Below are 72089 nucleotides of genomic sequence, written 5' to 3'. Positions count from 1 at the left end.
CAGGGTTGATGCATATCAAACGAAATGGTTTCCGAAACCCGGCTCAGCTACCACCATGATGAGGTCACATGACCAAGTCACTAGTGATTAGGGACACACGATCACCATATAGAGCACTGGAAACTATCTCTACATACCCATGACGCATATCAGACGACGCGGATGGAAAAGCTCTCTTCGAATACGAGAGTGAGAGAGTTGACACGGACAATTCAGTCGTGATTCAGGTCACGTGACTACTTTCGGGCATGCTGCCATATTGTGTACCCTGGCTTGATGCATATCAAACGAAATGGTTTTTGAAGCCCAGTCTGGCTATGACTAAATGAGTCCACATAGGATGATGAATAGTGACGTGGTCACGTGACCAATGTTCAGTCGAGTGCAGTGCTCTTCTACCCAGGGATGATGCATATCAAGCGAAATGGTTTCCGAAGCCCCGCTCAGCTACCACCATGATGAGGTCACATGACCAAGTCACTAGTGATTAGGGACGCACAATCACCATATAGAGCGCTGGAAACTATCTCTACATACCCATGACCCCTAAAAGACGACGCGGATGAAGAAGCTCTCTTCGAATACGAGAGTGAGAGAGTTGACACGGACAATTCAGTAGTGATTCAGGTCACGTGACTACTTTCGGGCATGCTGCCATATTGTGTACCCTGGCTTGATGCATATCAAACGAAATGGCTTTTGAAGCCCAGTCTGGCTACGACTAAATGAGTCCACATTGGATGATGACTAGTGACGTCGTCATCTGACCAATGTTCAGTCGAGTGCAGTGCTCTTCTACCCAGGGTTGATGCATATCAAACGAAATGGTTTCCGAAGCCCGGCTCAGCTACCACCATGATCAGGTCACATGACCAAGTCACTAGTGATTAGGGACACACGATCACCATATAGAGCACTGGAAACTATCTCTACATACCCATGACGCATATCAGACGACGCGGATGGAAAAGCTCTCTTCGAATACGAGAGTGAGAGAGTTGACACGGACAATTCAGTCGTGATTCAGGTCACGTGACTACTTTCGGGCATGCTGCCATATTGTGTACCCTGGCTTGATGCATATCAAACGAAATGGTTTTTGAAGCCCAGTCTGGCTATGACTAAATGAGTCCACATAGGATGATGAATAGTGACGTGGTCACGTGACCAATGTTCAGTCGAGTGCAGTGCTCTTCTACCCATGGATGATGCATATCAAGCGAAATGGTTTCCGAAGCCCCGCTCAGCTACCACCATGATGAGGTCACATGACCAAGTCACTAGTGATTAGGGACGCACGATCACCATATAGAGCGATGGAAACTATCTCTACATACCCATGACGCATATCAGACGACGCGGATGAAGAAGCTCTCTTGGAATAGGAGAGTGAGAGAGTTGACACGGACAATTCAGTAATGATTCAGGTCACGTGACTACTTTCGGGCATGCTGCCATATTGTGTACCCTGGCTTGATGCATATCAAACGAAATGGCTTTTGAAGCCCAGTCTGGCTACGAATAAATGAGTCCACATTGGATGATGACTAGTGACGTGGTCACGTGACCAATGTTCAGTCGAGTGCAGTGCTCTTCTACCCAGGGATGATGCATATCAAAGGAAATGGTTTCCGAAGCCCGGCTCAGCTACCACCATGATGAGGTCACATGACCAAGTCACTAGTGATTAGGGACGCACGATCACCATATAGAGCGCTGGAAACTATCTCTACATACCCATGACGCATATCAGACGACGCGGATGAAGAAGCTCTCTTGGAATAGGAGAGTGAGAGAGTTGACACGGACAATTCAGTAATGATTCAGGTCACGTGACTACTTTCGGGCATGCTGCCATATTATGTACCCTGGCTTGATGCATATCAAACGAAATGGCTTTTGAAGCCCAGTCTGGCTACGACTAAATGAGTCCACATTGGATGATGACTAGTGACGTAGTCACGTGACCAATGTTCAGTCGAGTGCAGTGCTCTTCTACCCAGGGTTGATGCATATCAAACGAAATGGTTTCCGAAGCCCGGCTCAGCTACCACCATGATGAGGTCACATGACCAAGTCACTAGTGATTAGGGACACACGATCACTATATAGAGCGCTGGAAACTATCTCTACATACCCATGACGCATATCAGACGACGCGGATGGAAAAGCACTCTTCGAATACGAGAGTGAGAGAGTTGACACGGACAATTCAGTCGTGATTCCGGTCACGTGACTACTTTCGGGCATGCTGCCATATTGTGTACCCTGGCTTGATGCATATCAAACGAACTGGTTTTTGAAGCGCAGTCTGGCTATGACTAAATGAGTGCGCATTGGATGATCACTAGTGACGTGGTCAGGTGACCAATGTTCGGTCGAGTGCAGTGCTCTTCTACCCAGGGATGATTCATATCAAACGAAATGGTTTCCGAAGCCCGGCTCAGCTACCACCATGATGAGGTCACATGACCAAGTCACTAGTGATTAGGGACGCACGATCACCATATAGAGCGCTGGAAACTATCTCTACATACCCATGACGCCTATCAGACGACGCGGATGAAGAAGCTCTCTTCGAATACGAGAGTGAGAGAGTTGACACGGACAATTCAGTAATGATTCAGGTCACGTGACTACTTTCGGGATGCTGCCATATTGTGTACCCTGGCTTGATGCATATCAAACGAAATGGCTTTTGAAGCCCTGTCTGGCTACGACTAAATGAGTCCACATTGGATGATGACTAGTGACGTGGTCACCTGACCAATGTTCAGTCGAGTGCAGTGCTCTTCTACACAGGGTTGATGCATATCAAACGAAATGGTTTCCGAAGCCCGGCTCAGCTACCACCGTGATGAGGTCACATGACCAAGTCACTAGTGATTAGGGACACACGATCACCATATAGAGCACTGGAAACTATCTCTACATACCCATGACGCATATCAGACGACGCGGATGGGAAAGCTCTCTTCGAATACGAGAGTGAGAGAGTTGACACGGACAATTCAGTAGTGATTCAGGTCACGTGACTACTTTCGGGCATGCTGCCATATTGTGTACCCTGGCTTGAAGCATATCAAACGAAATGGCTTTTGAAGCCCAGTCTGGCTACGACTAAATGAGTCCACATTGGATGATGACTAGTGACGTGGTCACCTGACCAATGTTCAGTTGAGTGCAGTGCTCTTCTACCCAGGGTTGATGCATATCAAACGAAATGGTTTCCGAAGCCCGGCTCAGCTACCACCATGATCAGGTCACATGACCAAGTCACTAGTGATTAGGGACACACGATCACCATATAGAGCACTGGAAACTATCTCTACATACCCATGACGCATATCAGACGACGCGGATGGAAAAGCTCTCTTCGAATACGAAAGTGAGAGAGTTGACACGGACAATTCAGTAATGATTCAGGTCACGTGACTACTTTCGGGCATGCTGCCATATTGTGTACCCTGGCTTGATGCATATCAAACGAAATGGCTTTTGAAGCCCTGTCTGGCTACGCCTAAATGAGTCCACATAGGATGATGAATAGTGACGTGGTCACGTGACCAATGTTCAGTCGAGTACAGTGCTCTTCTACCCAGGTATGATGCATATCAAGCGAAATGGTTTCCGAAGCCCCGCTCAGCTACCACCATGATGAGGTCACATGACCAAGTCACTAGTGATTAGGGACGCACGATCACCATATAGAGCGCTGGAAACTATCTCTACATACCCATGACGCCTAAAAGACGACGCGGATGAAGAAGCTCTCTTCGAATACGAGAGTGAGAGAGTTGACACGGACAATTCAGTAGTGATTCAGGTCACGTGACTACTTTCGGGCATGCTGCCGTATTGTGTACCCTGGCTTGAAGCATATCAAACGAAATGGCTTTTGAAGCCCAGTCTGGCTACGACTAAATGAGTCCACATTGGATGATGACTAGTGACGTGGTCACCTGACCAATGTTCAGTTGAGTGCAGTGCTCTTCTACCCAGGGTTGATGCATATCAAACGAAATGGTTTCCGAAGCCCGGCTCAGCTACCACCATGATCAGGTCACATGACCAAGTCACTAGTGATTAGGGACACACGATCACCATATAGAGCACTGGAAACTATCTCTACATACCCATGACGCATATCAGACGACGCGGATGGAAAAGCTCTCTTCGAATACGAGAGTGAGAGAGTTGACACGGACAATTCAGTCGTGATTCAGGTCACGTGACTACTTTCGGGCATGCTGCCATATTGTGTACCCTGGCTTGATGCATATCAAACGAAATGGTTTTTGAAGCCCAGTCTGGCTATGACTAAATGAGTCCACATAGGATGATGAATAGTGACGTGGTCACGTGACCAATGTTCAGTCGAGTGCAGTGCTCTTCTACCCAGGGATGATGCATATCAAGCGAAATGGTTTCCGAAGCCCCGCTCAGCTACCACCATGATGAGGTCACATGACCAAGTCACTAGTGATTAGGGACGCACGATCACCATATAGAGCGCTGGAAACTATCTCTACATACCCATGACGCCTAAAAGACGACGCGGATGAAGAAGCTCTCTTCGAATACGAGAGTGAGAGAGTTGACACGGACAATTCAGTAGTGATTCAGGTCACGTGACTACTTTCGGGCATGCTGCCATATTGTGTACCCTGGCTGGATGCATATCAAACGAAACGGCTTTTGAAGCCCAGTCTGGCTACGACTAAATGAGTCCACATTGGATGATGACTAGTGACGTGGTCACGTGACCAATGTTCAGTCGAGTGCAGTGCTCTTCTACCCAGGGATGATGCATATCAAGCGAAATGGTTTCCGAAGCCCCGCTCAGCTACCACCATGATGAGGTCACATGACCAAGTCACTAGTGATTAGGGACGCACGATCACCATATAGAGCGCTGGAAACTATCTCTACATACCCATGACGCCTAAAAGACGACGCGGATGAAGAAGCTCTCTTCGAATACGAGAGTGAGAGAGTTGACACGGACAATTCAGTAGTGATTCAGGTCACGTCACTACTTTCGGGCATGCTGCCATATTGTGTACCCTGGCTTGACGCATATCAAACGAAATGGTTTTGAAGCCCAGTCTGGCTATGACTAAATGAGTCCACATTGGATGATCACTAGTGACGTGGTCACGTGACCAATGTTCAGTCGAGTGCAGTGCTCTTCCACACAGGGTTGATGCATATCAAACGAAATGGTTTCCGAAGCCCGGCTCAGCTACCACCATGATGAGGTCACATGACCAAGTCACTAGTGATTAGGGACACACGATCACCATATAGAGCACTGGAAACTATCTCTACATACCCATGACGCATATCAGACGACGCGGATGAAAAAGCTCTCTTCGAATACGGGAGTGAGAGAGTTGACACGGACAATTCAGTCGTGATTCAGGTCACGTGACTACTTTCGGGCATGCTGCCATATTGTGTACCCTGGCTTGATGCATATCAAACGAAATGGTTTTTCAAGCCCAGTCTGGCTATGACTAAAGGAGTCCACATAGGATGATGAATAGTGACGTGGTCACGTGACCAATGTTCAGTCGAGTGCAGTGCTCTTCTACCCAGGGATGATGCATATCAAGCGAAATGGTTTCCGAAGCCCCGCTCAGCTACCACCATGATGAGGTCACATGACCAAGTCACTAGTGATTAGGGACGCACGATCACCATATAGAGCGCTGGAAACTGTCTCTACATACCCATGACGCCTAAAAGACGACGCGGATGAAGAAGCTCTCTTCGAATACGAGAGTGAGAGAGTTGACACGGACAATTCAGTAGTGATTCAGGTCACGTGACTACTTTCGGGCATGCTGCCATATTGTGTGCCCTGGCTTGATGCATATCAAACGAAATGGCTTTTGAAGCCCAGTCTGGCTACGACTAAATGAGTCCACATTGGATGATGACTAGTGACGTGGTCACCTGACCAATGTTCAGTCGAGTGCAGTGCTCTTCTACCCAGGGTTGATGCATATCAAACGAAATGGTTTCCGAAACCCGGCTCAGCTACCACCATGATGAGGTCACATGACCAAGTCACTAGTGATTAGGGACACACGATCACCATATTGAGTACTGGAAACTATCTCTACATACCCATGACGCATATCAGACGACGCGGATGGAAAAGCTCTCTTCGAATACGAGAGTGAGAGAGTTGACACGGACAATTCAGTCGTGATTCAGGTCACGTGACTACTTTCGGGCATGCTGCCATATTGTGTACCCTGGCTTGATGCATATCAAACGAAATGGTTTTTGAAGCCCAGTCTGGCTATGACTAAATGAGTCCACATAGGATGATGAATAGTGACGTGGTCACGTGACCAATGTTCAGTCGAGTGCAGTGCTCTTCTACCCAGGGATGATGCATATCAAGCGAAATGGTTTCCGAAGCCCCGCTCAGCTACCACCATGATGAGGTCACATGACCAAGTCACTAGTGATTAGGGACGCACGATCACTATATAGAGCGCTGGAAACTATCTCTACATACCCATGACGCCTAAAAGACGACGCGGATGAAGAAGCTCTCTTCGAATACGAGAGTGAGAGAGTTGAAACGGACAATTCAGTCGTGATTCAGGTCACGTGACTACTTTCGGGCATGCTGCCATATTGTGTACCCTGGCTTGATGCATATCAAACGAAATGGTTTTTCAAGCCCAGTCTGGCTATGACCAAAGGAGTCCACATAGGATGATGAATAGTGACGTGGTCACGTGACCAATGTTCAGTCGAGTGCAGTGCTCTTCTACCCAGGGATGATGCATATCAAGCGAAATGGTTTCCGAAGCCCCGCTCAGCTACCACCATGATGAGGTCACATGACCAAGTCACTAGTGATTAGGGACGCACGATCACCATATAGAGCGCTGGAAACTATCTCTACATACCCATGACGCCTAAAAGACGACGCGGATGAAGAAGCTCTCTTCGAATACGAGAGTGAGAGAGTTGACACGGACAATTCAGTAGTGATTCAGGTCACGTGACTACTTTCGGGCATGCTGCCATATTGTGTGCCCTGGCTTGATGCATATCAAACGAAATGGCTTTTGAAGCCAGGTCTGGCTACGACTAAATGAGTCCACATTGGATGATGACTAGTGACGTGGTCACCTGACCAATGTTCAGTCGAGTGCAGTGCTCTTCTACCCAGGGTTGATGCATATCAAACGAAATGGTTTCCGAAGCCCGGCTCAGCTACCACCATGATGAGGTCACATGACCAAGTCACTAGTGATTAGGGACGCACGATCACCATATAGAGCGCTGGAAATTATCTCTACATACCCATGATGCATATCAGACGACGCGTATGAAGAAGCTCTCTTGGAATACGAAAGTGAGAGAGTTGACACGGACAATTCAGTAATGATTCAGGTCACGTGACTACTTTCGGGCATACTGCCATATTGTGTACCCTGGCTTGATGCATATCAAACGAAATGGCTTTTGAAGCCTAGTCTGGCTACGACTAAATGAGTCCACATTGGATGATGACTAGTGACGTGGTCACGTGACCAATGTTCAGTCGAGTGCAGTGCTCTTCTACCCAGGGATGATGCATATCAAACGAAATGGTTTCCGAAGCCCGGCTCAGCTACCACCATGATGAGGTCACATTACCAAGTCACTAGTGATTAGGGACACACGATCACCATATAAAGCGCTGGAAACTATCTCTACATACCCATGATGCATATCAGACGTCGCGGATGGAAAAGCACTCTTCGAATACGAGATTGAGAGAGTTGACACGGACAATTCAGTCGTGATTCCGGTCACGGGACTACTTTCGGGCATGCTGCCATATTGTGTACCCTGGCTTGACGCATATCAAACGAAATGGTTTTGAAGCCCAGTCTGGCTATGACTAAATGAGTCCACATTGGATGATCACTAGTGACGTGGTCACGTGACCAATGTTCAGTCGAGTGCAGTGCTCTTCCACCCAGGGTTGATGCATATCAAACGAAATGGTTTCCGAAGCCCGGCTCAGCTACCACAATGTTGAGGTCACATGACCAAGTCACTAGTGATTAGGGACGCGTGATCACCATATAGAGCGTTGGAAACTATCTCTACATACCCATGACGCTTATCACACGACGCGGATGGAGTAGGTCTCTTAGAATACGAGAGTGAGAGAGTTGACACGGACAATTCTGTAGTGATTCAGGTCACATGACTACTTTCGGGCATGCTGCCATATTGTGTACCCTGGCTTGATGCATATCAAACGAAATGGCTTTTGAAGCCCAGTCTGGCTACGAATAAATGAGTCCACATTGGATGATGACTAGTGACGTGGTCACCTGACCAATGTTCAGTCGAGTGCAGTGCTCTTCTACCCAGGGTTGATGCATATCAAACGAAATGGTTTCCGAATCCCGGCTCAGCTACCACCATGATGAGGTCACATGACCAAGTCACTAGTGATTAGGGACACACGATCACCATATAGAGCACTGGAAACTATCTCTACATACCCATGATGCATATCAGACGACGCGTATGAAGAAGCTCTCTTCGAATACGAGAGTGAGAGAGTTGACACGGACAATTCAGTAGTGATTCAGGTCAAGTGAATACTTTCGGGCATGCTGCCATATTGTGTACCCTGGCTTGATGCATATCAAACGAAATGGCTTTTGAAGCCCAGTCTGGCTACGAATAAATGAGTCCACATTGGATGATGACTAGTGACGTGGTCACGTGACCAATGTTCAGTCGAGTGCAGTGCTCTTCTACCCAGGGATGATTCACATCAAACGAAATGGTTTCCGAAGCCCAGCTCAGCTACCACCATGATGAGGTCACATGACCAAGTCACTAGTGATTAGGGACGCATGATCACCATATAGAGCGCTGGAAACTATCTCTACATACCCATGACGCATATCACACGACACGGATGGAGAAGCTATTCGAATACGAGAGTGAGAGAGTTGACACGGACAATTCAGTAGTGATTCAGGTCAAGTGAATACTTTCGGGCATGCTGCCATATTGTGTACCCTGGCTTGATGCATATCAAACGAAATGGCTTTTGAAGCCCAGTCTGGCTACGAATAAATGAGTCAACATTGGATGATGACTAGTGACGTGGTCACGTGACCAATGTTTAGTCGAGTGCAGTGCTCTTCTACCCAGGGATGATGCATATCAAAGGAAATGGTTTCCGAAGCCCGGCTCAGCTACCACCATGATGAGGTCACATGACCAAGTCACTAGTGATTAGGGACACACGATCACCATATAGAGCGCTGGAAACTATCTCTACATACCCATGACGCATATCACACGACACGGATGGAGAAGCTATTCGAATACGAGAGTGAGAGAGTTGACACGGACAATTCAGTAGTGATTCAGGTCAAGTGAATACTTTCGGGCATGCTGAAATATTGTGTACCCTGGCTTGATGCATATCAAACGAAATGGCTTTTGAAGCCCAGTCTGGCTACGAATAAATGAGTCCACATTGGCTGATGACTAGTGACGTGGTCACCTGACCAATGTTCAGTCGAGTGCAGTGCTCTTCTACCCAGGGATGATGCATATCAAAGGAAATGGTTTCCGAAGCCCGGCTCAGCTACCACCATGATGAGGTCACATGACCAAGTCACTAGTGATTAGGGACGCACGATCACCATATAGAGCGCTGGAAACTATCTCTACATACCCATGACGCATATCAGACGACGCGGATGAAGAAGCTCTCTTGGAATAGGAGAGTGAGAGAGTTGACACGGACAATTCAGTAATGATTCAGGTCACGTGACTACTTTCGGGCATGCTGCCATATTGTGTACCCTGGCTTGATGCATATCAAACGAAATGGCTTTTGAAGCCCAGTCTGGCTATGACTAAATTAGTCCACATTGGATGATCACTAGTAACGTGGTCACGCGACCAATGTTCAGTCGAGTGCAGTGCTCTTCCACCCAGGGATGATGCATATCAAACCTAAATGGTTTCCGAAGCCCGGCTCAGCTACCACCATGTTGAGGTCACATGACCAAGTCACTAGTGATTAGGGACGCATGATCACCATATAGAGCGTTGGAAACTATATCTACATACCCATGACGCATATCACACGACGCGGATGGAGTAGGTCTCTTAGAATACGAGAGTGAGAGAGTTGACACGGTCAATTCTGTAGTGATTCAGGTCACGTGACTACTTTCGGGCATGCTGCCATATTGTGTACCCTGGCTTGATGCATATCAAACGAAATGGCTTTTGAAGCCCAGTCTGGCTACGAATAAATGAGTCCACATTGGATGATGACTAGTGACGTGGTCACGTGACCAATGTTCAGTCGAGTGCAGTGCTCTTCTACCCAGGGATGATGCATATCAAAGGAAATGGTTTCCGAAGCCCGGCTCAGCTACCACCATGATGAGGTCACATGACCAAGTCACTAGTGATTAGGGGCGCACGATCACCATATAGAGCGCTGGAAACTATCTCTACATACCCCTGACGCATATCAGACGACGCGGATGAAGAAGCTCTCTTGGAATAGGAGAGTGAGAGAGTTGACACGGACAATTCACTAATGATTCAGGTCACGTGACTACTTTCGGGCATGCTGCCATATTATGTACCCTGGCTTGATGCATATCAAACGAAATGGCTTTTGAAGCCCAGTCTGGCTACGTCTAAATGAGTCCACATTGGATGATGACTAGTGACGTGGTCACGTGACCAATGTTCAGTCGAGTGCAGTGCTCTTCTACCCAGGGTTGATGCATATCAAACGAAATGGTTTCCGAAGCCCGGCTCAGCTACCACCATGATGAGGTCACATGACCAAGTCACTAGTGATTAGGGACACACGATCACAATATAGAGCGCTGGAAACTATCTCTACATACCCATGACGCATATCAGACGACGCGGATGGAAAAGCACTCTTCGAATACGAGAGTGAGAGAGTTGACACGGACAATTCAGTCGTGATTCCGGTCACGTGACTACTTTCGGGCATGCTGCCATATTGCGTGCCCTGGCTTGATGCATATCAAACGAACTGGTTTTTGAAGCGCAGTCTGGCTATGACTAAATGAGTGCGCATTGGATGATCACTAGTGACGTGGTCAGGTGACCAATGTTCGGTCGAGTGCAGTGCTCTTCTACCCAGGGATGATTCATATCAAACGAAATGTTTTCCGAAGCCCGGCACAGCTACCACCATGATGAGGTCACATGACCAAGTCACTAGTGATTAGGGACGCACGATCACCATATAGAGCGCTGGAAACTTTCTCTACATACCCATGACGCCTATCGGACGACGCGGATGAAGAAGCTGTCTTCGAATACGAGAGTGAGAGAGTTGACACGGACAATTCAGTAGTGATTCAGGTCAAGTGACTACTTTCGGGCATGCTGCCATATTGTGTACCCTGGCTTGATGCATATCAAACGAAATGGCTTTTGAAGCCCAGTCTGGCTACGACTAAATGAGTCCACATTGGACGATGACTAGTGACGTGGTCACGTGACCAATGTTCAGTCGAGTGCAGTGCTCTTCTACCCAGGGATGATGCATATCAAAGGAAATGGTTTCCGAAGCCCGGCTCAGCTACCACCATGATGAGGTCACATGACCAAGTCACTAGTGATTAGGGACGCACGATCACCATATAGAGCGATGGAAACTATCTCTACATACCCATGACGCATATCAGACGACGCGGATGAAGAAGCTCTCTTGGAATAGGAGAGTGAGAGAGTTGACACGGACAATTCAGTAATGATTCAGGTCACGTGACTACTTTCGGGCATGCTGCCATATTGTGTACCCTGGCTTGATGCATATCAAACGAAATGGCTTTTGAAGCCCAGTCTGGCTACGACTAAATGAGTCCACATAGGATGATGAATAGTGACGTGGTCACGTGACCAATGTTCAGTCGAGTGCAGTGCTCTTCTATCCAGGGATGATGCATATCAAGCGAAATGGTTTCCGAAGCCCCGCTCAGCTACCACCATGATGAGGTCACATGACCAAATCACTAGTGATTAGGGACGCACGATCACCATATAGAGCGTTGGAAACTATCTCTACATACCCATGACACCTAAAAGACGACGCGGATGAAGAAGCTCTCTTCGAATACGAGAGTGAGAGAGTTGACACGGACAATTCAGTAGTGATTCAGGTCACGTGACTACTTTCGGGCATGCTCCCATATTGTGTACCCTGGCTTGATGCATATCAAACGAAATGGCTTTTGAAGCCCAGTCTGGCTACGACTAAATGAGTCCACATTGGATGATGACTAGTGACATGGTCACGTGACCAATGTTCAGTCGAGTGCAGTGCTCTTCTACCCAGGGATGATGCATATCAAAGGAAAGGGTTTCCGAAGCCCGGCTCAGCTACCACCACGATGAGGTCACATGACCAAGTCACTAGTGATTAGGGACACACGATCACCATATAGAGCGCTGGAAACTATCTCTACATACCCATGATGCATATCAGACGACGCGGATGGAAAAGCACTCTTCGAATACGAGAGTGAGAGAGTTGACACGGACAATTCAGTCGTGATTCCGGTCACGGGACTACTTTCGGGCATGCTGCCATATTGTGTACCCTGGCTTGACGCATATCAAACGAAATGGTTTTGAAGCCCAGTCTGGCTGTGACTAAATGAGTCCACATTGGATGATCACTAGTGACGTGGTCACGTGACCAATGTTCAGTCGAGTGCAGTGCTCTTCCACCCAGGGTTGATGCATATCAAACGAAATGGTTTCCGAAGCCCGGCTCAGCTACCACAATGTTGAGGTCACATGACCAAGTCACTAGTGATTAGGGACGCATGATCACCATATAGAGCGTTGGAAACTATCTCTACATACCCATGACGCATATCACACGACGCGGATGGAGTAGGTCTCTTAGAATACGAGAGTGAGAGAGTTGACACGGACAATTCTGTAGTGATTCAGGTCACGTGACTACTTTCGGGCATGCTGCCATATTGTGTACCCTGGCTTGATGCATATCAAACGAAATGGCTTTTGAAGCCCAGTCTGGCTACGACTAAATGAGTCCACATTGGATGATGACTAGTGACGTGGTCACCTGACCAATGTTCAGTCGAGTGCAGTGCTCTTCTACCCAGGGTTGATGCATATCAAACGAAATGGTTTCCGAAGGCCGGCTCAGCTACCACCATGATGAGGTCACATGACCAAGTCACTAGTGATTAGGGACACACGATCACCATATAGAGCACTGGAAACTATCTCTACATACCCATGACGCATATCAGACGACGCGGATGGAAAAGCTCTCTTCGAATACGAGAGTGAGAGAGTTGACACGGACAATTCAGTCGTGATTCCGGTCACGGGACTACTTTCGGGCATGCTGCCATATTGTGTACCCTGGCTTGACGCATATCAAACGAAATGGTTTTGAAGCCCAGTCTGGCTGTGACTAAATGAGTCCACATTGGATGATCACTAGTGACGTGGTCACGTGACCAATGTTCAGTCGAGTGCAGTGCTCTTCTACCCAGGGATGATGCATATCAAGCGAAATGGTTTCCGAAGCCCCGCTCAGCTACCACCATGATGAGGTCACATGACCAAGTCACTAGTGATTAGGGACGCACGATCACCATATAGAGCGCCGGAAACTATCTCTACATACCCATGATGCATATCAGACGACGCGTATGAAGAAGCTCTCTTGGAATACGAGAGTGAGAGAGTTGACACGGACAATTCTGTAGTGATTCAGGTCACGTGACTACTTTCGGGCATGCTGCCATATTGTGTACCCTGGCTTGATGCATATCAAACGAAATGGCTTTTGAAGCCCAGTCTGGCTACGACTAAATGAGTCCACATTGGATGATGACTAGTGACGTGGTCACGTGACCAATGTTCAGTCGAGTGCAGTGCTCTTCTACCCAGGGATGATGCATATCAAACGAGATGGTTTCCGAAGCCCGGCTCAGCTACCACCATGATGAGGTCACATGACCAAGTCACTAGTGATTAGGGACACACGATCACCATATAGAGCGCTGGAAACTATCTCTACATACCCATGATGCATATCAGACGACGCGGATGGAAAAGCACTCTTCGAATACGAGAGTGAGAGAGTTGACACGGACAATTCAGTCGTGATTCCGGTCACGGTACTACTTTCGGGCATGCTGCCATATTGTGTACCCTGGCTTGATAAATATCAAACGAAATGGTTTTTGAAGCCCACTCTGGCTATGACTAAATGAGTCCACATTGGATTATCACTAGTGACGTGGTCACGTGACCAATGTTCAGTCGCGTGCAGTGCTCTTCTACCCAAGGATGATGCATATCAAGCGAAATGGTTTCCGAAGCCCCGCTCAGCTACCACCATGATCAGGTCACATGACCAAGTGACTAGTGATTAGGGACGCACGATCACCATATAGAGCGCTGGAAACTATCTCTACATGCCCATGACGCATATTAGACGACGCGGATGAAGAAGCTCTCTTCGAATACGAGAGTGAGAGAGTTGACACGGACAATTCAGTAGTGATTCAGGCCACGTGACTACTTTCGGGCATGCTGCCATATTGTGTACCCTGGCTTGATGCATATCAAACGAAATGGTTTTGAAGTCCAGTCTGGCTATGACTAAATGAGTCCACATTGGATTATCACTAGTGACGTGGTCACGTGACCAATGTTCAGTCGAGTGCAGTGCTCTTCCACCCAGGGTTGATGCATATCAAACGAAATGGTTTCCGAAGCCCGGCTCAGCTACCACAATGTTGAGGTCACATGACCAAGTCACTAGTGATTAGGGACGCACGATCACCATATAGAGCGTTGGAAACTATCTCTACATACCCATGACGCATATCACACGACGCGGATGGAGTAGGTCTCTTGGAATACGAGAGTGAGAGAGTTGACACGGACAATTCAGTAATGATTCAGGTCACGTGACTACTTTCGGGCATACTGCCATATTGTGTACCCTGGCTTGATGCATATCAAACGAAATGGCTTTTGAAGCCCAGTCTGGCTACGACTAAATGAGTCCACATTGGATGATGACTAGTGAGGTGGTCACGTGACCAATGTTCAGTCGAGTGCAGTGCTCTTCTACCCAGGGATGATGCATATCAAACGAAATGGTTTCCGAAGCCCGGCTCAGCTACCACCATGATGAGGTCACATGACCAAGTCACTAGTGATTAGGGACACACGATCACCATATAGAGCGCTGGAAACTATCTCTACATACCCATGATGCATATCAGACGACGCGGATGGAAAAGCACTCTTCGAATACGAGAGTGAGAGAGTTGACACGGACAATTCAGTCGTGATTCCGGTCACGGGACTACTTTCGGGCATGCTGCCATATTGTGTACCCTGGCTTGATGAATATCAAACGAAATGGCTTTTGAAGCCCAGTCTGGCTACGACTAAATGAGTCCACATTGGATGATGACTAGTGACATGGTCCCGTGACCAATGTTCAGTCGAGTGCAGTGCTCTTCTACCCAGGGATGATGCATATCAAAGGAAATGGTTTCCGAAGCCCGGCTCAGCTACCACCATGATGAGGTCACATGACCAAGTCACTAGTGATTAGGGACGCACGATCACCATATAGAGCGCGGGAAACCATCTCTACATACCCATGACGCATATCACACGACGCGGATAGAGTAGGTCTCTTAGAATACGAGAGTGAGAGAGTTGACACGGACAATTCTGTAGTGATTCAGGTCACGTGACTACTTTCGGGCATGCTGCCATATTGTGTACCCTGGCTTAATGCATATCAAACGAAATGGTTTTTGAAGCGCAGTCTGGCTATGACTAAATGAGTCCACATTGGATGATCACTAGTGACGTGGTCACGTGACCAATGTTCAGTCGAGTGCAGTGCTCTTCCACCCAGGGTTGATGCATATCAAACGAAATGGTTTCCGAAGCCCGGCTCAGCTACCACAATGTTGAGGTCACATGACCAAGTCACTAGTGATTAGGGACGCATGATCACCATATAGAGCGTTGGAAACTATCTCTACATACCCATGACGCATATCACACGACACGGATGGAGAAGCTATTCGAATACGAGAGTGAGAGAGTTGACACGGACAATTCAGTAGTGATTCAGGTCAAGTGAATACTTTCGGGCATGCTGCCATATTGTGTACCCTGGGTTGATGCATATCAAACGAAATGGCTTTTGAAGCCCAGTCTGGCTACGAATAAATGAGTCCGCATTGGATGATGACTAGTGACGTGGTCACGTGACCAATGTTCAGTCGAGTGCAGTGCTCTTCTACCCAGGGAAGATGCATATCAAAGGAAATGGTTTCCGAAGCCCGGCTCAGCTACCACCACGATGAGGTCACATGACCAAGTCACTAGTGATTAGGGACACACGATCACCATATAGAGCGCTGGAAACTATCTCTACATACCCATGATGCATATCAGACGACGCGGATGGAAAAGCACTCTTCGAATACGAGAGTGAGAGAGTTGACACGGACAATTCAGTCGTGATTCCGGTCACGGGACTACTTTCGGGCATGCTGCCATATTGTGTACCCTGGCTTGACGCATATCAAACGAAATGGTTTTGAAGCCCAGTCTGGCTGTGACTAAATGAGTCCACATTGGATGATCACTAGTGACGTGGTCACGTGACCAATGTTCAGTCGAGTGCAGTGCTCTTCCACCCAGGGTTGATGCATATCAAACGAAATGGTTTCCGAAGCCCGGCTCAGCTACCACAATGTTGAGGTCACATGACCAAGTCACTAGTGATTAGGGACGCATGATCACCATATAGAGCGTTGGAAACTATCTCTACATACCCATGACGCATATCACACGACGCGGATGGAGTAGGTCTCTTAGAATACGAGAGTGAGAGAGTTGACACGGACAATTCTGTAGTGATTCAGGTCACGTGACTACTTTCGGGCATGCTGCCATATTGTGTACTCTGGCTTGATGCATATCAAACGAAATGGCTTTTGAAGCCCAGTCTGGCTACGACTAAATGAGTCCACATTGGATGATGACTAGTGACGTGGTCACCTGACCAATGTTCAGTCGAGTGCAGTGCTCTTCTACCCAGGGTTGATGCATATCAAACGAAATGGTTTCCGAAGGCCGGCTCAGCTACCACCATGATGAGGTCACATGACCAAGTCACTAGTGATTAGGGACACACGATCACCATATAGAGCACTGGAAACTATCTCTACATACCCATGACGCATATCAGACGACGCGGATGGAAAAGCTCTCTTCGAATACGAGAGTGAGAGAGTTGACACGGACAATTCAGTCGTGATTCAGGTCACGTGACTACTTTCGGGCATGCTGCCATATTGTGTACCCTGGCTTGATGCATATCAAACGAAATGGTTTTTGAAGCCCAGTCTGGCTATGACTAAATGAGTCCACATAGGATGATGAATAGTGACGTGGTCACGTGACCAATGTTCAGTCGAGTGCAGTGCTCTTCTACCCAGGGATGATGCATATCAAGCGAAATGGTTTCCGAAGCCCCGCTCAGCTACCACCATGATGAGGTCACATGACCAAGTCACTAGTGATTAGGGACGCACGATCACCATATAGAGCGCCGGAAACTATCTCTACATACCCATGATGCATATCAGACGACGCGTATGAAGAAGCTCTCTTGGAATACGAGAGTGAGAGAGTTGACACGGACAATTCTGTAGTGATTCAGGTCACGTGACTACTTTCGGGCATGCTGCCATATTGTGTACCCTGGCTTGATGCATATCAAACGAAATGGCTTTTGAAGCCCAGTCTGGCTTCGACTAAATGAGTCCACATTGGATGATGACTAGTGACGTGGTCACGTGACCAATGTTCAGTCGAGTGCAGTGCTCTTCTACCCAGGGATGATGCATATCAAACGAGATGGTTTCCGAAGCCCGGCTCAGCTACCACCATGATGAGGTCACATGACCAAGTCACTAGTGATTAGGGACACACGATCACCATATAGAGCGCTGGAAACTATCTCTACATACCCATGATGCATATCAGACGACGCGGATGGAAAAGCACTCTTCGAATACGAGAGTGAGAGAGTTGACACGGACAATTCAGTCGTGATTCCGGTCACGGTACTACTTTCGGGCATGCTGCCATATTGTGTACCCTGGCTTGATAAATATCAAACGAAATGGTTTTTGAAGCCCACTCTGGCTATGACTAAATGAGTCCACATTGGATTATCACTAGTGACGTGGTCACGTGACCAATGTTCAGTCGCGTGCAGTGCTCTTCTACCCAAGGATGATGCATATCAAGCGAAATGGTTTCCGAAGCCCCGCTCAGCTACCACCATGATCAGGTCACATGACCAAGTGACTAGTGATTAGGGACGCACGATCACCATATAGAGCGCTGGAAACTATCTCTACATGCCCATGACGCATATTAGACGACGCGGATGAAGAAGCTCTCTTCGAATACGAGAGTGAGAGAGTTGACACGGACAATTCAGTAGTGATTCAGGCCACGTGACTACTTTCGGGCATGCTGCCATATTGTGTACCCTGGCTTGATGCATATCAAACGAAATGGTTTTGAAGCCCAGTCTGGCTATGACTAAATGAGTCCACATTGGATTATCACTAGTGACGTGGTCACGTGACCAATGTTCAGTCGAGTGCAGTGCTCTTCCACCCAGGGTTGATGCATATCAAACGAAATGGTTTCCGAAGCCCGGCTCAGCTACCACAATGTTGAGGTCACATGACCAAGTCACTAGTGATTAGGGACGCACGATCACCATATAGAGCGTTGGAAACTATCTCTACATACCCATGACGCATATCACACGACGCGGATGGAGTAGGTCTCTTGGAATACGAGAGTGAGAGAGTTGACACGGACAATTCAGTAATGATTCAGGTCACGTGACTACTTTCGGGCATACTGCCATATTGTGTACCCTGGCTTGATGCATATCAAACGAAATGGCTTTTGAAGCCCAGTCTGGCTACGACTAAATGAGTCCACATTGGATGATGACTAGTGAGGTGGTCACGTGACCAATGTTCAGTCGAGCGCAGTGCTCTTCTACCCAGGGATGATGCATATCAAACGAAATGGTTTCCGAAGCCCGGCTCAGCTACCACCATGATGAGGTCACATGACCAAGTCACTAGTGATTAGGGACACACGATCACCATATAGAGCGCTGGAAACTATCTCTACATACCCATGATGCATATCAGACGACGCGGATGGAAAAGCACTCTTCGAATACGAGAGTGAGAGAGTTGACACGGACAATTCAGTCGTGATTCCGGTCACGGGACTACTTTCGGGCATGCTGCCATATTGTGTACCCTGGCTTGATGAATATCAAACGAAATGGCTTTTGAAGCCCAGTCTGGCTACGACTAAATGAGTCCACATTGGATGATGACTAGTGACATGGTCCCGTGACCAATGTTCAGTCGAGTGCAGTGCTCTTCTACCCAGGGATGATGCATATCAAAGGAAATGGTTTCCGAAGCCCGGCTCAGCTACCACCATGATGAGGTCACATGACCAAGTCACTAGTGATTAGGGACGCACGATCACCATATAGAGCGCGGGAAACCATCTCTACATACCCATGACGCATATCACACGACGCGGATAGAGTAGGTCTCTTAGAATACGAGAGTGAGAGAGTTGACACGGACAATTCTGTAGTGATTCAGGTCACGTGACTACTTTCGGGCATGCTGCCATATTGTGTACCCTGGCTTAATGCATATCAAACGAAATGGTTTTTGAAGTGCAGTCTGGCTATGACTAAATGAGTCCACATTGGATGATCACTAGTGACGTGGTCACGTGACCAATGTTCAGTCGAGTGCAGTGCTCTTCCACCCAGGGTTGATGCATATCAAACGAAATGGTTTCCGAAGCCCGGCTCAGCTACCACAATGTTGAGGTCACATGACCAAGTCACTAGTGATTAGGGACGCATGATCACCATATAGAGCGTTGGAAACTATCTCTACATACCCATGACGCATATCACACGACACGGATGGAGAAGCTATTCGAATACGAGAGTGAGAGAGTTGACACGGACAATTCAGTAGTGATTCAGGTCAAGTGAATACTTTCGGGCATGCTGCCATATTGTGTACCCTGGGTTGATGCATATCAAACGAAATGGCTTTTGAAGCCCAGTCTGGCTACGAATAAATGAGTCCGCATTGGATGATGACTAGTGACGTGGTCACGTGACCAATGTTCAGTCGAGTGCAGTGCTCTTCTACCCAGGGAAGATGCATATCAAAGGAAATGGTTTCCGAAGCCCGGCTCAGCTACCACCATGATGAGGTCACATGACCAAGTCACTAGTGATTAGGGACGCACGATCACCATATAGAGCGCTGGAAACTATCTCTACATACCCATGACGCATATCAGACGACGCGGATGAAGAAGCTCTCTTGGAATAGGAGAGTGAGAGAGTTGACACGGAGAATTCAGTACTGATTCAGGTCACGTCACTACTTTCGGGCATGCTGCCATATTGTGTACCCTGGCTTGATGCATATCAAACGAAATGGCTTTTGAAGCCCAGTCTGGCTACGACTAAATGAGTCCACATTGGATGATGACTAGTGACGTGGTCACGTGACCAATGTTCAGTCGAGTGCAGTGCTCTTCTACCCAGGGTTGATGCATATCAAACGAAATGGTTTCCGAAGCCCGGCTCAGCTACCACCATGATGAGGTCACATGACCAAGTTACTAGTGATTAGGGACGCACGATCACCATATAGAGCGCTGGAAACTATCTCTACATACCCATGACGCCTATCAGACGACGCGGATGAAGAAGCTCTCTTCGAATACGAGAGTGAGAGGGTTGACACGGACAATTCAGTAGTGATTCAGGTCAAGTGACTACTTTCGGGCATGCTGCCATATTGTGTACCCTGGCTTGATGCATATCAAACGAAATGGCTTTTGAAGCCCAATCTGGCTACGACTAAATGAGTCCACATTGGATGATGACTAGTGACGTGGTCACGTGACCAATGTTCAGTCGAGTGCAGTGCTCTTCTACCCAGGGATGATGCATATCAAAGGAAATGGTTTCCGAAGCCCGGCTCAGCTACCACCATGATGAGGTCACATGACCAAGTCACTTGTGATTAGGGACGCACGATCACCCTATAGAGCGCTGGAAACTATCTCTGCATACCCATGACGCATATCAGCCGACGCGGATGGAGAAGCTCTCTTGGAATAGGAGAGTGAGAGAGTTGACACGGACAATTCAGTAATGATTCACGTCACGTGACTACTTTCGGGCATGCTGCCATATTGTGTACCCTGCCTTGATGCATATCAAACGAAATGGTTTTTTGAAGCCCAGTCTGGCTATGACTAAATGAGTCCACATAGGATGATCAATAGTGACGTGGTCACGTGACCAATGTTCAGTCGAGTGCAGTGCTCTTCTACCCAGGGATGATGCATATCACGCGAAATGGTTTCCGAAGCCCCGCTCAGCTACCACCATGAGGAGGTCACGTGACCAAGTCACTAGTGATTAGGGACGCACGATCACCATATAGAGCGCTGGAAACTACCTCTACATACCCATGATGCATATCAGACGACGCGGATGGAAAAGCACTCTTCGAATACGAGAGTGAGAGAGTTGACACGGACAATTCACTCGTGATTCCGGTCACGGGACTACTTTCGAGCATGCTGCCATATTGTGTACCCTGGCTTGACGCATATCAAACGAAATGGTTTTGAAGCCCAGTCTGGCTATGACTAAATGAGTCCACATTGGATGATCACTAGTGACGTGGTCACGTGACCAATGTTCAGTCGAGTGCAGTGCTCTTCCACCCAGGGTTGATGCATATAAACGAAATGGTTTCCGAAGCCCGGCTCAGCTACCACCATGATGAGGTCACATGACCAAGTCACTAGTGATTAGGGACACACTATCACCATATAGAGCACTGGAAACTATCTCTACATACCCATGACGCATATCAGACGACGCGGATGAAAAAGCTCTCTTCGAATACGAGAGTGAGAGAGTTGACACGGACAATTCAGTCGTGATTCAGGTCACGTGACTACTTTCGGGCATGCTGCCATATTGTGTACCCTGGCTTGATGCATATCAAACGAAATGGTTTTTCAAGCCCAGTCTGGCTACGACTAAAGGAGTCCACATAGGATGATGAATAGTGACGTGGTCACGTGACCAATGTTCAGTCGAGTGCAGTGCTCTTCTACCCAGGGATGATGCATATCAAGCGAAATGGTTTCCGAAGCCCCGCTCAGCTACCACCATGATGAGGTCACATGACCAAGTCACTAGTGATTAGGGACGCACGATCACCATATAGAGCGCTGGAAACTATCTCTACATACCCATGACGCCTAAAAGACGACGCGGATGAAGAAGCTCTCTTCGAATACGAGAGTGAGAGAGTTGACACGGACAATTCAGTAGTGATTCAGGTCACGTGACTACTTTCGGGCATGCTGCCATATTGTGTGCCCTGGCTTGATGCATATCAAACGAAATGGCTTTTGAAGCCCAGTCTGGCTACGACTAAATGAGTCCACATTGGATGATGACTAGTGACGTGGTCACCTGACCAATGTTCAGTCGAGTGGAGTGCTCTTCTACCCAGGGTTGATGCATATCAAACGAAATGGTTTCCGAAACCCGGCTCAGCTACCGCCATGATGAGGTCACATGACCAAGTCACTAGTGATTAGGGACACACGATCACTATATAGAGCACTGGAAACTATCTCTACATACCCATGACGCATATCAGACGACGCGGATGGAAAAGCTCTCTTCGAATACGAGAGTGAGAGAGTTGACACGGACAATTCAGTCGTGATTCAGGTCACGTGACTACTTTCGGGCATGCTGCCATATTGTGTACCCTGGCTTGATGCATATCAAACGAAATGGTTTTTGAAGCCCAGTCTGGCTATGACTAAATGAGTCCACATAGGATGATGAATAGTGACGTGGTCACGTGACCAATGTTCAGTCGAGTGCAGTGCTCTTCTACCCATGGATGATGCATATCAAGCGAAATGGTTTCCGAAGCCCCGCTCAGCTACAACCATGATGAGGTCACATGACCAAGTCACTAGTGATTAGGGACGCACGATCACCATATAGAGCGATGGAAACTATCTCTACATACCCATGACGCATATCAGACGACGCGGATGAAGAAGCTCTCTTGGAATAGGAGAGAGAGAGTTGACACGGACAATTCAGTAATGATTCAGGTCACGTGACTACTTTCGGGCATGCTGCCATATTGTGTACCCTGGCTTGATGCATATCAAACGAAATGGCTTTTGAAGCCCAGTCTGGCTACGAATAAATGAGTCCACATTGGATGATGACTAGTGACGTGGTCACGTGACCAATGTTCAGTCGAGTGCAGTGCTCTTCTACCCAGGGATGATGCATATCAAAGGAAATGGTTTCCGAAGCCCGGCTCAGCTACCACCATGATGAGGTCACATGACCAAGTCACTAGTGATTAGGGACGCACGATCACCATATAGAGCGCTGGAAACTATCTCTACATACCCATGACGCATATCAGACGACGCGGATGAAGAAGCTCTCTTGGAATAGGAGAGTGAGAGAGTTGACACGGACAATTCAGTAATGATTCAGGTCACGTGACTACTTTCGGGCATGCTGCCATATTATGTACCCTGGCTTGATGCATATCAAACGAAACGGCTTTTGAAGCCCAGTCTGGCTACGACTAAATGAGTCCACATTGGATGATGAATAGTGACATGGTCACGTGACCAATGTTCAGTCGAGTGCAGTGCTCTTCTACCCAGGGATGATGCATATCAAAGGAAATGGTTTCCGAAGCCCGGCTCAGCTACCACCATGATGAGGTCACATGACCAAGTCACTAGTGATTAGGGACGCACGATCACCATATAGAGCGCTGGAAACTATCTCTACATACCCATGATGCATATCAGACGACGCGTATGAAGAAGCTCTCTTGGAATACGAGAGTGAGAGAGTTGACACGGACAATTCAGTAATGATTCAGGTCACGTGACTACTTTCGGGCATACTGCCATATTGTGTACCCTGGCTTGATGCATATCAAACGAAATGGCTTTTGAAGCCTAGTCTGGCTACGACTAAATGAGTCCACATTGGATGATGACTAGTGACGTGGTCACGTGACCAATGTTCAGTCGAGTGCAGTGCTCTTCTACCCAGGGATGATGCATATCAAACGAAATGGTTTCCGAAGCCCGGCTCAGCTACCACCATGATGAGGTCACATGACCAAGTCACTAGTGATTAGGGACACGCGATCACCATATAGAGCGCTGGAAACTACCTCTACATACCCATGATGCATATCAGACGACGCGGATGGAAAAGCACTCTTCGAATACGAGAGTGAGAGAGTTGACACGGACAATTCACTCGTGATTCCGGTCACGGGACTACTTTCGAGCATGCTGCCATATTGTGTACCCTGGCTTGACGCATATCAAACGAAATGGTTTTGAAGCCCAGTCTGGCTATGACTAAATGAGTCCACATTGGATGATCACTAGTGACGTGGTCACGTGACCAATGTTCAGTCGAGTGCAGTGCTCTTCCACCCAGGGTTGATGCATATCAAACGAAATGGTTTCCGAAGCCCGGCTCAGCTACCACCATGATGAGGTCACATGACCAAGTCACTAGTGATTAGGGACACACGATCACCATATAGAGCACTGGAAACTATCTCTACATACCCATGACGCATATCAGACGACGCGGATGAAAAAGCTCTCTTCGAATACGAGAGTGAGAGAGTTGACACGGACAATTCAGTCGTGATTCAGGTCACGTGACTACTTTCGGGCATGCTGCCATATTGTGTACCCTGGCTTGATGCATATCAAACGAAATGGTTTTTCAAGCCCAGTCTGGCTATGACTAAAGGAGTCCACATAGGATGATGAATAGTGACGTGGTCACGTGACCAATGTTCAGTCGAGTGCAGTGCTCTTCTACCCAGGGATGATGCATATCAAGCGAAATGGTTTCCGAAGCCCCGCTCAGCTACCACCATGATGAGGTCACATGACCAAGTCACTAGTGATTAGGGACGCACGATCACCATATAGAGCGCTGGAAACTATCTCTACATACCCATGACGCCTAAAAGACGACGCGGATGAAGAAGCTCTCTTCGAATACGAGAGTGAGAGAGTTGACACGGACAATTCAGTAGTGATTCAGGTCACGTGACTACTTTCGGGCATGCTGCCATATTGTGTGCCCTGGCTTGATGCATATCAAACTAAATGGCTTTTGAAGCCCAGTCTGGCTACGACTAAATGAGTCCACATTGGATGATGACTAGTGACGTGGTCACCTGACCAATGTTCAGTCGAGTGGAGTGCTCTTCTACCCAGGGTTGATGCATATCAAACGAAATGGTTTCCGAAACCCGGCTCAGCTACCACCATGATGAGGTCACATGACCAAGTCACTAGTGATTAGGGACACACGATCACTATATAGAGCACTGGAAACTATCTCTACATACCCATGACGCATATCAGACGACGCGGATGGAAAAGCTCTCTTCGAATACGAGAGTGAGAGAGTTGACACGGACAATTCAGTCGTGATTCAGGTCACGTGACTACTTTCGGGCATGCTGCCATATTGTGTACCCTGGCTTGATGCATATCAAACGAAATGGTTTTTGAAGCCCAGTCTGGCTATGACTAAATGAGTCGACATAGGATGATGAATAGTGACGTGGTCACGTGACCAATGTTCAGTCGAGTGCAGTGCTCTTCTACCCATGGATGATGCATATCAAGCGAAATGGTTTCCGAAGCCCCGCTCAGCTACAACCATGATGAGGTCACATGACCAAGTCACTAGTGATTAGGGACGCACGATCACCATATAGAGCGATGGAAACTATCTCTACATACCCATGACGCATATCAGACGACGCGGATGAAGAAGCTCTCTTGGAATAGGAGAGAGAGAGTTGACACGGACAATTCAGTAATGATTCAGGTCACGTGACTACTTTCGGGCATGCTGCCATATTGTGTACCCTGGCTTGATGCATATCAAACGAAATGGCTTTTGAAGCCCAGTCTGGCTACGAATAAATGAGTCCACATTGGATGATGACTAGTGACGTGGTCACGTGACCAATGTTCAGTCGAGTGCAGTGCTCTTCTACCCAGGGATGATGCATATCAAAGGAAATGGTTTCCGAAGCCCGGCTCAGCTACCACCATGATGAGGTCACATGACCAAGTCACTAGTGATTAGGGACGCACGATCACCATATAGAGCGCTGGAAACTATCTCTACATACCCATGACGCATATCAGACGACGCGGATGAAGAAGCTCTCTTGGAATAGGAGAGTGAGAGAGTTGACACGGACAATTCAGTAATGATTCAGGTCACGTGACTACTTTCGGGCATGCTGCCATATTATGTACCCTAGCTTGATGCATATCAAACGAAATGGCTTTTGAAGCCCAGTCTGGCTACGACTAAATGAGTCCACATTGGATGATGACTAGTGACGTAGTCACGTGACCAATGTTCAGTCGAGTGCAGTGCTCTTCTACCCAGGGTTGATGCATATCAAACGAAATGGTTTCCGAAGCCCGGCTCAGCTACCACCATGATGAGGTCACATGACCAAGTCACTAGTGATTAGGGACACACGATCACCATATAGAGCGCTGGAAACTATCTCTACATACCCATGACGCATATCAGACGACGCGGATGGAAAAGCACTCTTCGAATACGAGAGTGAGAGAGTTGACACGGACAATTCAGTCGTGATTCCGGTCACGTGACTACTTTCGGGCATGCTGCCATATTGTGTACCCTGGCTTGATGCATATCAAACGAAATGGGTTTTCAAGCCCAGTCTGGCTATGACTAAAGGAGTCCACATAGGATGATGAATAGTGACGTGGTCACGTGACCAATGTTCAGTCGAGTACAGTGCTCTTCTACCCAGGGATGATGCATATCAAGCGAAATGGTTTCCGAAGCCCCGCTCAGCTACCACCATGATGAGGTCACATGACCAAGTCACTAGTGATTAGGGACGCACGATCACCATATAGAGCGCTGGAAACTATCTCTACATACCCATGACGCCTAAAAGACGACGCGGATGAAGAAGCTCTCTTCGAATACGAGAGTGAGAGAGTTGACACGGACAATTCAGTAGTGATTCAGGTCACGTGACTACTTTCGGGCATGCTGCCATATTGTGTACCCTGGCTTGAAGCATATCAAACGAAATGGCTTTTGAAGCCCAGTCTGGCTACGACTAAATGAGTCCACATTGGATGATGACTAGTGACGTGGTCACCTGACCAATGTTCAGTTGAGTGCAGTGCTCTTCTACCCAGGGTTGATGCATATCAAACGAAATGGTTTCCGAAGCGCGGCTCAGCTACCACCATGATCAGGTCACATGACGAAGTCACTAGTGATTAGGGACACACGATCACCATATAGAGCACTGGAAACTATCTCTACATACCCATGACGCATATCAGACGACGCGGATGGAAAAGCTCTCTTCGAATACGAGAGTGAGAGAGTTGACACGGACAATTCAGTCGTGATTCAGGTCACGTGACTACTTTCGGGCATGCTGCCATATTGTGTACCCTGGCTTGATGCATATCAAACGAAATGGTTTTTGAAGCCCAGTCTGGCTATGACTAAATGAGTCCACATAGGATGATGAATAGTGACGTGGTCACGTGACCAATGTTCAGTCGAGTGCAGTGCTCTTCTACCCAGGGATGATGCATATCAAGCGAAATGGTTTCCGAAGCCCCGCTCAGCTACCACCATGATGAGGTCACATGACCAAGTCACTAGTGATTAGGGACGCACGATCACCATATAGAGCGCTGGAAACTATCTCTACATACCCATGACGCCTAAAAGACGACGCGGATGAAGAAGCTCTCTTCGAATACGAGAGTGAGAGAGTTGACACGGACAATTCAGTAGTGATTCAGGTCACGTGACTACTTTCGGGCATGCTGCCATATTGTGTACCCTGGCTTGATGCATATCAAACGAAACGGCTTTTGAAGCCCAGTCTGGCTACGACTAAATGAGTCCACATTGGATGATGACTAGTGACATGGTCACGTGACCAATGTTCAGTCGAGTGCAGTGCTCTTCTACCCAGGGATGATGCATATCAAAGGAAATGGTTTCCGAAGCCCGGCTCAGCTACCACCATGATGAGGTCACATGACCAAGTCACTAGTGATTAGGGACGCACGATCACCATATAGAGCGCTGGAAACTATCTCTACATACCCATGATGCATATCAGACGACGCGTATGAAGAAGCTCTCTTGGAATACGAGAGTGAGAGAGTTGACACGGACAATTCAGTAATGATTCAGGTCACGTGACTACTTTCGGGCATACTGCCATATTGTGTACCCTGGCTTGATGCATATCAAACGAAATGGCTTTTGAAGCCTAGTCTGGCTACGACTAAATGAGTCCACATTGGATGATGACTAGTGACGTGGTCGCGTGACCAATGTTCAGTCGAGTGCAGTGCTCTTCTACCCAGGGATGATGCATATCAAACGAAATGGTTTCCGAAGCCCGGCTCAGCTACCACAATGATGAGGTCACATGACCAAGTCACTAGTGATTAGGGACACGCGATCACCATATAGAGCGCTGGAAACTACCTCTACATACCCATGATGCATATCAGACGACGCGGATGGAAAAGCACTCTTCGAATACGAGAGTGAGAGAGTTGACACGGACAATTCACTCGTGATTCCGGTCACGGGACTACTTTCGGGCATGCTGCCATATTGTGTACCCTGGCTTGACGCATATCAAACGAAATGGTTTTGAAGCCCAGTCTGGCTATGACTAAATGAGTCCACATTGGATGATCACTAGTGACGTGGTCACGTGACCAATGTTCAGTCGAGTGCAGTGCTCTTCCACCCAGGGTTGATGCATATCAAACGAAATGGTTTCCGAAGCCCGGCTCAGCTACCACCATGATGAGGTCACATGACCAAGTCACTAGTGATTAGGGACACACGATCACCATATAGAGCACTGGAAACTATCTCTACATACCCATGACGCATATCAGACGACGCGGATGAAGAAGCTCTCTTCGAATACGAGAGTGAGAGAGTTGACACGGACAATTCAGTAGTGATTCAGGTCACGTGACTACTTTCGGGCATGCTGCCATATTGTGTACCCTGGCTTGATGCATATCAAACGAAACGGCTTTTGAAGCCCAGTCTGGCTACGACTAAATGAGTCCACATTGGATGATGACTAGTGACATGGTCACGTGACCAATGTTCAGTCGAGTGCAGTGCTCTTCTACCCAGGGATGATGCATATCAAAGGAAATGGTTTCCGAAGCCCGGCTCAGCTACCACCATGATGAGGTCACATGACCAAGTCACTAGTGATTAGGGACGCACGATCACCATATAGAGCGCTGGAAACTATCTCTACATACCCATGATGCATATCAGACGACGCGTATGAAGAAGCTCTCTTGGAATACGAGAGTGAGAGAGTTGACACGGACAATTCAGTAATGATTCAGGTCACGTGACTACTTTCGGGCATACTGCCATATTGTGTACCCTGGCTTGATGCATATCAAACGAAATGGCTTTTGAAGCCTAGTCTGGCTACGACTAAATGAGTCCACATTGGATGATGACTAGTGACGTGGTCGCGTGACCAATGTTCAGTCGAGTGCAGTGCTCTTCTACCCAGGGATGATGCATATCAAACGAAATGGTTTACGAAGCCCGGCTCAGCTACCACAATGATGAGGTCACATGACCAAGTCACTAGTGATTAGGGACACGCGATCACCATATAGAGCGCTGGAAACTACCTCTACATACCCATGATGCATATCAGACGACGCGGATGGAAAAGCACTCTTCGAATACGAGAGTGAGAGAGTTGACACGGACAATTCACTCGTGATTCCGGTCACGGGACTACTTTCGGGCATGCTGCCATATTGTGTACCCTGGCTTGACGCATATCAAACGAAATGGTTTTGAAGCCCAGTCTGGCTATGACTAAATGAGTCCACATTGGATGATCACTAGTGACGTGGTCACGTGACCAATGTTCAGTCGAGTGCAGTGCTCTTCCACCCAGGGTTGATGCATATCAAACGAAATGGTTTCCGAAGCCCGGCTCAGCTACCACCATGATGAGGTCACATGACCAAGTCACTAGTGATTAGGGACACACGATCACCATATAGAGCACTGGGAACTATCTCTACATACCCATGACGCATATCAGACGACGCGGATGAAAAAGCTCTCTTCGAATACGAGAGTGAGAGAGTTGACACGGACAATTCAGTCGTGATTCAGGTCACGTGACTACTTTCGGGCATGCTGCCATATTGTGTACCCTGGCTTGATGCATATCAAACGAAATGGTTTTTCAAGCCCAGTCTGGCTATGACTAAAAGAGTCCACATAGGATGATGAATAGTGACGTGGTCACGTGACCAATGTTCAGTCGAGTGCAGTGCTCTTCTACCCAGGGATGATGCATATCAAGCGAAATGGTTTCCGAAGCCCCGCTCAGCTACCACCATGATGAGGTCACATGACCAAGTCACTAGTGATTAGGGACGCACGATCACCATATAGAGCGCTGGAAACTATCTCTACATACCCATGACGCCTAAAAGACGACGCGGATGAAGAAGCTCTCTTCGAATACGAGAGTGAGAGAGTTGACACGGACAATTCAGTAGTGATTCAGGTCACGTGACTACTTTCGGGCATGCTGCCATATTGTGTGCCCTGGCTTGATGCATATCAAACGAAATGGCTTTTGAAGCCCAGTCTGGCTACGACTAAATGAGTCCACATTGGATGATGACTAGTGACGTGGTCACCTGACCACTGTTCAGTCGAGTGGAGTGCTCTTCTACCCAGGGTTGATGCATATCAAACGAAATGGTTTCCGAAACCCGGCTCAGCTACCACCATGATGAGGTCACATGACCAAGTCACTAGTGATTAGGGACACACGATCACCATATAGAGCACTGGAAACTATCTCTACATACCCATGACGCATATCAGACGACGCGGATGGAAAAGCTCTCTTCGAATACGAGAGTGAGAGAGTTGACACGGACAATTCAGTCGTGATTCAGGTCACGTGACTACTTTCGGGCATGCTGCCATATTGTGTACCCTGGCTTGATGCATATCAAACGAAATGGTTTTTGAAGCCCAGTCTGGCTATGACTAAATGGGTCCACATAGGATGATGAATAGTGACGTGGTCACGTGACCAATGTTCAGTCGAGTGCAGTGCTCTTCTACCCATGGATGATGCATATCAAGCGAAATGGTTTCCGAAGCCCCGCTCAGCTACCACCATGATGAGGTCACATGACCAAGTCACTAGTGATTAGGGACGCACGATCACCATATAGAGCGATGGAAACTATCTCTACATACCCATGACGCATATCAGACGACGCGGATGAAGAAGCTCTCTTGGAATAGGAGAGTGAGAGAGTTGACACGGACAATTCAGTAATGATTCAGGTCACGTGACTACTTTCGGGCATGCTGCCATATTGTGTACCCTGGCTTGATGCATATCAAACGAAATGGCTTTTGAAGCCCAGTCTGGCTACGAATAAATGAGTCCACATTGGATGATGACTAGTGACGTGGTCACGTGACCAATGTTCAGTCGAGTGCAGTGCTCTTCTACCCAGGGATGATGCATATCAAAGGAAATGGTTTCCGAAGCCCGGCTCAGGTACCACCATGATGAGGTCACATGACCAAGTCACTAGTGATTAGGGACGCACGATCACCATATAGAGCGCTGGAAACTATCTCTACATACCCATGACGCATATCAGACGACGCGGATGAAGAAGCTCTCTTGGAATAGGAGAGTGAGAGAGTTGACACGGACAATTCAGTAATGATTCAGGTCACGTGACTACTTTCGGGCATGCTGCCATATTATGTACCCTGGCTTGATGCATATCAAACGAAATGGCTTTTGAAGCCCAGTCTGGCTACGACTAAATGAGTCCACATTGGATGATGACTAGTGACGTAGTCACGTGACCAATGTTCAGTCGAGTGCAGTGCTCTTCTACCCAGGGATGATGCATATCAAGCGAAATGGTTTCCGAAGCCCCGCTCAGCTACCACCATGATGAGGTCACATGACCAAGTCACTAGTGATTAGGGACGCACGATCACCATATAGAGCGCTGGAAACTATCTCTACATACCCATGACGCCTAAAAGACGACGCGGATGAAGAAGCTCTCTTCGAATACCAGAGTGAGAGAGTTGACACGGACAATTCAGTAGTGATTCAGGTCACGTGACTACTTTCGGGCATGCTGCCATATTGTGTGCCCTGGCTTGATGCATATCAAACGAAATGGCTTTTGAAGCCCAGTCTGGCTACGACTAAATGAGTCCACATTGGATGATGACTAGTGACGTGGTCACCTGACCAATGTTCAGTCGAGTGGAGTGCTCTTCTACCCAGGGTTGATGCATATCAAACGAAATGGTTTCCGAAACCCGGCTCAGCTACCACCATGATGAGGTCACATGACCAAGTCACTAGTGATTAGGGACACACGATCACCATATAGAGCACTGGAAACTATCTCTACATACCCATGACGCATATCAGACGACGCGGATGGAAAAGCTCTCTTCGAATACGAGAGTGAGAGAGTTGACACGGACAATTCAGTCGTGATTCAGGTCACGTGACTACTTTCGGGCATGCTGCCATATTGTGTACCCTGGCTTGATGCATATCAAACGAAATGGTTTTTGAAGCCCAGTCTGGCTATGACTAAATGAGTCCACATAGGATGATGAATAGTGACGTGGTCACGTGACCAATGTTCAGTCGAGTGCAGTGCTCTTCTACCCAGGGATGATGCATATCAAGCGAAATGGTTTCCGAAGCCCCGCTCAGCTACCACCATGATGAGGTCACATGACCAAGTCACTAGTGATTAGGGACGCACAATCACCATATAGAGCGCTGGAAACTATCTCTACATACCCATGACCCCTAAAAGACGACGCGGATGAAGAAGCTCTCTTCGAATACGAGAGTGAGAGAGTTGACACGGACAATTCAGTAGTGATTCAGGTCACGTGACTACTTTCGGGCATGCTGCCATATTGTGTACCCTGGCTTGATGCATATCAAACGAAATGGCTTTTGAAGCCCAGTCTGGCTACGACTAAATGAGTCCACATTGGATGATGACTAGTGACGTGGTCATCTGACCAATGTTCAGTCGAGTGCAGTGCTCTTCTACCCAGGGTTGATGCATATCAAACGAAATGGTTTCCGAAGCCCGGCTCAGCTACCACCATGATCAGGTCACATGACCAAGTCACTAGTGATTAGGGACACACGATCACCATATAGAGCACTGGAAACTATCTCTACATACCCATGACGCATATCAGACGACGCGGATGGAAAAGCTCTCTTCGAATACGAGAGTGAGAGAGTTGACACGGACAATTCAGTCGTGATTCAGGTCACGTGACTACTTTCGGGCATGCTGCCATATTGTGTACCCTGGCTTGATGCATATCAAACGAAATGGTTTTTGAAGCCCAGTCTGGCTATGACTAAATGAGTCCACATAGGATGATGAATAGTGACGTGGTCACGTGACCAATGTTCAGTCGAGTGCAGTGTTCTTCTACCCATGGATGATGCATATCAAGCGAAATGGTTTCCGAAGCCCCGCTCAGCTACCACCATGATGAGGTCACATGACCAAGTCACTAGTGATTAGGGACGCACGATCACCATATAGAGCGATGGAAACTATCTCTACATACCCATGACGCATATCAGACGACGCGGATGAAGAAGCTCTCTTGGAATAGGAGAGTGAGAGAGTTGACACGGACAATTCAGTAATGATTCAGGTCACGTGACTACTTTCGGGCATGCTGCCATATTGTGTACCCTGGCTTGATGCATATCAAACGAAATGGCTTTTGAAGCCCAGTCTGGCTACGAATAAATGAGTCCACATTGGATGATGACTAGTGACGTGGTCACGTGACCAATGTTCAGTCGAGTGCAGTGCTCTTCTACCCAGGGATGATGCATATCAAAGGAAATGGTTTCCGAAGCCCGGCTCAGCTACCACCATGATGAGGTCACATGACCAAGTCACTAGTGATTAGGGACGCACGATCACCATATAGAGCGCTGGAAACTATCTCTACATACCCATGACGCATATCAGACGACGCGGATGAAGAAGCTCTCTTGGAATAGGAGAGTGAGAGAGTTGACACGGACAATTCAGTAATGATTCAGGTCACGTGACTACTTTCGGGCATGCTGCCATATTATGTACCCTGGCTTGATGCATATCAAACGAAATGGCTTTTGAAGCCCTGTCTGGCTACGACTAAATGAGTCCACATTGGATGATGACTAGTGACGTAGTCACGTGACCAATGTTCAGTCGAGTGCAGTGCTCTTCTACCCAGGGTTGATGCATATCAAACGAAATGGTTTCCGAAGCCCGGCTCAGCTACCACCATGATGAGGTCACATGACCAAGTCACTAGTGATTAGGGACACACGATCACCATATAGAGCGCTGGAAACTATCTCTACATACCCATGACGCATATCAGACGACGCGGATGGAAAAGCACTCTTCGAATACGAGAGTGAGAGAGTTGACACGGACAATTCAGTCGTGATTCCGGTCACGTGACTACTTTCGGGCATGCTGCCATATTGTGTACCCTGGCTTGATGCATATCAAACGAACTGGTTTTTGAAGCGCAGTCTGGCTATGACTAAATGAGTGCGCATTGGATGATCACTAGTGACGTGGTCAGGTGACCAATGTTCGGTCGAGTGCAGTGCTCTTCTACCCAGGGATGATTCATATCAAACGAAATGGTTTCCGAAGCCCGGCTCAGCTACCACCATGATGCGGTCACATGACCAAGTCACTAGTGATTAGGGACGCACGATCACCATATAGAGCGCTGGAAACTATCTCTACATACCCATGACGCCTATCAGACGACGCGGATGAAGAAGCTCTCTTCGAATACGAGAGTGAGAGAGTTGACACGGACAATTCAGTAATGATTCAGGTCACGTGACTACTTTCGGGCATGCTGCCATATTGTGTACCCTGGCTTGATGCATATCAAACGAAATGGCTTTTGAAGCCCTGTCTGGCTACGACTAAATGAGTCCACATAGGATGATGAATAGTGACGTGGTCACGTGACCAATGTTCAGTCGAGTACAGTGCTCTTCTACCCAGGTATGATGCATATCAAGCGAAATGGTTTCCGAAGCCCCGCTCAGCTACCACCATGATGAGGTCACATGACCAAGTCACTAGTGATTAGGGACGCACGATCACCATATAGAGCGCTGGAAACTATCTCTACATACCCATGACGCCTAAAAGACGACGCGGATGAAGAAGCTCTCTTCGAATACGAGAGTGAGAGAGTTGACACGGACAATTCAGTAGTGATTCAGGTCACGTGACTACTTTCGGGCATGCTGCCGTATTGTGTACCCTGGCTTGAAGCATATCAAACGAAATGGCTTTTGAAGCCCAGTCTGGCTACGACTAAATGAGTCCACATTGGATGATGACTAGTGACGTGGTCACCTGACCAATGTTCAGTTGAGTGCAGTGCTCTTCTACCCAGGGTTGATGCATATCAAACGAAATGGTTTCCGAAGCCCGGCTCAGCTACCACCATGATCAGGTCACATGACCAAGTCACTAGTGATTAGGGACACACGATCACCATATAGAGCACTGGAAACTATCTCTACATACCCATGACGCATATCAGACGACGCGGATGGAAAAGCTCTCTTCGAATACGAGAGTGAGAGAGTTGACACGGACAATTCAGTCGTGATTCAGGTCACGTGACTACTTTCGGGCATGCTGCCATATTGTGTACCCTGGCTTGATGCATATCAAACGAAATGGTTTTTGAAGCCCAGTCTGGCTATGACTAAATGAGTCCACATAGGATGATGAATAGTGACGTGGTCACGTGACCAATGTTCAGTCGAGTGCAGTGCTCTTCTACCCAGGGATGATGCATATCAAGCGAAATGGTTTCCGAAGCCCCGCTCAGCTACCACCATGATGAGGTCACATGACCAAGTCACTAGTGATTAGGGACGCACGATCACCATATAGAGCGCTGGAAACTATCTCTACATACCCATGACGCCTAAAAGACGACGCGGATGAAGAAGCTCTCTTCGAATACGAGAGTGAGAGAGTTGACACGGACAATTCAGTAGTGATTCAGGTCACGTGACTACTTTCGGGCATGCTGCCATATTGTGTACCCTGGCTGGATGCATATCAAACGAAACGGCTTTTGAAGCCCAGTCTGGCTACGACTAAATGAGTCCACATTGGATGATGACTAGTGACGTGGTCACGTGACCAATGTTCAGTCGAGTGCAGTGCTCGTCTACCCAGGGATGATGCATATCAAAGGAAATGGTTTCCGAAGCCCGGCTCAGCTACCACCATGATGAGGTCACATGACCAAGTCACTAGTGATTAGGGACGCACGATCACCATATAGAGCGCTGGAAACTATCTCTACATACCCATGATGCATATCAGACGACGCGTATGAAGAAGCTCTCTTGGAATACGAGAGTGAGAGAGTTGACACGGACAATTCAGTAATGATTCAGGTCACGTGACTACTTTCGGGCATACTGCCATATTGTGTACCGTGGCTTGATGCATATCAAACGAAATGGCTTTTGAAGCCTAGTCTGGCTACGACTAAATGAGTCCACATTGGATGATGACTAGTGACGTGGTCACGTGACCAATGTTCAGTCGAGTGCAGTGCTCTTCTACCCAGGGATGATGCATATCAAACGAAATGGTTTCCGAAGCCCGGCTCAGCTACCACCATGATGAGGTCACATGACCAAGTCACTAGTGATTAGGGACACGCGATCACCATATAGAGCGCTGGAAACTACCTCTACATACCCATGATGCATATCAGACGACGCGGATGGAAAAGCACTCTTCGAATACGAGAGTGAGAGAGTTGACACGGACAATTCACTCGTGATTCCGGTCACGGGACTACTTTCGGGCATGCTGCCATATTGTGTACCCTGGCTTGACGCATATCAAACGAAATGGTTTTGAAGCCCAGTCTGGCTATGACTAAATGAGTCCACATTGGATGATCACTAGTGACGTGGTCACGTGACCAATGTTCAGTCGAGTGCAGTGCTCTTCTACCCAGGGATGATGCATATCAAGCGAAATGGTTTCCGAAGCCCCGCTCAGCTACCACCATGATGAGGTCACATGACCAAGTCACTAGTGATTAGGGACGCACGATCACCATATAGAGCGCTGGAAACTGTCTCTACATACCCATGACGCCTAAAAGACGACGCGGATGAAGAAGCTCTCTTCGAATACGAGAGTGAGAGAGTTGACACGGACAATTCAGTAGTGATTCAGGTCACGTGACTACTTTCGGGCATGCTGCCATATTGTGTGCCCTGGCTTGATGCATATCAAACGAAATGGCTTTTGAAGCCCAGTCTGGCTACGACTAAATGAGTCCACATTGGATGATGACTAGTGACGTGGTCACCTGACCAATGTTCAGTCGAGTGCAGTGCTCTTCTACCCAGGGTTGATGCATATCAAACGAAATGGTTTCCGAAACCCGGCTCAGCTACCACCATGATGAGGTCACATGACCAAGTCACTAGTGATTAGGGACACACGATCACCATATTGAGTACTGGAAACTATCTCTACATACCCATGACGCATATCAGACGACGCGGATGGAAAAGCTCTCTTCGAATACGAGAGTGAGAGAGTTGACACGGACAATTCAGTCGTGATTCAGGTCACGTGACTACTTTCGGGCATGCTGCCATATTGTGTACCCTGGCTTGATGCATATCAAACGAAATGGTTTTTGAAGCCCAGTCTGGCTATGACTAAATGAGTCCACATAGGATGATGAATAGTGACGTGGTCACGTGACCAATGTTCAGTCGAGTGCAGTGCTCTTCTACCCAGGGATGATGCATATCAAGCGAAATGGTTTCCGAAGCCCCGCTCAGCTACCACCATGATGAGGTCACATGACCAAGTCACTAGTGATTAGGGACGCACGATCACTATATAGAGCGCTGGAAACTATCTCTACATACCCATGACGCCTAAAAGACGACGCGGATGAAGAAGCTCTCTTCGAATACGAGAGTGAGAGAGTTGAAACGGACAATTCAGTCGTGATTCAGGTCACGTGACTACTTTCGGGCATGCTGCCATATTGTGTACCCTGGCTTGATGCATATCAAACGAAATGGTTTTTCAAGCCCAGTCTGGCTATGACCAAAGGAGTCCACATAGGATGATGAATAGTGACGTGGTCACGTGACCAATGTTCAGTCGAGTGCAGTGCTCTTCTACCCAGGGATGATGCATATCAAGCGAAATGGTTTCCGAAGCCCCGCTCAGCTACCACCATGATGAGGTCACATGACCAAGTCACTAGTGATTAGGGACGCACGATCACCATATAGAGCGCTGGAAACTATCTCTACATACACATGACGCCTAAAAGACGACGCGGATGAAGAAGCTCTCTTCGAATACGAGAGTGAGAGAGTTGACACGGACAATTCAGTAGTGATTCAGGTCACGTGACTACTTTCGGGCATGCTGCCATATTGTGTGCCCTGGCTTGATGCATATCAAACGAAATGGCTTTTGAAGCCAGGTCTGGCTACGACTAAATGAGTCCACATTGGATGATGACTAGTGACGTGGTCACCTGACCAATGTTCAGTCGAGTGCAGTGCTCTTCTACCCAGGGTTGATGCATATCAAACGAAATGGTTTCCGAAGCCCGGCTCAGCTACCACCATGATGAGGTCACATGACCAAGTCACTAGTGATTAGGGACGCACGATCACCATATAGAGCGCTGGAAATTATCTCTACATACCCATGATGCATATCAGACGACGCGTATGAAGAAGCTCTCTTGGAATACGAAAGTGAGAGAGTTGACACGGACAATTCAGTAATGATTCAGGTCACGTGACTACTTTCGGGCATACTGCCATATTGTGTACCCTGGCTTGATGCATATCAAACGAAATGGCTTTTGAAGCCTAGTCTGGCTACGACTAAATGAGTCCACATTGGATGATGACTAGTGACGTGGTCACGTGACCAATGTTCAGTCGAGTGCAGTGCTCTTCTACCCAGGGATGATGCATATCAAACGAAATGGTTTCCGAAGCCCGGCTCAGCTACCACCATGATGAGGTCACATTACCAAGTCACTAGTGATTAGGGACACACGATCACCATATAAAGCGCTGGAAACTATCTCTACATACCCATGATGCATATCAGACGACGCGGATGGAAAAGCACTCTTCGAATACGAGATTGAGAGAGTTGACACGGACAATTCAGTCGTGATTCCGGTCACGGGACTACTTTCGGGCATGCTGCCATATTGTGTACCCTGGCTTGACGCATATCAAACGAAATGGTTTTGAAGCCCAGTCTGGCTATGACTAAATGAGTCCACATTGGATGATCACTAGTGACGTGGTCACGTGACCAATGTTCAGTCGAGTGCAGTGCTCTTCCACCCAGGGTTGATGCATATCAAACGAAATGGTTTCCGAAGCCCGGCTCAGCTACCACAATGTTGAGGTCACATGACCAAGTCACTAGTGATTAGGGACGCGTGATCACCATATAGAGCGTTGGAAACTATCTCTACATACCCATGACGCTTATCACACGACGCGGATGGAGTAGGTCTCTTAGAATACGAGAGTGAGAGAGTTGACACGGACAATTCTGTAGTGATTCAGGTCACATGACTACTTTCGGGCATGCTGCCATATTGTGTACCCTGGCTTGATGCATATCAAACGAAATGGCTTTTGAAGCCCAGTCTGGCTACGAATAAATGAGTCCACATTGGATGATGACTAGTGACGTGGTCACCTGACCAATGTTCAGTCGAGTGCAGTGCTCTTCTACCCAGGGTTGATGCATATCAAACGAAATGGTTTCCGAATCCCGGCTCCGCTACCACCATGATGAGGTCACATGACCAAGTCACTAGTGATTAGGGACACACGATCACCATATAGAGCACTGGAAACTATCTCTACATACCCATGATGCATATCAGACGACGCGTATGAAGAAGCTCTCTTCGAATACGAGAGTGAGAGAGTTGACACGGACAATTCAGTAGTGATTCAGGTCAAGTGAATACTTTCGGGCATGCTGCCATATTGTGTACCCTGGCTTGATGCATATCAAACGAAATGGCTTTTGAAGCCCAGTCTGGCTACGAATAAATGAGTCCACATTGGATGATGACTAGTGACGTGGTCACGTGACCAATGTTCAGTCAAGTGCAGTGCTCTTCTACCCAGGGATGATTCACATCAAACGAAATGGTTTCCGAAGCCCAGCTCAGCTACCACCATGATGAGGTCACATGACCAAGTCACTAGTGATTAGGGACGCATGATCACCATATAGAGCGCTGGAAACTATCTCTACATACCCATGACGCATATCACACGACACGGATGGAGAAGCTATTCGAATACGAGAGTGAGAGAGTTGACACGGACAATTCAGTAGTGATTCAGGTCAAGTGAATACTTTCGGGCATGCTGCCATATTGTGTACCCTGGCTTGATGCATATCAAACGAAATGGCTTTTGAAGCCCAGTCTGGCTACGAATAAATGAGTCAACATTGGATGATGACTAGTGACGTGGTCACGTGACCAATGTTTAGTCGAGTGCAGTGCTCTTCTACCCAGGGATGATGCATATCAAAGGAAATGGTTTCCGAAGCCCGGCTCAGCTACCACCATGATGAGGTCACATGACCAAGTCACTAGTGATTAGGGACACACGATCACCATATAGAGCGCTGGAAACTATCTCTACATACCCATGACGCATATCACACGACACGGATGGAGAAGCTATTCGAATACGAGAGTGAGAGAGTTGACACGGACAATTCAGTAGTGATTCAGGTCAAGTGAATACTTTCGGGCATGCTGAAATATTGTGTACCCTGGCTTGATGCATATCAAACGAAATGGCTTTTGAAGCCCAGTCTGGCTACGAATAAATGAGTCCACATTGGCTGATGACTAGTGACGTGGTCACCTGACCAATGTTCAGTCGAGTGCAGTGCTCTTCTACCCAGGGATGATGCATATCAAAGGAAATGGTTTCCGAAGCCCGGCTCAGCTACCACCATGATGAGGTCACATGACCAAGTCACTAGTGATTAGGGACGCACGATCACCATATAGAGCGCTGGAAACTATCTCTACATACCCATGACGCATATCAGACGACGCGGATGAAGAAGCTCTCTTGGAATAGGAGAGTGAGAGAGTTGACACGGACAATTCAGTAATGATTCAGGTCACGTGACTACTTTCGGGCATGCTGCCATATTGTGTACCCTGGCTTGATGCATATCAAACGAAATGGCTTTTGAAGCCCAGTCTGGCTATGACTAAATTAGTCCACATTGGATGATCACTAGTAACGTGGTCACGCGACCAATGTTCAGTCGAGTGCAGTGCTCTTCCACCCAGGGATGATGCATATCAAACGAAATGGTTTCCGAAGCCCGGCTCAGCTACCACCATGTTGAGGTCACATGACCAAGTCACTAGTGATTAGGGACGCATGATCACCATATAGAGCGTTGGAAACTATATCTACATACCCATGACGCATATCACACGACGCGGATGGAGTAGGTCTCTTAGAATACGAGAGTGAGAGAGTTGACACGGTCAATTCTGTAGTGATTCAGGTCACGTGACTACTTTCGGGCATGCTGCCATATTGTGTACCCTGGCTTGATGCATATCAAACGAAATGGCTTTTGAAGCCCAGTCTGGCTACGAATAAATGAGTCCACATTGGATGATGACTAGTGACGTGGTCACGTGACCAATGTTCAGTCGAGTGCAGTGCTCTTCTACCCAGGGATGATGCATATCAAAGGAAATGGTTTCCGAAGCCCGGCTCAGCTACCACCATGATGAGGTCACATGACCAAGTCACTAGTGATTAGGGGCGCACGATCACCATATAGAGCGCTGGAAACTATCTCTACATACCCCTGACGCATATCAGACGACGCGGATGAAGAAGCTCTCTTGGAATAGGAGAGTGAGAGAGTTGACACGGACAATTCACTAATGATTCAGGTCACGTGACTACTTTCGGGCATGCTGCCATATTATGTACCCTGGCTTGATGCATATCAAACGAAATGGCTTTTGAAGCCCAGTCTGGCTACGTCTAAATGAGTCCACATTGGATGATGACTAGTGACGTGGTCACGTGACCAATGTTCAGTCGAGTGCAGTGCTCTTCTACCCAGGGTTGATGCATATCAAACGAAATGGTTTCCGAAGCCCGGCTCAGCTACCACCATGATGAGGTCACATGACCAAGTCACTAGTGATTAGGGACACACGATCACAATATAGAGCGCTGGAAACTATCTCTACATACCCATGACGCATATCAGACGACGCGGATGGAAAAGCACTCTTCGAATACGAGAGTGAGAGAGTTGACACGGACAATTCAGTCGTGATTCCGGTCACGTGACTACTTTCGGGCATGCTGCCATATTGTGTGCCCTGGCTTGATGCATATCAAACGAACTGGTTTTTGAAGCGCAGTCTGGCTATGACTAAATGAGTGCGCATTGGATGATCACTAGTGACGTGGTCAGGTGACCAATGTTCGGTCGAGTGCAGTGCTCTTCTACCCAGGGATGATTCATATCAAACGAAATGTTTTCCGAAGCCCGGCACAGCTACCACCATGATGAGGTCACATGACCAAGTCACTAGTGATTAGGGACGCACGATCACCATATAGAGCGCTGGAAACTTTCTCTACATACCCATGACGCCTATCGGACGACGCGGATGAAGAAGCTGTCTTCGAATACGAGAGTGAGAGAGTTGACACGGACAATTCAGTAGTGATTCAGGTCAAGTGACTACTTTCGGGCATGCTGCCATATTGTGTACCCTGGCTTGATGCATATCAAACGAAATGGCTTTTGAAGCCCAGTCTGGCTACGACTAAATGAGTCCACATTGGACGATGACTAGTGACGTGGTCACGTGACCAATGTTCAGTCGAGTGCAGTGCTCTTCTACCCAGGGATGATGCATATCAAAGGAAATGGTTTCCGAAGCCCGGCTCAGCTACCACCATGATGAGGTCACATGACCAAGTCACTAGTGATTAGGGACGCACGATCACCATATAGAGCGATGGAAACTATCTCTACATACCCATGACGCATATCAGACGACGCGGATGAAGAAGCTCTCTTGGAATAGGAGAGTGAGAGAGTTGACACGGACAATTCAGTAATGATTCAGGTCACGTGACTACTTTCGGGCATGCTGCCATATTGTGTACCCTGGCTTGATGCATATCAAACGAAATGGCTTTTGAAGCCCAGTCTGGCTACGACTAAATGAGTCCACATAGGATGATGAATAGTGACGTGGTCACGTGACCAATGTTCAGTCGAGTGCAGTGCTCTTCTATCCAGGGATGATGCATATCAAGCGAAATGGTTTCCGAAGCCCCGCTCAGCTACCACCATGATGAGGTCACATGACCAAATCACTAGTGATTAGGGACGCACGATCACCATATAGAGCGTTGGAAACTATCTCTACATACCCATGACACCTAAAAGACGACGCGGATGAAGAAGCTCTCTTCGAATACGAGAGTGAGAGAGTTGACACGGACAATTCAGTAGTGATTCAGGTCACGTGACTACTTTCGGGCATGCTCCCATATTGTGTACCCTGGCTTGATGCATATCAAACGAAATGGCTTTTGAAGCCCAGTCTGGCTACGACTAAATGAGTCCACATTGGATGATGACTAGTGACATGGTCACGTGACCAATGTTCAGTCGAGTGCAGTGCTCTTCTACCCAGGGATGATGCATATCAAAGGAAAGGGTTTCCGAAGCCCGGCTCAGCTACCACCACGATGAGGTCACATGACCAAGTCACTAGTGATTAGGGACACACGATCACCATATAGAGCGCTGGAAACTATCTCTACATACCCATGATGCATATCAGACGACGCGGATGGAAAAGCACTCTTCGAATACGAGAGTGAGAGAGTTGACACGGACAATTCAGTCGTGATTCCGGTCACGGGACTACTTTCGGGCATGCTGCCATATTGTGTACCCTGGCTTGACGCATATCAAACGAAATGGTTTTGAAGCCCAGTCTGGCTGTGACTAAATGAGTCCACATTGGATGATCACTAGTGACGTGGTCACGTGACCAATGTTCAGTCGAGTGCAGTGCTCTTCCACCCAGGGTTGATGCATATCAAACGAAATGGTTTCCGAAGCCCGGCTCAGCTACCACAATGTTGAGGTCACATGACCAAGTCACTAGTGATTAGGGACGCATGATCACCATATAGAGCGTTGGAAACTATCTCTACATACCCATGACGCATATCACACGACGCGGATGGAGTAGGTCTCTTAGAATACGAGAGTGAGAGAGTTGACACGGACAATTCTGTAGTGATTCAGGTCACGTGACTACTTTCGGGCATGCTGCCATATTGTGTACCCTGGCTTGATGCATATCAAACGAAATGGCTTTTGAAGCCCAGTCTGGCTACGACTAAATGAGTCCACATTGGATGATGACTAGTGACGTGGTCACCTGACCAATGTTCAGTCGAGTGCAGTGCTCTTCTACCCAGGGTTGATGCATATCAAACGAAATGGTTTCCGAAGGCCGGCTCAGCTACCACCATGATGAGGTCACATGACCAAGTCACTAGTGATTAGGGACACACGATCACCATATAGAGCACTGGAAACTATCTCTACATACCCATGACGCATATCAGACGACGCGGATGGAAAAGCTCTCTTCGAATACGAGAGTGAGAGAGTTGACACGGACAATTCAGTCGTGATTCCGGTCACGGGACTACTTTCGGGCATGCTGCCATATTGTGTACCCTGGCTTGACGCATATCAAACGAAATGGTTTTGAAGCCCAGTCTGGCTGTGACTAAATGAGTCCACATTGGATGATCACTAGTGACGTGGTCACGTGACCAATGTTCAGTCGAGTGCAGTGCTCTTCTACCCAGGGATGATGCATATCAAGCGAAATGGTTTCCGAAGCCCCGCTCAGCTACCACCATGATGAGGTCACATGACCAAGTCACTAGTGATTAGGGACGCACGATCACCATATAGAGCGCCGGAAACTATCTCTACATACCCATGATGCATATCAGACGACGCGTATGAAGAAGCTCTCTTGGAATACGAGAGTGAGAGAGTTGACACGGACAATTCTGTAGTGATTCAGGTCACGTGACTACTTTCGGGCATGCTGCCATATTGTGTACCCTGGCTTGATGCATATCAAACGAAATGGCTTTTGAAGCCCAGTCTGGCTACGACTAAATGAGTCCACATTGGATGATGACTAGTGACGTGGTCACGTGACCAATGTTCAGTCGAGTGCAGTGCTCTTCTACCCAGGGATGATGCATATCAAACGAGATGGTTTCCGAAGCCCGGCTCAGCTACCACAATGTTGAGGTCACATGACCAAGTCACTAGTGATTAGGGACGCATGATCACCATATAGAGCGTTGGAAACTATCTCTACATACCCATGACGCATATCACACGACGCGGATGGAGTAGGTCTCTTAGAATACGAGAGTGAGAGAGTTGACACGGACAATTCTGTAGTGATTCAGGTCACGTGACTACTTTCGGGCATGCTGCCATATTGTGTACCCTGGCTTGATGCATATCAAACGAAATGGCTTTTGAAGCCCAGTCTGGCTACGACTAAATGAGTCCACATTGGATGATGACTAGTGACGTGGTCACCTGACCAATGTTCAGTCGAGTGCAGTGCTCTTCTACCCAGGGTTGATGCATATCAAACGAAATGGTTTCCGAAGGCCGGCTCAGCTACCACCATGATGAGGTCACATGACCAAGTCACTAGTGATTAGGGACACACGATCACCATATAGAGCACTGGAAACTATCTCTACATACCCATGACGCATATCAGACGACGCGGATGGAAAAGCTCTCTTCGAATACGAGAGTGAGAGAGTTGACACGGACAATTCAGTCGTGATTCCGGTCACGGGACTACTTTCGGGCATGCTGCCATATTGTGTACCCTGGCTTGACGCATATCAAACGAAATGGTTTTGAAGCCCAGTCTGGCTGTGACTAAATGAGTCCACATTGGATGATCACTAGTGACGTGGTCACGTGACCAATGTTCAGTCGAGTGCAGTGCTCTTCTACCCAGGGATGATGCATATCAAGCGAAATGGTTTCCGAAGCCCCGCTCAGCTACCACCATGATGAGGTCACATGACCAAGTCACTAGTGATTAGGGACGCACGATCACCATATAGAGCGCCGGAAACTATCTCTACATACCCATGATGCATATCAGACGACGCGTATGAAGAAGCTCTCTTGGAATACGAGAGTGAGAGAGTTGACACGGACAATTCTGTAGTGATTCAGGTCACGTGACTACTTTCGGGCATGCTGCCATATTGTGCACCCTGGCTTGATGCATATCAAACGAAATGGCTTTTGAAGCCCAGTCTGGCTACGACTAAATGAGTCCACATTGGATGATGACTAGTGACGTGGTCACGTGACCAATGTTCAGTCGAGTGCAGTGCTCTTCTACCCAGGGATGATGCATATCAAACGAGATGGTTTCCGAAGCCCGGCTCAGCTACCACCATGATGAGGTCACATGACCAAGTCACTAGTGATTAGGGACACACGATCACCATATAGAGCGCTGGAAACTATCTCTACATACCCATGATGCATATCAGACGACGCGGATGGAAAAGCACTCTTCGAATACGAGAGTGAGAGAGTTGACACGGACAATTCAGTCGTGATTCCGGTCACGGTACTACTTTCGGGCATGCTGCCATATTGTGTACCCTGGCTTGATAAATATCAAACGAAATGGTTTTTGAAGCCCACTCTGGCTATGACTAAATGAGTCCACATTGGATTATCACTAGTGACGTGGTCACGTGACCAATGTTCAGTCGCGTGCAGTGCTCTTCTACCCAAGGATGATGCATATCAAGCGAAATGGTTTCCGAAGCCCCGCTCAGCTACCACCATGATCAGGTCACATGACCAAGTGACTAGTGATTAGGGACGCACGATCACCATATAGAGCGTTGGAAACTATCTCTACATACCCATGACGCATATCACACGACGCGGATGGAGTAGGTCTCTTGGAATACGAGAGTGAGAGAGTTGACACGGACAATTCAGTAATGATTCAGGTCACGTGACTACTTTCGGGCATACTGCCATATTGTGTACCCTGGCTTGATGCATATCAAACGAAATGGCTTTTGAAGCCCAGTCTGGCTACGACTAAATGAGTCCACATTGGATGATGACTAGTGAGGTGGTCACGTGACCAATGTTCAGTCGAGCGCAGTGCTCTTCTACCCAGGGATGATGCATATCAAACGAAATGGTTTCCGAAGCCCGGCTCAGCTACCACCATGATGAGGTCACATGACCAAGTCACAAGTGATTAGGGACACACGATCACCATATAGAGCGCTGGAAACTATCTCTACATACCCATGATGCATATCAGACGACGCGGATGGAAAAGCACTCTTCGAATACGAGAGTGAGAGAGTTGACACGGACAATTCAGTCGTGATTCCGGTCACGGGACTACTTTCGGGCATGCTGCCATATTGTGTACCCTGGCTTGATGAATATCAAACGAAATGGCTTTTGAAGCCCAGTCTGGCTACGACTAAATGAGTCCACATTGGATGATGACTAGTGACATGGTCCCGTGACCAATGTTCAGTCGAGTGCAGTGCTCTTCTACCCAGGGATGATGCATATCAAAGGAAATGGTTTCCGAAGCCCGGCTCAGCTACCACCATGATGAGGTCACATGACCAAGTCACTAGTGATTAGGGACGCACGATCACCATATAGAGCGCGGGAAACCATCTCTACATACCCATGACGCATATCACACGACGCGGATAGAGTAGGTCTCTTAGAATACGAGAGTGAGAGAGTTGACACGGACAATTCTGTAGTGATTCAGGTCACGTGACTACTTTCGGGCATGCTGCCATATTGTGTACCCTGGCTTAATGCATATCAAACGAAATGGTTTTTGAAGCGCAGTCTGGCTATGACTAAATGAGTCCACATTGGATGATCACTAGTGACGTGGTCACGTGACCAATGTTCAGTCGAGTGCAGTGCTCTTCCACCCAGGGTTGATGCATATCAAACGAAATGGTTTCCGAAGCCCGGCTCAGCTACCACAATGTTGAGGTCACATGACCAAGTCACTAGTGATTAGGGACGCATGATCACCATATAGAGCGTTGGAAACTATCTCTACATACCCATGACGCATATCACACGACACGGATGGAGAAGCTATTCGAATACGAGAGTGAGAGAGTTGACACGGACAATTCAGTAGTGATTCAGGTCAAGTGAATACTTTCGGGCATGCGGCCATATTGTGTACCCTGGGTTGATGCATATCAAACGAAATGGCTTTTGAAGCCCAGTCTGGCTACGAATAAATGAGTCCGCATTGGATGATGACTAGTGACGTGGTCACGTGACCAATGTTCAGTCGAGTGCAGTGCTCTTCTACCCAGGGAAGATGCATATCAAAGGAAATGGTTTCCGAAGCCCGGCTCAGCTACCACCATGATGAGGTCACATGACCAAGTCACTAGTGATTAGGGACGCACGATCACCATATAGAGCGCTGGAAACTATCTCTACATACCCATGACGCATATCAGACGACGCGGATGAAGAAGCTCTCTTGGAATAGGAGAGTGAGAGAGTTGACACGGAGAATTCAGTACTGATTCAGGTCACGTCACTACTTTCGGGCATGCTGCCATATTGTGTACCCTGGCTTGATGCATATCAAACGAAATGGCTTTTGAAGCCCAGTCTGGCTACGACTAAATGAGTCCACATTGGATGATGACTAGTGACGTGGTCACGTGACCAATGTTCAGTCGAGTGCAGTGCTCTTCTACACAGGGTTGATGCATATCAAAGGAAAGGGTTTCCGAAGCCCGGCTCAGCTACCACCACGATGAGGTCACATGACCAAGTCACTAGTGATTAGGGACACACGATCACCATATAGAGCGCTGCAAACTATCTCTACATACCCATGATGCATATCAGACGACGCGGATGGAAAAGCACTCTTCGAATACGAGAGTGAGAGAGTTGACACGGACAATTCAGTCGTGATTCCGGTCACGGGACTACTTTCGGGCATGCTGCCATATTGTGTACCCTGGCTTGACGCATATCAAACGAAATGGTTTTGAAGCCCAGTCTGGCTGTGACTAAATGAGTCCACATTGGATGATCACTAGTGACGTGGTCACGTGACCAATGTTCAGTCGAGTGCAGTGCTCTTCCACCCAGGGTTGATGCATATCAAACGAAATGGTTTCCGAAGCCCGGCTCAGCTACCACAATGTTGAGGTCACATGACCAAGTCACTAGTGATTAGGGACGCATGATCACCATATAGAGCGTTGGAAACTATCTCTACATACCCATGACGCATATCACACGACGCGGATGGAGTAGGTCTCTTAGAATACGAGAGTGAGAGAGTTGACACGGACAATTCTGTAGTGATTCAGGTCACGTGACTACTTTCGGGCATGCTGCCATATTGTGTACCCTGGCTTGATGCATATCAAACGAAATGGCTTTTGAAGCCCAGTCTGGCTACGACTAAATGAGTCCACATTGGATGATGACTAGTGACGTGGTCACCTGACCAATGTTCAGTCGAGTGCAGTGCTCTTCTACCCAGGGTTGATGCATATCAAACGAAATGGTTTCCGAAGGCCGGCTCAGCTACCACCATGATGAGGTCACATGACCAAGTCACTAGTGATTAGGGACACACGATCACCATATAGAGCACTGGAAACTATCTCTACATACCCATGACGCATATCAGACGACGCGGATGGAAAAGCTCTCTTCGAATACGAGAGTGAGAGAGTTGACACGGACAATTCAGTCGTGATTCAGGTCACGTGACTACTTTCGGGCATGCTGCCATATTGTGTACCCTGGCTTGATGCATATCAAACGAAATGGTTTTTGAAGCCCAGTCTGGCTATGACTAAATGAGTCCACATAGGATGATGAATAGTGACGTGGTCACGTGACCAATGTTCAGTCGAGTGCAGTGCTCTTCTACCCAGGGATGATGCATATCAAGCGAAATGGTTTCCGAAGCCCCGCTCAGCTACCACCATGATGAGGTCACATGACCAAGTCACTAGTGATTAGGGACGCACGATCACCATATAGAGCGCCGGAAACTATCTCTACATACCCATGATGCATATCAGACGACGCGTATGAAGAAGCTCTCTTGGAATACGAGAGTGAGAGAGTTGACACGGACAATTCTGTAGTGATTCAGGTCACGTGACTACTTTCGGGCATGCTGCCATATTGTGTACCCTGGCTTGATGCATATCAAACGAAATGGCTTTTGAAGCCCAGTCTGGCTACGACTAAATGAGTCCACATTGGATGATGACTAGTGACGTGGTCACGTGACCAATGTTCAGTCGAGTGCAGTGCTCTTCTACCCAGGGATGATGCATATCAAACGAGATGGTTTCCGAAGCCCGGCTCAGCTACCACCATGATGAGGTCACATGACCAAGTCACTAGTGATTAGGGACACACGATCACCATATAGAGTGCTGGAAACTATCTCTACATACCCATGATGCATATCAGACGACGCGGATGGAAAAGCACTCTTCGAATACGAGAGTGAGAGAGTTGACACGGACAATTCAGTCGTGATTCCGGTCACGGTACTACTTTCGGGCATGCTGCCATATTGTGTACCCTGGCTTGATAAATATCAAACGAAATGGTTTTTGAAGCCCACTCTGGCTATGACTAAATGAGTCCACATTGGATTATCACTAGTGACGTGGTCACGTGACCAATGTTCAGTCGCGTGCAGTGCTCTTCTACCCAAGGATGATGCATATCAAGCGAAATGGTTTCCGAAGCCCCGCTCAGCTACCACCATGATCAGGTCACATGACCAAGTGACTAGTGATTAGGGACGCACGATCACCATATAGAGCGCTGGAAACTATCTCTACATGCCCATGACGCATATTAGACGACGCGGATGAAGAAGCTCTCTTCGAATACGAGAGTGAGAGAGTTGACACGGACAATTCAGTAGTGATTCAGGCCACGTGACTACTTTCGGGCATGCTGCCATATTGTGTACCCTGGCTTGATGCATATCAAACGAAATGGTTTTGAAGCCCAGTCTGGCTATGACTAAATGAGTCCACATTGGATTATCACTAGTGACGTGGTCACGTGACCAATGTTCAGTCGAGTGCAGTGCTCTTCCACCCAGGGTTGATGCATATCAAACGAAATGGTTTCCGAAGCCCGGCTCAGCTACCACAATGTTGAGGTCACATGACCAAGTCACTAGTGATTAGGGACGCACGATCACCATATAGAGCGTTGGAAACTATCTCTACATACCCATGACGCATATCACACGACGCGGATGGAGTAGGTCTCTTGGAATACGAGAGTGAGAGAGTTGACACGGACAATTCAGTAATGATTCAGGTCACGTGACTACTTTCGGGCATACTGCCATATTGTGTACCCTGGCTTGATGCATATCAAACGAAATGGCTTTTGAAGCCCAGTCTGGCTACGACTAAATGAGTCCACATTGGATGATGACTAGTGAGGTGGTCACGTGACCAATGTTCAGTCGAGCGCAGTGCTCTTCTACCCAGGGATGATGCATATCAAACGAAATGGTTTCCGAAGCCCGGCTCAGCTACCACCATGATGAGGTCACATGACCAAGTCACTAGTGATTAGGGACACACGATCACCATATAGAGCGCTGGAAACTATCTCTACATACCCATGATGCATATCAGACGACGCGGATGGAAAAGCACTCTTCGAATACGAGAGTGAGAGAGTTGACACGGACAATTCAGTCGTGATTCCGGTCACGGGACTACTTTCGGGCATGCTGCCATATTGTGTACCCTGGCTTGATGAATATCAAACGAAATGGCTTTTGAAGCCCAGTCTGGCTACGACTAAATGAGTCCACATTGGATGATGACTAGTGACATGGTCCCGTGACCAATGTTCAGTCGAGTGCAGTGCTCTTCTACCCAGGGATGATGCATATCAAAGGAAATGGTTTCCGAAGCCCGGCTCAGCTACCACCATGATGAGGTCACATGACCAAGTCACTAGTGATTAGGGACGCACGATCACCATATAGAGCGCGGGAAACCATCTCTACATACCCATGACGCATATCACACGACGCGGATAGAGTAGGTCTCTTAGAATACGAGAGTGAGAGAGTTGACACGGACAATTCTGTAGTGATTCAGGTCACGTGACTACTTTCGGGCATGCTGCCATATTGTGTACCCTGGCTTAATGCATATCAAACGAAATGGTTTTTGAAGCGCAGTCTGGCTATGACTAAATGAGTCCACATTGGATGATCACTAGTGACGTGGTCACGTGACCAATGTTCAGTCGAGTGCAGTGCTCTTCCACCCAGGGTTGATGCATATCAAACGAAATGGTTTCCGAAGCCCGGCTCAGCTACCACAATGTTGAGGTCACATGACCAAGTCACTAGTGATTAGGGACGCATGATCACCATATAGAGCGTTGGAAACTATCTCTACATACCCATGACGCATATCACACGACACGGATGGAGAAGCTATTCGAATACGAGAGTGAGAGAGTTGACACGGACAATTCAGTAGTGATTCAGGTCAAGTGAATACTTTCGGGCATGCTGCCATATTGTGTACCCTGGGTTGATGCATATCAAACGAAATGGCTTTTGAAGCCCAGTCTGGCTACGAATAAATGAGTCCGCATTGGATGATGACTAGTGACGTGGTCACGTGACCAATGTTCAGTCGAGTGCAGTGCTCTTCTACCCAGGGAAGATGCATATCAAAGGAAATGGTTTCCGAAGCCCGGCTCAGCTACCACCATGATGAGGTCACATGACCAAGTCACTAGTGATTAGGGACGCACGATCACCATATAGAGCGCTGGAAACTATCTCTACATACCCATGACGCATATCAGACGACGCGGATGAAGAAGCTCTCTTGGAATAGGAGAGTGAGAGAGTTGACACGGAGAATTCAGTACTGATTCAGGTCACGTCACTACTTTCGGGCATGCTGCCATATTGTGTACCCTGGCTTGATGCATATCAAACGAAATGGCTTTTGAAGCCCAGTCTGGCTACGACTAAATGAGTCCACATTGGATGATGACTAGTGACGTGGTCACGTGACCAATGTTCAGTCGAGTGCAGTGCTCTTCTACCCAGGGTTGATGCATATCAAACGAAATGGTTTCCGAAGCCCGGCTCAGCTACCACCATGATGAGGTCACATGACCAAGTCACTAGTGATTAGGGACGCACGATCACCATATAGAGCGCTGGAAACTATCTCTACATACCCATGACGCCTATCAGACGACGCGGATGAAGAAGCTCTCTTCGAATACGAGAGTGAGAGGGTTGACACGGACAATTCAGTAGTGATTCAGGTCAAGTGACTACTTTCGGGCATGCTGCCATATTGTGTACCCTGGCTTGATGCATATCAAACGAAATGGCTTTTGAAGCCCAATCTGGCTACGACTAAATGAGTCCACATTGGATGATGACTAGTGACGTGGTCACGTGACCAATGTTCAGTCGAGTGCAGTGCTCTTCTACCCAGGGATGATGCATATCAAAGGAAATGGTTTCCGAAGCCCGGCTCAGCTACCACCATGATGAGGTCACATGACCAAGTCACTTGTGATTAGGGACGCACGATCACCCTATAGAGCGCTGGAAACTATCTCTGCATACCCATGACGCATATCAGCCGACGCGGATGGAGAAGCTCTCTTGGAATATTAGAGTGAGAGAGTTGACACGGACAATTCAGTAATGATTCACGTCACGTGACTACTTTCGGGCATGCTGCCATATTGTGTACCCTGCCTTGATGCATATCAAACGAAATGGTTTTTTGAAGCCCAGTCTGGCTATGACTAAATGAGTCCACATAGGATGATCAATAGTGACGTGGTCACGTGACCAATGTTCAGTCGAGTGCAGTGCTCTTCTACCCAGGGATGATGCATATCACGCGAAATGGTTTCCGAAGCCCCGCTCAGCTACCACCATGAGGAGGTCACATGACCAAGTCACTAGTGATTAGGGACGCACGATCACCATATAGAGCGCTGGAAACTATCTCTATATACCCATGACGCCTAAAAGACGACGCGGATGAAGAAGCTCTCTTCGAATACGAGAGTGAGAGTGTTGACACGGACAATTCAGTAGTGATTCAGGTCACGTGACTACTTTCGGGCATGCTGCCATATTGTGTACCCTGGCTTGATGCATATCAAACGAAATGGCTTTTGAAGCCCAGTCTGGCTACGACTAAATGAGTCCACATTGGATGATGACTAGTGACATGGTCACGTGACCAATGTTCAGTCGAGTGCAGTGCTCTTCTACCCAGGGATGATGCATATCAAAGGAAATGGTTTCCGAAGCCCGGCTCAGCTACCACCATGATGAGGTCACATGACCAAGTCACTAGTGATTAGGGACGCACGATCACCATATAGAGCGCTGGAAACTATCTCTACATACCCATGACGCCTATCAGACGACGCGGATGAAGAAGCTCTCTTCGAATACGAGAGTGAGAGGGTTGACACGGACAATTCAGTAGTGATTCCGGTCAAGTGACTACTATCGGGCATGCTGCCATATTGTGTACCCTGGCTTGATGCATATCAAACGAAATGGCTTTTGAAGCCCAGTCTGGCTACGACTAAATGAGTCCACATTGGATGATGACTAGTGACGTGGTCACGTGACCAATGTTCAGTCGAGTGCAGTGCTCTTCTACCCAGGGATGATGCATATCAAAGGAAATGGTTTCCGAAGCCCGGCTCAGCTACCACCATGATGAGGTCACATGACCAAGTCACTAGTGATTAGGGACGCACGATCACCATATAGAGCGTTGGAAACTATCTCTACATACCCATGACACCTAAAAGACGACGCGGATGAAGAAGCTCTCTTCGAATACGAGAGTGAGAGAGTTGACACGGACAATTCAGTAGTGATTCAGGTCACGTGACTACTTTCGGGCATGCTGCCATATTGTGTACCCTGGCTTGATGCATATCAAACGAAATGGCTTTTGAAGCCCAGTCTGGCTACGACTAAATGAGTCCACATTGGATGATGACTAGTGACACGGTCACGTGACCAATGTTCAGTCGAGTGCAGTGCTCTTCTACCCAGGGATGATGCATATCAAAGGAAAGGGTTTCCGAAGCCCGGCTCAGCTACCACCATGATGAGGTCACATGACCAAGTCACTAGTGATTAGGGACACACGATCACCATATAGAGCGCTGGAAACTATCTCTACATACCCATGATGCATATCAGACGACGCGGATGGAAAAGCACTCTTCGAATACGAGAGTGAGAGAGTTGACACGGACAATTCAGTCGTGATTCCGGTCACGGGACTACTTTCGGGCATGCTGCCATATTGTGTACCCTGGCTTGACGCATATCAAACGAAATGGTTTTGAAGCCCAGTCTGGCTATGACTAAATGAGTCCACATTGGATGATCACTAGTGACGTGGTCACGTGACCAATGTTCAGTCGAGTGCAGTGCTCTTCCACCCAGGGTTGATGCATATCAAACGAAATGGTTTCCGAAGCCCGGCTCAGCTACCACAATGTTGAGGTCACATGACCAAGTCACTAGTGATTAGGGACGCATGATCACCATATAGAGCGTTGGAAACTATCTCTACATACCCATGACGCATATCACACGACGCGGATGGAGTAGGTCTCTTAGAATACGAGAGTGAGAGAGTTGACACGGACAATTCTGTAGTGATTCAGGTCACGTGACTACTTTCGGGCATGCTGCCATATTGTGTACCCTGGCTTGATGCATATCAAACGAAATGGCTTTTGAAGCCCAGTCTGGCTACGACTAAATGAGTCCACATTGGATGATGACTAGTGACGTGGTCACCTGACCAATGTTCAGTCGAGTGCAGTGCTCTTCTACCCAGGGTTGATGCATATCAAACGAAATGGTTTCCGAAGGCCGGCTCAGCTACCACCATGATGAGGTCACATGACCAAGTCACTAGTGATTAGGGACACACGATCACCATATAGAGCACTGGAAACTATCTCTACATACCCATGACGCATATCAGACGACGCGGATGGAAAAGCTCTCTTCGAATACGAGAGTGAGAGAGTTGACACGGACAATTCAGTCGTGATTCAGGTCACGTGACTACTTTCGGGCATGCTGCCATATTGTGTACCCTGGCTTGATGTATATCAAACGAAATGGTTTTTGAAGCCCAGTCTGGCTATGACTAAATGAGTCCACATAGGATGATGAATAGTGACGTGGTCACGTGACCAATGTTCAGTCGAGTGCAGTGCTCTTCTACCCAGGGATGATGCATATCAAGCGAAATGGTTTCCGAAGCCCCGCTCAGCTACCACCATGATGAGGTCACATGACCAAGTCACTAGTGATTAGGGACGCACGATCACCATATAGAGCGCCGGAAACTATCTCTACATACCCATGATGCATATCAGACGACGCGTATGAAGAAGCTCTCTTGGAATACGAGAGTGAGAGAGTTGACACGGACAATTCTGTAGTGATTCAGGTCACGTGACTACTTTCGGGCATGCTGCCATATTGTGTACCCTGGCTTGATGCATATCAAACGAAATGGCTTTTGAAGCCCAGTCTGGCTACGACTAAATGAGTCCACATTGGATGATGACTAGTGACGTGGTCACGTGACCAATGTTCAGTCGAGTGCAGTGCTCTTCTACCCAGGGATGATGCATATCAAACGAGATGGTTTCCGAAGCCCGGCTCAGCTACCACCATGATGAGGTCACATGACCAAGTCACTAGTGATTAGGGACACACGATCACCATATAGAGCGCTGGAAACTATCTCTACATACCCATGATGCATATCAGACGACGCGGATGGAAAAGCACTCTTCGAATACGAGAGTGAGAGAGTTGACACGGACAATTCAGTCGTGATTCCGGTCACGGTACTACTTTCGGGCATGCTGCCATATTGTGTACCCTGGCTTGATAAATATCAAACGAAATGGTTTTTGAAGCCCACTCTGGCTATGACTAAATGAGTCCACATTGGATTATCACTAGTGACGTGGTCACGTGACCAATGTTCAGTCGCGTGCAGTGCTCTTCTACCCAAGGATGATGCATATCAAGCGAAATGGTTTCCGAAGCCCCGCTCAGCTACCACCATGATCAGGTCACATGACCAAGTCACTAGTGATTAGGGACGCACGATCACCATATAGAGCACTGGAAACTATCTCTACATACCCATGATGCATATCAGACGACGCGTATGAAGAAGCTCTCTTGGAATACGAGAGTGAGAGAGTTGACACGGACAATTAAGTAATGATTCAGGTCACGTGACTACTTTCGGGCATACTGCCATATTCTGTACCCTGGCTTGATGCATATCAAACGAAATGGCTTTTGAAGCCCAGTCTGGCTACGACTAAATGAGTCCACATTGGATGATGACAAGTGACGTGGTCACGTGACCAATGTTCAGTCGAGTGCAGTGCTCTTCTACCCAGGGATGATGCATATCAAACGAAATGGTTTCCGAAGCCCGGCTCAGCTACCACCATGATGAGGTCACATGACCAAGTCACTAGTGATTAGGGACACACGATCACCATATAGAGCGCTGGAAACTATCTCTACATACCCATGATGCATATCAGACGACGCGGATGGAAAAGCACTCTTCGAATACGAGAGTGAGAGAGTTGACACGGACAATTCAGTCGTGATTCCGGTCACGGGACTACTTTCGGGCATGCTGCCATATTGTGTACCCTGGCTTGATGCATATCAAACGAAATGGCTTTTGAAGCCCAGTCTGGCTACGACTAAATGAGTCCACATTGGATGATGACTAGTGACGTGGTCACGTGACCAATGTTCAGTCGAGTGCAGTGCTCTTCTACCCAGGGATGATGCATATCAAAGGAAATGGTTTCCGAAGCCCGGCTCAGCTACCACCATGATGAGGTCACATGACCAAGTCACTAGTGATTAGGGACGCACGATCACCATATAGAGCGCGGGAAACTATCTCTACATACCCATGACGCATATCAGACGACGCGGATGGAAAAGCTCTCTTCGAATACGAGAGTGAGAGAGTTGACACGGACAATTCAGTCGTGATTCAGGTCACGTGACTGCTTTCGGGCATGCTGCCATATTGTGTACCCTGCCTTGATGCATATCAAACGAAATGGTTTTTTGAAGCCCAGTCTGGCTATGACTAAATGAGTCCACATAGGATGATCACTAGTGACGTGGTCACGTGACCAATGTTCAGTCGAGTGCAGTGCTCTTCCACCCAGGGTTGATGCATATCAAACGAAATGGTTTCCGAAGCCCGGCTCAGCTACCACAATGTTGAGGTCACATGACCAAGTCACTAGTGATTAGGGACGCATGATCACCATATAGAGCGTTGGAAACCATCTCTACATACCCATGACGCATATCACACGACGCGGATAGAGTAGGTCTCTTAGAATACGAGAGTGAGAGAGTTGACACGGACAATTCTGTAGTGATTCAGGTCACGTGACTACTTTCGGGCATGCTGCCATATTGTGTACCCTGGCTTAATGCATATCAAACGAAATGGTTTTTGAAGCGCAGTCTGGCTATGACTAAATGAGTCCACATTGGATGATCACTAGTGACGTGGTCACGTGACCAATGTTCAGTCGAGTGCAGTGCTCTTCCACCCAGGGTTGATGCATATCAAACGAAATGGTTTCCGAAGCCCGGATCAGCTACCACAATGTTGAGGTCACATGACCAAGTCACTAGTGATTAGGGACGCATGATCACCATATAGAGCGTTGGAAACTATCTCTACATACCCATGACGCATATCACACGACACGGATGGAGAAGCTATTCGAATACGAGAGTGAGAGAGTTGACACGGACCATTCAGTAGTGATTCAGGTCAAGTGAATACTTTCGGGCATGCTGCCATATTGTGTACCCTGGGTTGATGCATATCAAACGAAATGGCTTTTGAAGCCCAGTCTGGCTACGAATAAATGAGTCCGCATTGGATGATGACTAGTGACGTGGTCACGTGACCAATGTTCAGTCGAGTGCAGTGCTCTTCTACCCAGGGATGATGCATATCAAGCGAAATGGTTTCCGAAGCCCCGCTCAGCTACCACCATGATGAGGTCACATGACCAAGTCACTAGTGATTAGGGACGCACGATCACCATATAGAGCGCCGGAAACTATCTCTACATACCCATGATGCATATCAGACGACGCGTATGAAGAAGCTCTCTTGGAATACGAGAGTGAGAGAGTTGACACGGACAATTCTGTAGTGATTCAGGTCACGTGACTACTTTCGGGCATGCTGCCATATTGTGTACCCTGGCTTGATGCATATCAAACGAAATGGCTTTTGAAGCCCAGTCTGGCTACGACTAAATGAGTCCACATTGGATGATGACTAGTGACGTGGTCACGTGACCAATGTTCAGTCGAGTGCAGTGCTCTTCTACCCAGGGATGATGCATATCAAACGAGATGGTTTCCGAAGCCCGGCTCAGCTACCACCATGATGAGGTCACATGACCAAGTCACTAGTGATTAGGGACACACGATCACCATATAGAGCGCTGGAAACTATCTCTACATACCCATGATGCATATCAGACGACGCGGATGGAAAAGCACTCTTCGAATACGAGAGTGAGAGAGTTGACACGGACAATTCAGTCGTGATTCCGGTCACGGTACTACTTTCGGGCATGCTGCCATATTGTGTACCCTGGCTTGATAAATATCAAACGAAATGGTTTTTTAAGCCCACTCTGGCTATGACTAAATGAGTCCACATTGGATTATCACTAGTGACGTGGTCACGTGACCAATGTTCAGTCGCGTGCAGTGCTCTTCTACCCAAGGATGATGCATATCAAGCGAAATGGTTTCCGAAGCCCCGCTCAGCTACCACCATGATCAGGTCACATGACCAAGTCACTAGTGATTAGGGACGCACGATCACCATATAGAGCGCTGGAAACTATCTCTACATGCCCATGACGCATATTAGACGACGCGGATGAAGAAGCTCTCTTCGAATACGAGAGTGAGAGAGTTGACACGGACAATTCAGTAGTGATTCAGGCCACGTGACTACTTTCGGGCATGCTGCCATATTGTGTACCCTGGCTTGATGCATATCAAACGAAATGGTTTTGAAGCCCAGTCTGGCTATGACTAAATGAGTCCACATTGGATGATCACTAGTGACGTGGTCACGTGACCAATGTTCAGTCGAGTGCAGTGCTCTTCCACCCAGGGTTGATGCATATCAAACGAAATGGTTTCCGAAGCCCGGCTCAGCTACCACAATGTTGAGGTCACATGACCAAGTCACTAGTGATTAGGGACGCACGATCACCATATAGAGCGTTGGAAACTATCTCTACATACCCATGACGCATATCACACGACGCGGATGGAGTAGGTCTCTTGGAATACGAGAGTGAGAGAGTTGACACGGACAATTCAGTAATGATTCAGGTCACGTGACTACTTTCGGGCATACTGCCATATTGTGTACCCTGGCTTGATGCATATCAAACGAAATGGCTTTTGAAGCCCAGTCTGGCTACGACTAAATGAGTCCACATTGGATGATGACTAGTGAGGTGGTCACGTGACCAATGTTCAGTCGAGTGCAGTGCTCTTCTACCCAGGGATGATGCATATCAAACGAAATGGTTTCCGAAGCCCGGCTCAGCTACCACCATGATGAGGTCACATGACCAAGTCACTAGTGATTAGGGACACACGATCACCATATAGAGCGCTGGAAACTATCTCTACATACCTATGATGCATATCAGACGACGCGGATGGAAAAGCACTCTTCGAATACGAGAGTGAGAGAGTTGACACGGACAATTCAGTCGTGATTCCGGTCACGGGACTACTTTCGGGCATGCTGCCATATTGTGTACCCTGGCTTGATGAATATCAAACGAAATGGCTTTTGAAGCCCAGTCTGGCTACGACTAAATGAGTCCACATTGGATGATGACTAGTGACATGGTCCCGTGACCAATGTTCAGTCGAGTGCAGTGCTCTTCTACCCAGGGATGATGCATATCAAAGGAAATGGTTTCCGAAGCCCGGCTCAGCTACCACCATGATGAGGTCACATGACCAAGTCACTAGTGATTAGGGACGCACGATCACCATATAGAGCACTGGAAACTATCTCTACATACCCATGATGCATATCAGACGACGCGTATGAAGAAGCTCTCTTGGAATACGAGAGTGAGAGAGTTGACACGGACAATTAAGTAATGATTCAGGTCACGTGACTACTTTCGGGCATACTGCCATATTCTGTACCCTGGCTTGATGCATATCAAACGAAATGGCTTTTGAAGCCCAGTCTGGCTACGACTAAATGAGTCCACATTGGATGATGACAAGTGACGTGGTCACGTGACCAATGTTCAGTCGAGTGCAGTGCTCTTCTACCCAGGGATGATGCATATCAAACGAAATGGTTTCCGAAGCCCGGCTCAGCTACCACCATGATGAGGTCACATGACCAAGTCACTAGTGATTAGGGACACACGATCACCATATAGAGCGCTGGAAACTATCTCTACATACCCATGATGCATATCAGACGACGCGGATGGAAAAGCACTCTTCGAATACGAGAGTGAGAGAGTTGACACGGACAATTCAGTCGTGATTCCGGTCACGGGACTACTTTCGGGCATGCTGCCATATTGTGTACCCTGGCTTGATGCATATCAAACGAAATGGCTTTTGAAGCCCAGTCTGGCTACGACTAAATGAGTCCACATTGGATGATGACTAGTGACGTGGTCACGTGACCAATGTTCAGTCGAGTGCAGTGCTCTTCTACCCAGGGATGATGCATATCAAAGGAAATGGTTTCCGAAGCCCGGCTCAGCTACCACCATGATGAGGTCACATGACCAAGTCACTAGTGATTAGGGACGCACGATCACCATATAGAGCGCGGGAAACTATCTCTACATACCCATGACGCATATCAGACGACGCGGATGGAAAAGCTCTCTTCGAATACGAGAGTGAGAGAGTTGACACGGACAATTCAGTCGTGATTCAGGTCACGTGACTGCTTTCGGGCATGCTGCCATATTGTGTACCCTGCCTTGATGCATATCAAACGAAATGGTTTTTTGAAGCCCAGTCTGGCTATGACTAAATGAGTCCACATAGGATGATCACTAGTGACGTGGTCACGTGACCAATGTTCAGTCGAGTGCAGTGCTCTTCCACCCAGGGTTGATGCATATCAAACGAAATGGTTTCCGAAGCCCGGCTCAGCTACCACAATGTTGAGGTCACATGACCAAGTCACTAGTGATTAGGGACGCATGATCACCATATAGAGCGTTGGAAACCATCTCTACATACCCATGACGCATATCACACGACGCGGATAGAGTAGGTCTCTTAGAATACGAGAGTGAGAGAGTTGACACGGACAATTCTGTAGTGATTCAGGTCACGTGACTACTTTCGGGCATGCTGCCATATTGTGTACCCTGGCTTAATGCATATCAAACGAAATGGTTTTTGAAGCGCAGTCTGGCTATGACTAAATGAGTCCACATTGGATGATCACTAGTGACGTGGTCACGTGACCAATGTTCAGTCGAGTGCAGTGCTCTTCCACCCAGGGTTGATGCATATCAAACGAAATGGTTTCCGAAGCCCGGATCAGCTACCACAATGTTGAGGTCACATGACCAAGTCACTAGTGATTAGGGACGCATGATCACCATATAGAGCGTTGGAAACTATCTCTACATACCCATGACGCATATCACACGACACGGATGGAGAAGCTATTCGAATACGAGAGTGAGAGAGTTGACACGGACCATTCAGTAGTGATTCAGGTCAAGTGAATACTTTCGGGCATGCTGCCATATTGTGTACCCTGGGTTGATGCATATCAAACGAAATGGCTTTTGAAGCCCAGTCTGGCTACGAATAAATGAGTCCGCATTGGATGATGACTAGTGACGTGGTCACGTGACCAATGTTCAGTCGAGTGCAGTGCTCTTCTACCCAGGGAAGATGCATATCAAAGGAAATGGTTTCCGAAGCCCGGCTCAGCTACCACCATGATGAGGTCACATGACCAAGTCACTAGTGATTAGGGACGCACGATCACCATATAGAGCGCTGGAAACTATCTCTACATACCCATGACGCATATCAGACGACGCGGATGAAGAAGCTCTCTTGGAATAGGAGAGTGAGAGAGTTGACACGGAGAATTCAGTACTGATTCAGGTCACGTCACTACTTTCGGGCATGCTGCCATATTGTGTACCCTGGCTTGATGCATATCAAACGAAATGGCTTTTGAAGCCCAGTCTGGCTACGACTAAATGAGTCCACATTGGATGATGACTAGTGACGTGGTCACGTGACCAATGTTCAGTCGAGTGCAGTGCTCTTCTACCCAGGGTTGATGCATATCAAACGAAATGGTTTCCGAAGCCCGGCTCAGCTACCACCATGATGAGGTCACATGACCAAGTCACTAGTGATCAGGCACGCACGATCACCATATAGAGCGCTGGAAACTATCTCTACATACCCATGACGCCTATCAGACGACGCGGATGAAGAAGCTCTCTTCGAATACGAGAGTGAGAGGGTTGACACGGACAATTCAGTAGTGATTCAGGTCAAGTGACTACTTTCGGGCATGCTGCCATATTGTGTACCCTGGCTTGATGCATATCAAACGAAATGGCTTTTGAAGCCCAATCTGGCTACGACTAAATGAGTCCACATTGGATGATGACTAGTGACGTGGTCACGTGACCAATGTTCAGTCGAGTGCAGTGCTCTTCTACCCAGGGATGATGCATATCAAAGGAAATGGTTTCCGAAGCCCGGCTCAGCTACCACCATGATGAGGTCACATGACCAAGTCACTAGTGATTAGGGACGCACGATCACCCTATAGAGCGCTGGAAACTATCTCTGCATACCCATGACGCATATCAGCCGACGCGGATGGAGAAGCTCTCTTGGAATAGGAGAGTGAGAGAGTTGACACGGACAATTCAGTAATGATTCACGTCACGTGACTACTTTCGGGCATGCTGCCATATTGTGTACCCTGCCTTGATGCATATCAAACGAAATGGTTTTTTGAAGCCTAGTCTGGCTATGACTAAATGAGTCCACATAGGATGATCAATAGTGACGTGGTCACGTGACCAATGTTCAGTCGAGTGCAGTGCTCTTCTACCCAGGGATGATGCATATCACGCGAAATGGTTTCCGAAGCCCCGCTCAGCTACCACCATGAGGAGGTCACATGACCAAGTCACTAGTGATTAGGGACGCACGATCACCATATAGAGCGCTGGAAACTATCTCTATATACCCATGACGCCTAAAAGACGACGCGGATGAAGAAGCTCTCTTCGAATACGAGAGTGAGAGTGTTGACACGGACAATTCAGTAGTGATTCAGGTCACGTGACTACTTTCGGGCATGCTGCCATATTGTGTACCCTGGCTTGATGCATATCAAACGAAATGGCTTTTGAAGCCCAGTCTGGCTACGACTAAATGAGTCCACATTGGATGATGACTAGTGACATGGTCACGTGACCAATGTTCAGTCGAGTGCAGTGCTCTTCTACCCAGGGATGATGCATATCAAAGGAAATGGTTTCCGAAGCCCGGCTCAGCTACCACCATGATGAGGTCACATGACCAAGTCACTAGTGATTAGGGACGCACGATCACCATATAGAGCGCTGGAAACTATCTCTACATACCCATGACGCCTATCAGACGACGCGGATGAAGAAGCTCTCTTCGAATACGAGAGTGAGAGGGTTGACACGGACAATTCAGTAGTGATTCAGGTCAAGTGACTACTATCGGGCATGCTGCCATATTGTGTACCCTGACTTGATGCATATCAAACGAAATGGCTTTTGAAGCCCAGTCTGGCTACGACTAAATGAGTCCACATTGGATGATGACTAGTGACGTGGTCACGTGACCAATGTTCAGTCGAGTGCAGTGCTCTTCTACCCAGGGATGATGCATATCAAACGAAATGGTTTCCGAAGCCCGGCTCAGCTACCACCATCATGAGGTCACATGACCAAGTCACTAGTGATTAGGGACACACGATCACCATATAGAGCACTGGAAACTATCTCTACATACCCATGACGCATATCAGACGACGCGGATGGAAAAGCTCTCTTCGAATACGAGAGTGAGAGAGTTGACACGGACAATTCAGTCGTGATTCAGGTCACGTGACTACTTTCGGGCATGCTGCCATATTGTGTACCCTGGCTTGATGCATATCAAACGATATGGTTTTTGAAGCCCAGTCTGGCTATGACTAAATGAGTCCACATTGGATGATGACTAGTGACGTGGTCACGTGACCAATGTTCAGTCGAGTGCAGTGCTATTCTACCCAGGGATGATGCATATCAAAGGAAATGGTTTCCGAAGCCCGGCTCAGCTACCACCATGAGGAGGTCACATGACCAAGTCACTAGTGATTAGGGACGCACGATCACCATATAGAGCGCTGGAAACTATCTCTACATACCCATGACGCCTAAAAGACGACACGGATGAAGAAGCTCTCTTCGAATACGAGAGTGAGAGAGTTGACACAGACAATTCAGTAGTGATTCAGGTCACGTGACTACTTTCGGGCATGCTGCCATATTGTGTACCCTGGCTTGATGCATATCAAACGAAATGGCTTTTGAAGCCCAGTCTGGCTACGAATAAATGAGTCCACATTGGATGATCACTACTGACGTGGTCACGTGACCAATGTTCAGTCGCGTGCAGTGCTCTTCTACCCATAGATGATGCATATCAAGCGAAATGGTTTCCGAAGCCCCACTCAGCTACCACCATGATGAGGTCACATGACCAAGTCACTAGTGATTAGGGACGCACGATCACCATATAGAGCGCTGGAAACTATCTCTACATACTCATGACGCATATTAGACGACGCGGATGAAGAAGCTCTCTTCGAATACGAGAGTGAGAGAGTTGACACGGACAATTCAGTAGTGATTCAGGTCACGTGACTACTTTCGGGCATGCTGCCATATTGTGTACCCTGGCTTGATGCATATCAAACGAAATGGTTTTTGAAGCCCAGTCTGGCTATGACTAAATGAGTCCACATTGGATGATCACTAGTGACGTGGTCACGTGACCAATGTTCAGTCGAGTGCAGTGCTCTTCCACCCAGGGTTGATGCATATCAAACGAAATGGTTTCCGAAGCCCGGCTCAGCTACCACCATGTTGAGGTCACATGACCAAGTCACTAGTGATTAGGGACGCATGCTCACCATATAGAGCGTTGGAAACTATCTCTACATACTCATGACGCATATCAGACGACGCGGATGAAGAAGCTCTCTTGGAATAGGAGAGTGAGAGCGTTGACACGGACAATTCAGTAATGATTCAGGTCACGTGACTACTTTCGGGCATGCTGCCATATTGTGTACCCTGGCTTGATGCATATCAAACGAAATGGCTTTTGAAGCCCAGTCTGGCTATGACTAAATGAGTCCACATTGGATGATCACTAGTGACGTGGTCACGCGACCAATGTTCAGTCGAGTGCAGTGCTCTTCCACCCAGGGATGATGCATATCAAACGAAATGGTTTCCGAAGCCTGGCTCAGCTACCACCATGTTGAGGTCACATGACCAAGTCACTAGTGATTGGGGACGTATGATCACCATATAGAGCGTTGGAAACTATCTCTACATATCCATGACGCATATCACACGACGCGGATGGAGTAGGTCTCTTAGAATACGAGAGTGAGAGAGTTGACACGGACAATTCTGTAGTGATTCAGGTCACGTGACTACTTTCGGGCATGCTGCCATATTGTGTACCCTGGCTTGATGCATATCAAACGAAATGGCTTTTGAAGCCCAGTCTGGCTACGACTAAATGAGTCCACATTGGATGATGACTAGTGACGTGGTCACCTGACCAATGTTCAGTCGAGTGCAGTGCTCTTCTACCCAGGGTTGATGCATATCAAACGAAATGGTTTCCGAAGCCCGGCTCAGCTACCACCATGATGAGGTCACATGACCAAGTCACTAGTGATTAGGGACGCACGATCACCATATAGAGCGCTGGAAGCTATCTCTACATACCCATGACGCCTATCAGACGACGCGGATGAAGAAGCTCTCTTCGAATACGAGAGTGAGAGAGTTGACACGGACAATTCAGTAGTGATTCAGGTCAAGTGACTACTTTCGGGCATGCTGCCATATTGTGTACCCTGGCTTGATGCATATCAAACGAAATGGCTTTTGAAGCCCAGTCTGGCTACGACTAAATGAGTCCACATTGGATGATGACTAGTGACGTGGTCACGTGACCAATGTTCAGTCGAGTGCAGTGCTCTTCTACCCAGGGATGATGCATATCAAAGGAAATGGTTTCCGAAGCCCGGCTCAGCTACCACCATGTTGAGGTCACATGACCAAGTCACTAGTGATTAGGGACGCATGATCACCATATAGAGCGTTGGAAACTATCTCTACATACCCATGACGCATATCACACGACGCGGATGGAGTAGGTCTCTTAGAATACGAGAGTGAGCGAGTTGACACGGACAATTCTGTAGTGATTCAGGTCACGTGACTACTTTCGGGCATGCTGCCATATTGTGTACCCTGGCTTAAAGCATATCAAACGAAATGGCTTTTGAAGCCCAGTCTGGCTACGAATAAATGAGTCCACATTGGATGATCACTACTGACGCGGTCACGTGACCAATGTTCAGTCGCGTGCAGTGCTCTTCTACCCAGGGTTGATGCATATCAAACGAAATGGTTTCCGAAGCCCGGCTCAGCTACCACCATGATAAGGTCACACGACCAAGTCACTAGTGATTAGGGACGCACGATCACCATATAGAGCGCTGGAAACTATCTCTACATACCCACGACGCATATCAGACGACGCGGATGGAAAAGCTCTCTTCGAATACGAGAGTGAGAGAGTTGACACGGAAAATTCAGTCGTGATTCAGGTCACGTGACTACTTTCGGGCATGCTGCCATATTGTGTACCCTGCCTTGATGCATATCAAACGAAATGGTTTTTTGAAGCCCAGTCTGGCTATGACTAAATGAGTCCACATAGGATGATCAATAGTGACGTGGTCACGTGACCAATGTTCAGTCGAGTGCAGTGCTCTTCTACCCAGGGATGATGCATATCAAAGGAAATGGTTTCCGAAGCCCGGCTCAGCTACAACCATGATGAGGTCACATGACCAAGTCACTAGTGATTAGGGACACACGATCACCATATAGAGCGCTGGAAACTATCTCTACATACCCATGACGCATATCAGACGACGCGGATGGAGTAGGTCTCTTCGAATACGAGAGTGAGAGAGTTGACACGGACAATTCAGTCGTGATTCCGGTCACCTGACTACTTTCGGGCATGCTGCCATATTGTGTACCCTGGCTTGATGCATATCAAACGAAATGGCTTTTGAAGCCCAGTCTGGCTACGAATAAATGAATCCACATTGGATGATCACTACTGACGTGGTCACGTGACCAATGTTCAGTCGCGTGCAGTGCTCTTCTACCCATAGATGATGCATATCAAGCGAAATGGTTTCCGAAGCCCCACTCAGCTACCACCATGATGAGGTCACATGACCAAGTCACTAGTGATTAGGGACGCACGATCACCATATAGAGCGCTGGAAACTATCTCTACATACTCATGACGCATATTAGACGACGCGGATGAAGAAGCTCTCTTCGAATACGAGAGTGAGAGAGTTGACACGGACAATTCAGTAGTGATTCAGGTCACGTGACTACTTTCGGGCATGCTGCCATATTGTGTACACTGGCTTGATGCATATCAAACGAAATGGTTTTTGAAGCCCAGTCTGGCTATGACTAAATGAGTCCACATTGGATGATCACTAGTGACGTGGTCACGTGACCAATGTTCAGTCGAGTGCAGTGCTCTTCCACCCAGGGTTGATGCATATCAAACGAAATGGTTTCCGAAGCCCGGCTCAGCTACCACCATGTTGAGGTCACATGACCAAGTCACTAGTGATTAGGGACGCATGCTCACCATATAGAGCGTTGGAAACTATCTCTACATACCCATGACGCATATCAGACGACGCGGATGAAGAAGCTCTCTTGGAATAGGAGAGTGAGAGAGTTGACACGGACAATGCAGTAATGATTCAGGTCACGTGACTACTTTCGGGCATGCTGCCATATTGTGTACCCTGGCTTGATGCATATCAAACGAAATGGCTTTTGAAGCCCAGTCTGGCTATGACTAAATGAGTCCACATTGGATGATCACTAGTGACGTGGTCACGCGACCAATGTTCAGTCGAGTGCAGTGCTCTTCCACCCAGGGATGATGCATATCAAACGAAATGGTTTCCGAAGCCTGGCTCAGCTACCACCATGTTGAGGTCACATGACCAAGTCACTAGTGATTAGGGACGTATGATCACCATATAGAGCGTTGGAAACTATCTCTACATACCCATGACGCATATCACACGACGCGGATGGAGTAGGTCTCTTAGAATACGAGAGTGAGAGAGTTGACACGGACAATTCTGTAGTGATTCAGGTCACGTGACTACTTTCGGGCATGCTGCCATATTGTGTACCCTGGCTTGATGCATATCAAACGAAATGGCTTTTGAAGCCCAGTCTGGCTACGACTAAATGAGTCCACATTGGATGATGACTAGTGACGTGGTCACCTGACCAATGTTCAGTCGAGTGCAGTGCTCTTCTACCCAGGGTTGATGCATATCAAACGAAATGGTTTCCGAAGCCCGGCTCAGCTACCACCATGATGAGGTCACATGACCAAGTCACTAGTGATTAGGGACGCACGATCACCATATAGAGCGCTGGAAGCTATCTCTACATACCCATGACGCCTATCAGACGACGCGGATGAAGAAGCTCTCTTCGAATACGAGAGTGAGAGAGTTGACACGGACAATTCAGTAGTGATTCAGGTCAAGTGACTACTTTCGGGCATGCTGCCATATTGTGTACCCTGGCTTGATGCATATCAAACGAAATGGCTTTTGAAGCCCAGTCTGGCTACGACTAAATGAGTCCACATTGGATGATGACTAGTGACGTGGTCACGTGACCAATGTTCAGTCGAGTGCAGTGCTCTTCTACCCAGGGATGATGCATATCAAAGGAAATGGTTTCCGAAGCCCGGCTCAGCTACCACCATGTTGAGGTCACATGACCAAGTCACTAGTGATTAGGGACGCATGATCACCATATAGAGCGTTGGAAACTATCTCTACATACCCATGACGCATATCACACGACGCGGATGGAGTAGGTCTCTTAGAATACGAGAGTGAGAGAGTTGACACGGACAATTCTGTAGTGATTCAGGTCACGTGACTACTTTCGGGCATGCTGCCATATTGTGTACCCGGGCTTGATGCATATCAAACGAAATGGCTTTTGAAGCCCAGTCTGGCTACGAATAAATGAGTCCACATTGGATGATCACTACTGACGCGGTCACGTGACCAATGTTCAGTCGCGTGCAGTGCTCTTCTACCCAGGGTTGATGCATATCAAACGAAATGGTTTCCGAAGCCCGGCTCAGCTACCACCATGATGAGGTCACACGACCAAGTCACTAGTGATTAGGGACGCACGATCACCATATAGAGCGCTGGAAACTATCTCTACATACCCACGACGCATATCAGACGACGCGGATGGAAAAGCTCTCTTCGAATACGAGAGTGAGAGAGTTGACACGGAAAATTCCGTCGTGATTCAGGTCATGTGACTACTTTCGGGCATGCTGCCATATTGTGTACCCTGCCTTGATGCATATCAAACGAAATGGTTTTTTGAAGCCCAGTCTGGCTATGACTAAATGAGTCCACATAGGATGATCAATAGTGACGTGGTCACGTGACCAATGTTCAGTCGAGTGCAGTGCTCTTCTACCCAGGGATGATGCATATCAAAGGAAATGGTTTCCGAAGCCCGGCTCAGCTACAACCATGATGAGGTCACATGACCAAGTCACCAGTGATTAGGGACACACGATCACCATATAGAGCGCTGGAAACTAT

This window comes from Dermacentor variabilis, chromosome 9 (assembly GCF_050947875.1).
Source record: "Dermacentor variabilis isolate Ectoservices chromosome 9, ASM5094787v1, whole genome shotgun sequence".
In the NCBI taxonomy this organism is placed as follows: domain Eukaryota; kingdom Metazoa; phylum Arthropoda; class Arachnida; order Ixodida; family Ixodidae; genus Dermacentor; species Dermacentor variabilis.
Note: the sequence above shows the minus strand (reverse complement) of the source record.